This window comes from Chelonia mydas, chromosome 2 (genome assembly GCF_015237465.2).
Source record: "Chelonia mydas isolate rCheMyd1 chromosome 2, rCheMyd1.pri.v2, whole genome shotgun sequence".
Classification (NCBI taxonomy): Eukaryota; Metazoa; Chordata; order Testudines; family Cheloniidae; genus Chelonia; species Chelonia mydas.
Window position 1 is genome coordinate 140,865,579 of NC_057850.1, and position 72,089 is coordinate 140,937,667.

A 72,089-nucleotide genomic window follows, 5' to 3' on the forward strand; every position below is an offset into this window, starting at 1 on the left:
TGTGCAGGTGAACGAGCCGCTGATAGTGTGGCTGATGTGATTAGGCCCTATGATGATGTCCCCTGAATATATATGTGGGCACAGTTGGCAACGGGCTTTGTGACAGGTTTCAGAGTAGCAGCCGTGTTAGTCTGTATCTGCAAAAAGAACAGGACTACTTGTGGCACCTTAGAGCCTAAGAAATTTATTTTGTGGGCTACAAAAGCTTATGCTCAAATAAATCTGTTAGTCCTTAAGGTGCCACAAGTACTCCTAACAATATGTGCTGACATCTGTAAAGTGCTTGTACTTCAGCATTTAGGGAGCCAATTGCCCACTCCTGGAGAAGAACACTGCATGTGATCTCCAGGTGGTTCGTCAAGCAGTTTCCTTCCATTCTCTCTAGGAGGGGGGAAGACTTTTCAATCTCATACTGGGAGGAGAGGTACAGTCTGGAAAGCCATTGTGCCCTACCTTCTGCAGAGAAATTAGAATTAAATCCTACTTTTCTCAAACCCATTGTACTCTAAGGAGATTTGCACTTGGATTTGTAACTGTATTTCTGTAGCTAGTGCATTGGTGTAAATCCTAATGAAGACATGCTGCACCAACAGAGTGGGGCTTGCACCAGAGATTGTCACTTGATAATGTGCTGGGCATAGAGCAGAGGATACCATACACATCAGCAGCTTCCCAGTTCTACTCCTTTTCAATTCCAGCCCCACCATATACATAGGAGGGGCTTTTGCAGCCTGGGGGAAAAGGGTAAATAAACACTGATCAGCGCTTCCCACCTCCTGTATCCTCTCCCAATCCCCTCAGCTTTATCTCCCCTCCCTCAGCACAAAGGGAGGAAAACTTCCTTCCACTACTTTTTAATTTCTGTGTATGTAAAGTTTGCGGGTATAGTTCACTCCTAGACTCAGCTGTGTTTTTGATTAAGGGTGACATTATATTAATTATTTCCCAAGAATAATGTCTGTTGTATTATGGAAAAAGCAGCTTTCATCTATTTTAATAATTTCATTGTAATATACAAAAATAAGTTTTAAAATAATGAAGGAAGATTCTTTCAAAGGAGACAATTTGTGTAACTACCTGCATATGAGCCAGTTCATTACACCTGAACATATTACTACAAACAATTTTGATAATTAAAGTAGTTATCCCAAAATACTGTTATAGCAGAAGTAATTTCATAATAACAATAGAAATTACATCCAAGTTAAGGAATAATATGATTTTGTTATGTTACCACATATTATCAGAATTACATGATTCCAACATCTGTGCAAAAATTGTTACTTCTTTAGGTGTTGTTCACTTTCAATGTACTAATACATTATATTATGGGGTTTGTGCTGAATTCACAGTTGTAGCTATGTTGAGAACCTTTGAGAGTGAATCTGTGGTAAACAACTCTACAAATCTTTTTAATGCAAATGACAGCTCAAGGAGAAGTCTTTTAAATCACGCAGACACTTAATTAGATTTGGTTCAGTTACATTTCACTGATTTTTATGGAGAATACTCGTGACATGCCTCAAAGACTTCATTTAGTGAACCACAAATAATTTAAATCACAAAAGATCATAGAGTAAAAAAACACAGAATAGCTGATAACATAAGATAATGTATGTTAATAGACTGGCAACCACTGAGATTAGACCAGGAAGTTTTTTATAGGGTGCAGAGATAATTCTGAATTCTCACTTTGTGAAACACATCCACAATGTATACGCTCCTTCCTATATTAAAATTTACTTGCCACCTCAGCTGAAAGGAATAGGATTCCTGAGATGGTATTTTTGTAATAACATAGACTGAAGATATCATTAAAAATAAATCAAGATACCAGCTGCTGGCAATAATGCGACTAATGTCATCACTGTGCTGCTGTCATTATGGTGTTACATTTTGGAGGTCAGAAGATAAAGCAAACAGGAAAAAGAACAGGTCGGATATCCAAACTATATTGTTTCTAATTTTTCTTTGTGAACTGTGTTATCATTGATTGGCCTTAGGCTTGGTGGTATGAGAAAGCATTTATGCTTCTACAGAATATGACACATGACAGTATATTATTTGAGTGCTGTAGAAGAAAATTCAGGATTTTTAAAATGAATTTAAATGACACATTACAATGGTTCTTTAGAATATTAGTGTATAACTCATACAGTCAAATTCAGAGGTGACATATGGAGATATAAGTTACACATGGATATAAGTATACATTGGTATCATGTAAAGAATACAGAAGATGCTAATAGGAGAGTGTAAGATAATTAAATATGCTATATCTTCTTTATTTTATAACTTCTTGCAAAGTCCTTCTGGCTGCTGTTCCTGCTGCAACACCTCCCTTCTGCACCCTTGGACGTATAAATTACAGCAGTCTACAGCCCTTCTCCACTACAGCTGTGTTGATATTAGTGGGTGACTTACTTTCAACCTAGTTGTCCTTTGACCTAGTTTGAAAATCATTCCATTTTGTAGTGCATACAAATGCTTGTCCCCAAACCTTGTTAAAATCCACAATGCAGGGACACATTTATCATCCCATCTATGCTGCAAAATGGAACCCTGGTCAGGGATCATAGAATCATAGAAGATTAGGGTTGGAGGAGACTTGAGGAGGTCATCTAATCCAACTCCAACTAAATCATCCCAGCCAGGGCTTTGTCAAGCCGGGCCTTAAAAACCTCTAAGGATGGAGATTCCACCACATCCCTAGGTAATGCATTCCACTGCTTCACCACCCTCCTAGTGAAAGAGTTTTTCCTCATATCCAACCTAGACCTCCCCCACTGCAACTTGAGACCATTGCTTTTTGTTCTGTCATGCCACGACTGAGAACAGCCTAGCTCCAACCTCTTTGGAACCCCGCACTGTTCTAAACACAACAGTTGGCTTCAATGGGACTACCTAGGGAAGTAAGCATTATGTGTGATAGTATTTGTAGTAAAATTGGACTACAAGAAAGATAAACCAGGAGATCATCTCTGAGGAGCTGAAATTTTGGATCGGGGTGCTCCCTGAATAGACTCATTCATTCTAGAGTGGTGCCTGAGGCAAATTCTGAGAATCCTTTAATCCGTGAGGCTTCTTAGTATCTGAGATCTATTTCTAGATGCCCAGAGAACAAGAACAAGATGGCTTCTGGAGATGTGTCTCCACATGAAGTAACATACTATTACTTCTGTGGTTTCTCCAGTTGTGTACGATTTCATTGAGAGTCCTCTCCATTAACCTTACGGTCTCTTTACCCAATGTCCATATGCAGTTTTGTGGCCTTCTCAATCTTGGAGTCTGTCTGCTTAGAGCTAAACCCCATCTTCAAACTTCCATCTTCCTTAGGAGATATGGTTTCTGAAAGCCCATCTGGTTTTGGAAGGGTAGATGGAAAATGATATTCCTGAACAGACTGCTTCATCTTCCTCCTTACCAGATGGTGCTACAGGAAGCTCAATTATCTGGTGATTTACAAGGACGCTTGGCAGAATTCAATTTTTATTTTTTTTATTATTTTGATGAATAATATCAATGTTTATTTTTTGGCTTTTTTAGTTTTCTCTACTTACATTTTCATACTTGTGGAGAAATTATAGGAGGGTCAGACAATGGAGGGTCAGACAATAAATATTTAATGACAGTAGACACTGAAATTTTTAAAAAATTAAAGCTTTATAACCATTAAACCACAAACTGTCAACTTCATATGTCAAAGTATACAAATAGCCGAAAATCAAACTCTAAGAAGTTCTCAAGCAGCATTTCTTACTTTCCCTACCTGTACATTTCAATTATTGTCAATAGAAATATTTTTGTTGGTTTGTATCTGTAGGGTGAAGGAGACATTTACAGATAAAAATCTAATCCTTCCAAGCCTGTTTAGAGAGCTTCCTGGAGCTCTTATGTTGGAATATGGAGGAACCTGGTGTTGAACTCTCCATTGTGCAGGAGAAATCCCTTTAATAGCCTGAAACTTAGACAGAAAGGGGAAATGGCCAGTCCTCTTAGTGAGATCTCCCGGGCCACCTCAAGATCTGTGACAGATACATGCCACCAGGCACAAAAAAAAAAAGGGGGGGGGGCTGATAGGCTGCATTACATTCAATGGCATGGCTTCAACTTTTTGAACACCCATCTTATACCAAGATCTTTGGTTGTCACAGCTGTCACAAAAAGGACAAAGCAAAGGAGTGTCTCTTGTTTCATTTCCCAGGACACAAAGAAAACTGACATTTTATGACTATGAGTTTTTATTGGAGCCCTTCTGTGTAATATATTAGCATGTAGGTAACCCCCCCATGATAGTTTCCCGTGCCAGGGTCTGGCACAGACACTTTTTCTGAACCTCCTTTTTGTCTATTTTCTCACTCTTTTGTCATTTTCTCTCTTTTTTCCATCTTGTTCATTTTTCTTCCCTATAAACCATTTTTTCTGCATTTGCTGTCCATTTTTATTCTGGTTTCCACTTCATATTACCTCTCTCTCAGTTCTCCCATTCCTCCTCCATCTCTGTTTGCCTACCCCTTCTCCAAGTTTTCTCCTCTTTTATTCTCCTTTTGGCCCTGTCTAGAGTAGGAAAATTAGTACGTGTTCTTCAGCAACAGCATACATGCAGTATTGCTATAAATAGCATAAGTGTTATTGTAGGCAGAGCTCACATGTTTTTCTATCAAGATATACCTGTGACACTAAGAGCACCCTAGTGTGATATGGTAAAGGGCTCCCTGGTATGTAACAGTAAATCTCAGCCGGCCTGATCAGCTTGATATACCTCACACACCATTGTTATTTATTTAAAAGGTGTCTTGTAATGTATCATTTGAAAACTAATACACTGCTCATTAATATCACTGTGAAATTTATGTAAATACTGTATGTAAAAGTATTGATATTCTCTGATATAATGGTTTGGAAACAGACAAAGGAAGCAAAACAGGTTTTTTTCCAGACAAAGGGTAAGGCAAATACCTCTTTGGTTCAGTTGCAAACCAAGCCAGGTGTGATCATAGACACGGATAATGGGCTATTCACTTGCATCAGAGATTGCAGGAAGATCATTTGCATTGTAAAATCCAGGAGACTGCAAAATTAACATGGTGTTGTCTCTTGGTGGACACAGACAGCTGAGCAAAGCTGAAACCCCAGGAGGGCTTCTTGACTTTGAAATTAAAGCTAAATTTTGGGGATATAAGGAACTGCTGAAAGACAGCGGGGGCATCCATCCCTTGAGGGAACAAAGAAACCAGCATTATTCTGTGAGAGTTGGATCCTGGCTGGAACAGCCAGCCTGCTGGAGAATGCTGAAAACTTTGTGTGAGTCAGATACTAGGTTAGGCAAAACTGCATCTTGCTAGAATTAAGTTTTAGACAGTAGAAAATGTGTTATTTTTGTTTAGTTTATTTTTGTTTGTAACCCTTTCATATCTCTTACACTGGAGCTTGAAATCACTTACATCTATGTTCTTTGTTAATAAACTTATTCTTGTTTTATTACAAACCGTCTCAGTGCTGTGTATTAAGATGGAGTGTACCACCCCAGCTGAGCTAACAAGCTGCTGTGTGTACTGGCTCTTTGGAGGCAGTGAACTTGGTGTTACCTCTGTGAATGTCCACTTAGACTATGTCTACACTATGGCTTATGTCAGCATAACTTATGTCGCTCTGGAGTGTGAATAACACCCGCCCCTTGAGCGACATAAGTTACACTGACATAAGCGCTGGTGTGAACTGCACTATGTTGCCGGGACAGCTTCTCCCCCCAAAATAGCAACTGCTGCTCTTGGAGGTGATTTTATTATGCTGATGGGAGAGCTCCCATTCGCATACAGCATCTTCACCACTGTATGTGTAGACATGCCCTAAGAGGGACTGGACACTCAGTGGAGATGGTTTTGGGAGATTTGGGACAATGAGAATTGTTGGGGTCACCCAAAATGGAGTAACTGGGTGGGTGAAACAGCTTTTAACCTTTGTGCTGTCAGCAGGCTCCTGGTGTCAGGGCTCTGAGCCAAAGCTGCACAGACTAAAGAACACAAGGTTACAGGGCAGGCAGTGACAGAACCCTTTACAGATCTGGGTGAACCCTTAAGGCATCACAACACCATTCCTACTGTAGAAATCCCCTCTTTCTGTATATCTTATTTACCTTCCTAATTCCCTACTCCTCTCCCTTTCCCTTCAGTCTTAAGTACTGAACCTAAAGTTCCCCATTATTCCCCTTGCTGTGTCCTCTCTCTTTATACTGTTCCTCTATCAGGGATGTTCCTCTCTCTGCACTTTGGGAGTCAGTTCACCCTGGCCTGTTTGGAGACTGCACCTCTCCTTTTCCCCCATCCCACAGTCTCTGCTTCTGTCACCCATCGCTTCCCCACGGCTGCCACCATGCAGCACTCTTCTCTCCAATCCTTTCAAGGGCTTGGCATTGTATGAAGCATGATTTTTAGCAGCAATGCCCCTTGTTTTGCCAACTATTTAAAATAACATTTGAAAGTATATATATATATATATATATACATATTTTTAAAATACATAAATAGGTGTGAGGAACCTATCGTCTACGCTGCTTTATTTCACAGAACCCTTTAATTAAACATGAAATACATGATTCTCAGGAAGAATGGTCACCATTTATTCAGAAGGGGTCTCTGGGTCAAGTGGCCTTATCGGTAAAGAACCTGGACAAAGGAGACCAATAGACTAAGACTAACCTGGCCTCCTGTCTAGGACACTGGGGGTGAAGACTTGGCTATATGGCTACTTGACCTTTAGCTAAAGAAATTAGACCCCTCAAGGGACACTGTTCTCTACATAAATACCTTATTGAGCTTAATGAAAATACAAAGGCTCTTTGCAGCATTTCCAAAACAAAACATTTTGACATTTACTTTCTTCTTTGACCATAACTATTTGCCAAAATGTCCCAAATAGTTTGTCACATTAAATTGATATTATCATGCCTGTGGGTATCTCAAAACCATGGGTTCCACTTAAAGGCAATAACAGCAACAGTGTTAGGATTTTTTTTTCTTTTTGGGGGTGTAGGGATAGCTCAGTGGTTTGAGCATTGGCCTTCTAAACCCAGGGTTGTGAGTTCAATCTGTGAGGGGGCCATTTAGGGATCTGGGGCAAAAATAAGGGACAGTATTTGGTCTGGTCCTGCTTTGAGCAGGGGGTTGGACTAGATGACCTCCTGAGGTCCCTTACAACCCTGATATTCTATGTTTAAAATAATGAGTTGATAGGAAAAAAAGGACAGAGAATAAATCACAGAGATAGTAACATTCCCCAGTGGATTTACCTCAGCATTATAGATTGCTTTTAACAGAATTCTGATGTGATGTGTGTAGTAAGTGCTCTAAGAAATAACCCATTAGCAGGAAAATCTCTCTCACTCCTTTTAGTGCTCAATGTTTCTAGCACTTAGTAACCACGGTGGAGGTTGCAAGTTATTTGATGCCTAACAAAATATACTAGCTTCTTTTTCCGCAACAGAAACAAACAAAGCAAAAAAAAAAAAAAGATCAAGTTTATAAAAATAAATACATCAAACAAATAGATGACTATAAATTTTGTTGAGCTCTACATTCTGCACTTGAATGCTGTGTGTGACTCATCACTGAACGGAGATGATACATAGGTCCGAGGGAGAAATTCTCATTTATGTATTTGTATCATGGTAACACCCTAAATCACAAATCAGGATCAGATAAAATTTTGCCAGACTGTATACAAAATAGAGTAAAAGACAGTCCTGTCCGTAATTAGTGTTTAATTAAGGCAAGACATACCAAATGGCTGTAACAAACGAAGGAGGAAGGGTGAGGGAAACCATAATAAAAACATGTGTTTTCATAGGCCAGCTAAGTAAACAACTAAATGGTTTTGAGACTGTCATTTTGCCAAAATATATATAGATAAACAAACAAACAAAACAATCAGAAGTCCCTACATCCATCTACTTAGGCACTATCATCTGTCAGTTTCCCATAGGTTGTTGGAAGAAGTGGGTCTTGCAGAAGAGGGATTTGGAGAAGAGGGTAATGGCTTTATGGAATAATTTGGGGAGGATGTTTCACATAGAAGATGTGGTACAGAAGAAAGCACCAAGATGCTTATGAGAGACCTGGACAAGGGGGCAATGGAGACTAGCAGCACTGGTGCAGGGGTGGAGGGGGTGAAGGGAACACAATAAAATTCTTTTGTAAAATGAGTCAGATACTTTTAAGGTTGATTAATGCATTTTTGCTTCTCCAATTAAGAGATGACAGGCAAACATGCTCTTGTAGGAGTACTGTGCTATACTGGCCCTACAACACTCTGATTTATAGTTAATTCATTTGTGCTTTTCTATTCTGTGCAGCTTTAAATCAAGCCAAAACCCCGCAAAGCACCATAAATAGTTAGAATAAAAGACTTCTTCTGTGCTGTTAAAATGTAACCAGAGACTGTTCAGCCATTTTGATTAAAAGCAGTGGCCTACTCTTGTGTTAGGCATGTAATGGAGAGTTCTCTAAAAACGCATTATATTTTTTTTCTGGACTGCAATCAATAATGTCCTGCTTTCTATTGAAAATGCTGCCAGAGCAGGCATTATGTATCAATAAGATTTCTAGCGTTTCACAGTAATACATCTAATAATTTGAAAACAAAATTAGCCTAAAATGATTGAATTCTTGAGGCAATGAAACGGTATTGGTGATTTTATTCAGAATGTGTCCAATATGATTTTCCATTTGGATTCCACATTTTTAAGCTGTTTCAATATATTATTATAAACATTATCTCCAGATTTTATGGAGTCTTAGAAAGATTTTAAATTATTGAACAAAAGAGAAAAATTAAATCTTAATGATTAAATAACAGGACATTTATATACATCAGTGGGTTTTCTCAGATACGGGGCTCAAAGTACATACAATGTCTATTGAGTAAAAATAAAAAATTCAACCATGCAAATCATCTTTACAAACCAATTGTTCCACTTTCTTTGAAAAATCTGACTTTTACTTTGTTATTGGCACATCATTTTAAAATGACTCATAAATTTTAAAGGTTCATTTATGCTTTTTGGTTTTAGTATTGCCGTTGAAAAGCTGACAGGCAAACATGCTGTTGTAGGAGTACTGCATTGTACTGGGAAGATAAAAACTATTCTACCATCAACGACTTTGAGCCCTATAGTGGGTGCATCTGGTATCTGACATATCACCTGATCTAATCACACTAGTTTATCTCTGAACGACAGCATACCACAATACCAGCATAGATAGCAAAATTTGACCATTTGGGTGATTTCATTTAACAGTTTTTCAACACCAGAATCTTTCATTGTTATAATTCTGCTTTTATGAATTAAAGGTCATATATAGAGCACACATGAGGTCTAAATTTAGTCACAGAGGACCACAGCTCCACATAAAGACACATCTTCAAGTTATGTTGACCTGCTAGGAAACAAAGATAAACAGCACAGCAAACATGTACCTGCAATGCACTGCTTCCCTATTAAATATTAACTGCTTCATTTCTACATTTAAATGAACTGAGCAGTAATGGATGGAATTTCCAGTACTGATGTCTGGTGCTGCTGTCATGGAAAGAAGATGAAGACAATATGGCCTGCATGGGGCAAATGACACAATCATAACATCCGCTCTAAAGTGACTTAAAGATGACTATTCGCCAGTCTTAAAACATAATCCTAAACAGCATTTGTTTTCTCTCCCTCTGTAAACAGATCAAATTATTTAAATGTCTCCTTGACATTCATGGTATCTAACAGAAGCTGAAGTAGAAAAGGATGGGTGGTGTACAGCACTGAGGAGATAGCATAGTACTTGGTTTTGTTGTTTTGTTTAGCATTGATGTGCAGGGTGCAAATATCAGCCATCAGAAACGGGAGGAGTGACCCACCCATATTTTTCATGGGTCTTCACTAAACTCTTAAACGTTGCTTCAGCTTCCTTACGACTGAAGGACTTTTTTGATTTGCCAGCTTTTCTGCAGATACGGCCCTGCACCAAAGAAAGAGAAAACATTCATTAAAGAGGTGAACACACAGGTCCATTCCAATTTAAGCATTGAACAAGTAAAAACAATAAGAATTCACAAATGGTATGTCATAAAACACTCAGTTGGTATTAGTATTAGACCCTTATGTCCTCTGTCTGATCACAAATGCTTGAGTAGGTCTGACTGTCCACCCAGCAGAGAACAACGATACTCAACATTGTTAGAAGACAGGCAGACATACAAAAGCAGCCCCTTATTATATAATAGCTAACTGCTGAATAATGGGAACAGGGAGGAAGGTAGATGGCTTTCAGGGAATCTCCTACCGCTATATAGATGTAAAAGCACATTTGCGAATTGAGAGGGCTCAAGTTCTGCAGCTTTCCCCACCAACACTGTTACTAATCTTCTCCTTTGCCCTTCCCAATTCCCTCCCACCAACTTAGTCTGGTGCCTCCCTAAGGCATATCAGCCCCAGGGGTTTGAAAATGCTTTCTTAATGACCAAAGATTGTGTAAAAGCTCAAATAGTGCCATACATGATTATTGTCATTAATATTTACAGTTGATCAAATTACAATTTACGGACAAATCAATGAGTATTAATGAATTATATTCTTATTGAGGTTACTAATGCCCTTCTTTTCCTCTGCAAACAGGAAAATGTTATTTTTCATGGTTGATTAAATGCTGTTTCCAATGTAAAAAAGTAGCTTGCAATATGAATGTGCTTTTAAGTGTATCCTATATTATACCCAAATGCTACAAAGCACACAATTCCTAGTTATCTGTTAATTTTTATTTAATCAGACCGTCTCCATATAAATTCATTTTTAATATAAATGTGCAATTTACCAATAAACAGCCCAATCCTGCACTTCTCTGGAATACTGTGATTTACTACCATGTGTAGTAAGGAACTTAGGCAGGGTAGTAAGTGCCAGTCCTAATAAAAAACATGAATATCATGCAATCCATGCCTTCTGTGTATCATGAAAAAGGTCATGTGTTGTCCATTAATAATGCTCTGAATGATCCAGTCCTCCATGAATAATGTATGACTAAAATACTCAAAGATATTCTCCAGAGGAAACTGCCAACATGGTAAATTGTCCCAGTGATAGCATAGTAACATCACTAAACAACAGGACACTTTTCCTGCTGATTCAGCATAGTTTCCCTCTGATAATCTGAACTGAAAAAAATAAATGGACCAACACCCAGCCTTATTCTTTCTTAAATATAAGAACAGACTTAGTGTAATATTCCAAATTGGATTTAAAAGACCAACCTGCCCATTTCTATTTTTGTGACTTATGCATATCATTAATTTTATGATAAATGAAAATCTAGAAATTCAAACTCCTTGCATCTTCATTAGGTCAGAATTAAATATGGGTATCAAATGTCTGACAGGACACTATTTCAAATGCATGTTTGACATGACACCCAAGTAATAGGTTGTTAACAGCTTATCCCATATAATAATTGTAGAATAATTTTGCACCTTTGCTAAGAGTATGAATTAAATTATTTGTGAAATCAGCAGGCTACAGAGACACTAGAGAATAATATAACTGCAAATGTATTCCACTATACAATAATATTGATCTTAAAAATGCTAATTTGTATTGTATATATCAGGGGAGGGCAAACTACAGCCCGTGGGCCGGATCCAGCCCATCGGGTTTTCAATCCGGCCCGTGGGATTGCCAGCCCCGTGACACAGCAGGGCTAAGACAGGCTCCCTGCCGGCCCTGACCCCGCACCACTCCCGGAAGCAGCTGGCACCACGTCCCTGCAGCCCCTGGGGGGGGGCAGAGGGCTCCGTGCGCTGCCTCACCTGCAGGCACCACCCCCGCAGCCGCTACGGGCCGGGAACGGGGAACCATGGTCAATGGGAGCTTTGGGGGTGGTACCCACAGGCGAGGGCAGCACATGGCAGAGCGGCCTGCCCCACTCCACCCCCAGGAGTCACTGCCAGACATGTTGGCAACTTCCAGGAGCGGCACGGAGCCAGGGCAGGCAGGGAGCCTGCCTTAGCCCCGCTGCGTGACACTGCCACCCCAGAGCCACTCGTGGTAAGCGGCCCCAGACTGGAGCCTGCACCCCAAACCTCTCCTGCACCCTGCACCCCAACCCCTGCCCTGAGCCCCTTTTCTCCCTGCCTTGAGCCCCCTGCCCTGAGCCCCCTCCTTCACCTCAACCCCCTCCTGCACCCCAACCCCCTACCCCAGCCCTACATTCATGGCCCTGCATAGATGTGGTCCTCTCGACAAAAAGTTTGCCCACTCCGGCATATTTCCAATAAGTAAAGATTTATTTAGATAAACTATCACTTTATCATAATTGTTTGACAGTCTGATTTGAAAGCCTTTGTTAGATAGAACAAAAATGATCTGATAAGTGGTTGCTCTTGTGCAACAGTGTTACACTTAGCAGTAACCAAGGAATATATCCTATTCTTCTACACTTTGCTGAAAATCAGGATAGGTCACAATTTTTGATTCCCATATTTTGCTCCTGATTTGTTAACCCTCAGTTGATAGACAGAAAAATGGAAATTGGTTTCAGGGAATTAATGTTCTTTTATTGGTAAGTCTGCATTTCTTGTTGACTTTTAACAATAGCTAAGTAATTTGAACTGAAAATTGCCATCTCTAATTACATGCAACTGATTATACTGAATAAGCAATTGAGTTTGGAGTTAAAATCAGGAGTATAAAAATCAAAATGGAACAAACAACCCCTTCCCTCCCAAGACCTACACCCCAGGAACTGTTAAAGGTTTGAGCATTCGCCTGCTAAACCCAGGGTTATGAGTTCAATCCTTGAGGGGGCCATTTAGGGATCTGGGGGCAAAAACTGGGGGCAAAAACTTGGTCCTGCTTTGAACAGGGGGTTGGACTAGATGACCTCCTGAGGTCCCTTCCACCCCTGATATTCTATGATAAAGGTGTTTTAACAGTCACAGACCAGATATTCTCGAATTGTGATTGGTTGACAACTGGTGGTCCACAGAGCACTTGCTAGTGAATTCCAAAAAACTGACTGATCACATTCTCCTTTTCCTTATTTCTAGCTGCTAACTGCACTAAAAGGCAACTAAAAATACATTAAACACTGTTCCTACTATTCATTTTCTATTTAAACAATTTTTGTAGTTTCCACAGGGATAGCATGATGTTTCACTTAATTCAATTTTATCACAATGTCCAAAATATTAAAATTAACTGACCAGGGAAGAAAACAAACAAACTAGTCAGGACTGTAAACTGAAAGGAATGAGGATAAAATAGAGAGTTATTTGAAAAGGGTCAGGTCACGTTTTCTTTTTCTAGAAAGATATCACAATACAGTACAGAAATGTTTCCTATTGCTAATTACTATTAGACGTTAGTAAACTAGTTAATATTAAAATGACATTAAATTCATGTAATAAAACCTCTACCAATGTGGAATTTTTCCCAGTACAGTATATTTTCCAGTGTTCACTTTAAAATGTCTCAAATGATAGGGCTTTTGTTACAATTGCTATGGTATAACTGAGAATTTTAAAGTTTACCTTTTAAAATTGCACTAACACATACATTTGTGTAAATACATTTTCCCAGAAAATATTCATTTTCAGTTTGAGAAAAGTAATATATAAATGCATTTAATGATATTCAGCATCTTTTCAAATGCTAATGGGTGCAAAATCGACTGTCCCCTTCTTTCCAGAAACACTAATCAGATTGATTTAATGGAAACACAACGCATTGTGAATGGTTAATTCAGCTGAGGTAACATTCTGGGTTTGTTTGTTTTTATATTAAATATTTTCTCCTTTTTATCCTAAACCAAACAAGCATAGGGAATGTATTTGTACTTAGAGACACATGAGAAAAAGGAAAAATATGAAGTCTATGAGGAAATGAGTCCAACAGCTTCCACTTAAACTCCCACAGGAACTGATCTAGTTAGACATCAGCATGTTTTAAATGTCTCATCAACTGAAAGTTTTTGGAACCTGACACATTTTGTCCACTCTTTAATTTCCACAGATGCAGCTATTACCATTCTAGAGGTGCCCAGAAATAGAATTTTCTCTACAGAAAACAAGCTACACAATATGCAATACAACTAAAATATCAAAGATATAAATTCTGAAATCCCCTCTGATACTAAATGGGGGCTCTGCGACTGTGGGGCCTGTTTTCGTTCCTTTATCCGCTCATGCATCCAGGCAGAGTTCCTCTGGGTGGCATCCGCTGGGTCCTTGGATATCCTTTGAGGAGCAGCGGGCGCTGTCTGGGGTTCTCTGCTCAGTGTCACCTTCAGGTTTCGTAGTTTTGGCCTTTTGACCCTCACACCTGTTCCTGTTATTTTCCTCTGTTGTCCCCTGAATTTAGTTGAGTTCTGGGCTCAGGAGCTCCTCCCCAGACTGGAGGGAAAGGGACTTTTAGCTGTGGGCTGACTTATGATCCCAGCACCCAATAAGATCATTCTCGTGCTGCCCTCTGGTCCTGCTGTCTCACTATATATATAACTATTATCATGGTTGCCCCAAATTTCCCACTTGCTTATAACTTGGTAAAACTTTAAGCATTCTGATTGAAATTTTCCATTTTCTATGTCAGCTATCTGCCTCTGGCTCCACCCCCCACCCCCTCCCCAGCTAACTGGTACAGCTGTTTCCAAGAACGAGGCTAGGGAAAAATGTTTTCTTCCCCCATGTTAAAAAATTCTTGAGATCTTTTCTTGGAAATGCTCTAGCATTTCCATGCACTGGAGCAGGAACATGACATTTGTTTGGTGGGGGGCATGGCCTTAGCATCAGGGAGTTCCTTTTGCTATATCTGTGAAAATCCACCCACATTTGCCAAGTTATAAGCCTTTGAAAATGGCAATTCATACAAAGGGTGCTGGAACATTTTTATAGTGGGGGTGCTGAAAGCCATTGAACAAAATTGTAAACCCTGTATATGATGGAAACCACTTCAAGCCAGGGGGTGCTGGCAGTGCCTATGATTCACACGTTTATAATGGGAAGTATCAGGCAACTTCTTAATGTGTGATGCTACCAGCCCCACCTATAATATATTTTAAAGCTGCTATTTGAAAATGTAGCAATCCTAACCTTTGCAGGCGCCTTTTGGCAATTGAACATCGTAAATGGCCAGCACTGGCTGTATCTTGATTGCACATCCTATGTTTTATCTAAACTAGGGTCATCTTTTTTCTTGCCACTTCCCAGTTCAGGATTGGTAAAACTAAACTAAACAAGGGTGCCATCCCGTAAACTCTAAAGCACATGAATAGTTATTGCTCCCAGGAGCAAGGACTAAGTGCATGACTAAAGATTTGAAGTATCAGGCCCTAATTCATAAAAGACCAATTCTGAGTTGAATTTGATCAAAATGTTTTATAAAACTTAAAAGCAACAGAAAACAAGGAAACTTTTCATAAAGGAAGTTAAAACAAATGTACCTCCCAAAAGTGCCATCAGCTGTTTCCATATACTAATAAAATATGAATGAATCATTTTTAAGGATTGGTGAGACCCTTTTCATAATGAGCTAATTGAGGTTAAAATAAAGAAATATAGAGGACAACAACACTTCCATTTTTTATCATCATTTATTTATGTAAGCAGAACTTTGAATTGCTTCTTTTTTTAAAAAAGACTTAATTTAGTATATTTAAACACAAGTCAAATTATATTTGCCTTACTCAGATGAACAGCCCAATTGACTTCTCTGTGTCTACACATGAAAAAGGCAAGCAGAAATTGGCCATCCACCACTCAGAAATCAGATGTAGGTCCTGCTCCCACTGAAGCCAAAAGCAAAACACCCACTGACTTCAGGGAGCAGGACCAAGCCTTTAAAAAAGATATTCAAAAGTTACACAAAAATATTAAAATATTAGCAGAATTTCACACAAACCATTACTAAGTTAGCCCACATTACCAGCTTTACGGAATAATTTTTCACTTATATATCATGCTATTGGTACTTTGAGAAAATTAGTACTGACTTGTAGTTTGGCTATGAAAGCCTGTCGTGTCAAACAGAAAACTTCAGCAAATGATTTGTGTTTTATATTGAAGCCTCTCATTTTTATCTCATGTTTTAAAAATATCTAATTTGTTCATAGGATCTGTGCTTAAGTAAGGGGTGTAGGGGCAAAGGCTTTGGTTTTGTGGAACATTGAGGCTCCTACTATGGAGAGAGGTGGCTGTATGGTTCTTACATCCTCTAGATCAGTAGTAGGGTTACCAATCTCGAGTGATACAGGGGATCCCTGGTATACATCGGGGTTGCGTTCTTGAAAAGGGCAACGGATACCAAAATGATGGATATCGGGGAATTTTTCCCCATAGGAAATAATGGCCCAGTTCTCGCACACTCTTCTGAGCATGCCCTGTCCCCGCTCCTCCCTCTCCCTCCCAATGCCTCCTGCATGCTGCTGAACAACTGTTTTGCAGAATGCAGGAGACGCTGGGAGGGAGGGGGAGGAGTTGATCGCCGGCCTGTGGGGCCGCTTGTGGATGGGAGGCACTGGGGGGTTTGGTGGGGCTGTTGGTGCTGGCTGCCGGTGGGTGCTAAGCACCCATGGAAAAGCAACGCAAAAGATGAAGCAGCAAGTTGCAAGCGACAGATATACGGATCAGGACCAATGTGAATTGGAACACGTTCTCCTATTGATGAGCAATGGATATTGATGCAAAGGGGGAAACATATACCGGGGATCTCCTGTAGATTATCTGGAATAGCAGGAGTGCATAATCATGAAGGGTGAGGGTAATAGTGGGGCAATCATGGTACAAACACCCAAATATGTAGACCAACCTCAAGGTGTCATGCACATGACAAATCCAAGCACTAGGAGGCATGTAAGGAATAAACATTTTTAATTGTCTATATACTAATGATAGCAGCCTAGATAATAAAGAATAGTTGTAAAAGCGGCAAAGAGTCCTGTGCACCTTATAGACTAACAGATGTATTGGAGCATAAGCTTTCATGGGTGAATACCCACTTCGTCAGGGACTCTTTGCCGCTTTTACAGATTCAGACTAACACGGCTACCCCTCTGATAAAGAATAGCTGGAGATGCTTGTGAATGAGAAAAAATATGATACAGCTGATATTACTGAAACTTGGTTGGATAGGTCATATGACTGGAACATTAAAATGGATGGTTGCAACTTGTTTCATAAGGATAGGAAAAAAGGGGGAGGGATGGTACTTCAAAGACACTATCACGGGTCACAGACTCATAGACAATTCAGAATTATAGGACCCCGAATGCTTTATGGATTAAAGTTGTAACTAGTAAAACTAAATTTGGGGTACTGGTGGGCATATGTTACAGAGTTCCAAATCTCACTAGAGAACAGGAAAACTGCTCCTTAAGCATCAGTTCGTAATATGTAGAAAGAAAAACTGGGTTGTCATGAGTTGACTTCAATTGGGGGGATATTTGCTGGACATCTCATGCAGCCAGTTCCAAAACTTTGTCAGAATTTCTAAAAATCATACATAATTGAACACAAAATACCTTGCACACAACATGGGGTGACTCAGTATTAGTCTCATTCTCATGGACAAAGAAGAGTTGATTGCTAACCTAAAAATTAGCGGTTGTCTGCATACCAGTGATCATGATCTGACTACCTTTACATTGTGCAAACAGAATATGGCACCACCTAATAATATATATATATATTTGGAACTATATAAGGACCAAGTTTCCAAATGTAAAGCAATTGTCTGCATAACTGACTGAGAATATTTGTTTAAAGAGGGAAGTGTTAATGACAACTGGGAATTGTTCAAGAATGAGTTACAAGTTAAAAATATAGGTGACTGATAATGGAAGCTAAAGGAACCAATGAAATATCAATGGCCAATAGGATTAAAGACGATAAGAAAACATTTTAAAAACATATCAAGAACAAAAACAAACAAACAATAAAATCATACGTCAGGTATAGGTCCACTGCTAGATGTAAATGGTAAAACTGTAAATAGGGATATAGAAAATTCAGGAATCCTTAATAGACATTAATGTTCTATATTTGGAATGAAGCGGGAGTCTGTATCTGTCATAAATATAAAGGGAAGGGTAAACCCCTTTAAAATCCCTCCTGGCCAGAGGAAAAATCCTCTTACCTGTAAAGGGTTAAGAAGCTAAAGGTAACCTCGCTGGCACCTGACCAAAATGACCAATGAGGAGACAAGATACTTTCAAAAGCTGGGAGGAGGGAGAAAAACAAAGGGTCTGTGTCTGTGTGTATGATGCTTTTGCCGGGGACAGAACAGGAATGGAGTCTTAGAACTTTTAGTAAGTAATCTAGCTAGGTATGTGTTAGATTATGATTTCTTTAAATGGCTGAGAAAAGAGCTGTGCTGAATAGAATGACTATTCCTGTCTGTGTGTCTTTTCTGTAACTTAAGGTTTTGCCTAGAGGGATTCTCTATGTTTTGAATCTAATTACCCTGTAAGGTATCTACCATCCTGATTTTACAGAGGTGATTCCTTTACTTCTATTAAAAGTCTTCTTGTAAGGAAATCGAATGCTTTTTCATTGTTCTAAGATCCAAGGGTCTGGGTCTGTGATCACCTATGCAAATTGGTGAGGATTTTTACCAAACCTTCCCCAGGAAGTGGGGTGCAAGGGTTGGGAGGATTTTGGGGGGAAAGACGTGTCCAAACCACGTTTCCCAGTAAACCCAGATAAAGTTCAGTGGTGGCAGTGGAAATCCAAGGGTAAAATAATTTTGTACCTTGGGGAAGTTTAACCTAAGCTGGTAAAAGTAAGCTTAGAAGGTTTTCATGCAGGTCCCCACATCTGTACCCTAGAGTTCAGAGTGGGAAGGAACCTTGACAGTATCCATCCCATATAATGTTGTGGATGCAAGAGAAACTTTATCATCTATAACAAAAGAAAATGAGAGGAAGCATCTGATACAATTAAAAATTTTAAAATCAAGAGGCTTGGATAGCTTATTCCCAAGATTCTTAAAGGAGCTAGCTGAGGAGCTCTATGAACCATTAATGTTAATTTTTAACAAATATTGGAAAAAAGGGGAAATTCCAAAGGATTGTAGGGCTGCCAATGTAATTCCAATATTTATAAAGGTTAAAGGGGACAACCCAGGAAACTATAGACCAGTAAGCCTCATATTGATCCCAGGTAAAATAATGGAACAATTAATTTGAAGTTATCCACAAAGATTTAGAGGCTAAAAATATAATTAATGCCAGTCAGCATGGTTTCATGAAAGGTACGTCTTGTCAAACAAACCTGTTGTTTTTTTGACAGGGTTATAGGTCTGGTTGATAAAGGCAAGTGTGTTGATATAGTATACCTAGATTTCTCCAAGGTATTTGACTTGCTATCACATAGTATTTTGATTAAAAAAGTTGCATTAAATGGAACTAACAGGGCACAGATTAGATGGATTAAAAACTGGCTCACTGACAGATCTCAAAACGTATATGTCAAAGGGGGGGATATCAATGAGCGGGGCCGTTTCTAGCAGGATCCATCAGTGATCAGTTCTTGGTTCAAAACTATTCAATATTTTTATTCACAATCTAGATGATGTTACAAAATTATTGCTGGTGAAGGTTTCAGATATCACAAAGATTGGTAGGGTAGTAAATAATGAGGAGGACAAGTTGGGCAAGATTCACAAAGGGACTTAGGTGTTGCAATGCTCAGTGTCACAATGCCTAATTTTAAGTGCCTAGAAAATCATTCGGATTCACGAGGCCTGAGTCAAGTGCTCAAGCTCCCTATACAATGAATGGAGGGAGAGGAGAGCCTGAGAATGGGATTCATGAAAGCCAGCATGCTAGGTGGTTCCCTGTCTAAACTGGCCAATGGGAGAGATGTGTCCTCAATCCCAGTCCTCTCAGGAAGTTTAGCACCTAAATTTAGGTTGGAGGGAGGGGCCTATGTCTGCTTGGAATTCACAGTTCTGAATACTGTCTTAAGAGTTAGGCACTAGAGGAGGATCTCTTTGTAACTTTTAGCCCAGTGATTAGGGTATTCACCTGGGATGTGGGAGACTACCTGGTTCAAGCCCCCCCACTGCCTCAAAAAGAGAAGGCATTTGAACAGGGCTCTGCCACATTACAGGTGGGTGCTGTAACCAGTGGACTATGGGATATTCTGTTGTGGCACTGCCTCAATATTTCCAATTTAGATAAATATTTAAAGAGTCATTGAGTGAGAAAAAGAGAGCGAGCACATATAAGAATGAATCTAGTACCTGGTAGTTATAGCACTCATGCAATATGGGGGAGACCTAGGATCCAGTCCCCCTGCTCCAATGTACACTAAGTTTAAAAGTTATGAGGGAGGTCCCCCGTCCCTACTGCTGTCTAGTGTGGAATTAAGAATGCTCTGAGCATGCCTACTGGATTGGGCCTCACAGGCGAGTTAGGATGGGGAATGGCTATTTTCCTCCATTTTATGAATCACACTGGTGCTCTAGGCATCTGGACACCTAGAATGAGGGAGCAGTGTGCATGCCTATAGGCGAAATGTAAGTGCCTAGAAATCTTTTACTTCAAAATCTTAAATTCTGAGTGAGTTTAGGAGTCTACAAGGTTTGACAGCAGCTGAGCAGAGGGATTTTGTAAATTCCAATGACAGTTAGGTAACCAAGTCACTTTGTGAATTCAGCCCATTATTGTTTCAGAGTGATCTGAATCACCTGGTCACAATCCAATAAAGTGAATTTTAATACAGGCAAATGCAAGGAAATACATCTGAGAATAAAGAATGTAAGTTAAATCTAAAGGATGGGGGACTGCCTTGGAAAGCATTGACTCAGAGAAGAATTGTAGATAAACATCTCATCATGAGCTCTCAGAGCAATGCTGTGGCAAAAAGGTTTAATGCACTCTTTCGGTGTATAAAAAGGGGAATATCAAGTAGAAGTAGGGAAGAGACCTTGCCTCTGTATACAGCAGCAGTAAGACCGTGACTAAAACCCTGTGTCCAGTTTTGGGGTCCACACTACAAGAAGGATGCGGAAACATTGGAGAGAATTCTAAGGAGGGCCACAAAAAATGATCAAGGGGCCAGGAAAGAGGCCTTACTTTGTGAGGCTTAAGGAGCTCAACTTATTCAGTTTAGCAAAAAGGTGGTTGAAGGGTAACTTGATCTCTGTGTCTAGGTTCCTACACATGGAAAAGATATCTGATACCGGGGAGGAGGGCCGAGGGTGGTGCTTTTCAACTTTGCAGAAAAAAGCATAACAAGACCAATGGCTGGAAATTGAAGTTAGATCAATTTAACCTGGAAATAAGATGTAATTCCTAGAAGTGAGGGTGATTAAATATTGGAACTGCTTACCTGGGGACTCGCCATCACTTGGAGTCTTTAAAATGATATTAGATCTATTTCTAAAAGATATGCTGATATCCACCTATGGGATTATGTGTGCAGGGGCAGGGAGTGGACAGGGAATGGGGTGGACTGGATGGTCGTACTCACTGGGGTAGTCCTAAACTGCAGAGTCTCCCTTGTCAGCCTGGCCCTCTAGCCCTGCTCCCACACTGCTTTCTAACCTTACCCCCACACTGCATGGGGAGAGGCATATAGCAGTGTGGGACTGGGCACAGTGGGGTAGTGGAGACAGAACACTGTTCCAGTAGGGGTCCTTTCTGATCTTGGATCTGTGAATCTATGAATCCCCCTGTTCATCCCCTTCCTTCTCGGGACAAGGGGAGAACAAGAATCTCTGCATTTTGTCCTCAGTTTACTCAGAACACTTCCAGCTCTGCATTATGACTGAAACAGAATCTCATGCTTCCGGAAGGCATTTTTCCCCTCAGTGCACAACTGGACAGCTGTAGTCTGGGTTTTGCTTTATACCACCCTCTGAAGCATCAGAAATTAACCACAGCTAAAAGCAGGACAGGACGGCCTAACTGTATGGATCCACAGGTCTAGAACCCAGCACGCTAGGCTATTAAGGGAACTGACACTGCTCTACTGTCACTGGAAAGCCATACAGAATAGCATCCAACAATTACTGGAGAATTAGGCACTGCAGAAAGTAATGCCTGAAGAGGCCAGAGCAACAGAATCCTGCAGCTGGCTGACTGGTCCACACCAGGAAGTTGGCCTAAGGAGCAATCTGAGCAAAAATGCAGATTGTTACTGACTTTGTCTTTTACACAGGCTTACTCCTGACTTTGACTCTGGCCTGACTTGACCTTGGTACCCTCTCTTTATTTGGCTTACTAACTAGTCCTGACTCCTGCCTTTGACCCTTGCCCTGTAGAAGCTACTAGGCTGGCTACCTATGCCCTGGCCATTACACTAGTGCTCTACGGTGGTACACAGAATCTTCTTTCTTACATGCTTGGCTGGTGTGTCTTGTTCATGTGTTCAGAGTCATAATCAGCATTTAGAATTTGGAAGGCATTTACTCCCAGGTCAGAATTGCAGGGATCATAGGTGTTCTTCTGGAGCCTGAGGCACTGATTAAGATCATCTCAACATATCTTGGGCATTGGTGGCTCCTTGATCTCTCCTGTTCTCTGCCTGTGGCACCCAACAATTTAATCTCCTGAGGACTGAAATGCTTAGTCTAACTCAAGATATTGAGCTCACTATAGGAGTATGGGTGAAATGTAGTGGCATGTGATATGCTGGAGGTCAGACTATACGATCTAATGGCCCCTTCAGGTTTTAAACTCTGTGAAATTATGCATATGGAAAACACATTTTCAGCATCTAGGCCACTATGCAATATTATGTTGATTTCCCTGCAACAGACTTATTGTGTAGCCCAATAGTCATGCTGTTGCAAAATTCAGCTAGAGTAATAAAGTGGTTCCCATTTACTTTAGTGGGGCTGCTCTTTATATAAATAGCTGTGAAGACCTGCTTAACTTCAGACCAATAATAGCTGAGTGTGGTTCAGGCTCTCCTAATTTCCCCTAATCCCTTTCTGATAGTCATAGAATGCTGAACCTCATTCTATGCAACCCCCTCCACTAGTGCAAGACTAACGGCATTGCCTAGCTGGATTTCAGTGTAGTTGAAGGTAATCAGGGTGACTATCCTACTGACTTCTACAATAGTTCCTAAGTGACTAAGATATTGCAGGACTAAGCTTTGTGTTAGCAGGGTGCAGAACGTATGGGCTTGATCCTGCATTCCTTACTGATTTCAATGGCAGATTTCAGGAAAGCAATAATTGCAGGATTGTTGAAATGCTAAATGCCACAGATGATTTATGAAAAATAGGGTCTCTACATTCTCATGTATAACTGCCAGCGGAAAAATTACTCTAAAATTATTCCCAGGATATTATAGTAATCACTGGTCACATAACCTATAGTATATGTCACATTTGTTCAGTTTTCTAAAAATACAATATTTCTAATATCAGTATTTGACATAAATTATTTTTCTTTCCTGTGACACTGTATAATTGAAGATGACCATTTGTGTCATTGTTGCTACCACTGTTATACAAATCTTATACAAAGTGTATCATAGGTGTCAATGGAAAAGATACTGTCTGTCAAGTATGATTATCCTTGTTAAATCCATTTATCATTGTTTGGGGCAGTAAATTTCCATGCACATGGCAGAGGATATAAAAGATACTTGAGACATCTCCATTATGCTTCATTCCTGCTCCAATTCTCTGGACTGTGGATTTACAACTAAAAGGAGTATTTTGAACAATGGACTGAGGACCTTCCAATCTTTTGGAAGCTACCAAAGAGACTTTTGCAGGCCAGCAGTCTATTCCATCACTGCTATGATCCTGATCTATGAACACTGAAAATCACTTGTATGTATCTGATTCCTTAACCATTCAGTAACTCTCTCCTTTTCTTAATAAAATCTTTAGTTTACTAAGGATTGGCTGACAGCCTGATAGTTGGGTAAGATCTAAGATACATTTCGACCTGGGGGGTGTCAAATTGGTAGAACCTCATATATGGGGACCTGTTTGTCTGGATGGGAGCCAAGGGCTGGAATGCCTAAATGGGAATGTGTTTGGCTTCTGGTTAACCAGTGTGGTGCTGCTCCTTTGTTACTGGTTTAGTGAATCTAATTATAGAATAAATCGCCAGTTTTTGGGGATTCTCTGCCTTGTTTCTTGTAGTCTGCTCAGAGTGTGGCATTCTCAATGTGGCCCATCCCAGGCACCCACTCACACTTCCTATTATGGAAAATCTTTGTTCCATACATAATCACTTGAAAACGTTAATAAACAATCTTTGTAAACAAGGAAAGAGAGTCCCCTAACAGAAACAGCAGTACTGTTCTGTAATTGAGCCGGACTCACCCGGCAGTGCCTCCTGCTGGTTCTCCTTGGGAATTAGCTCGTCAGCCTCTGGAGCGCCCTCTGCCATCTGGTGATCCACCTTACCACCGGCCCCAGTCCCTCCCAGGACCCGGTGCCTCCTCCCCCTGGGGTGCTGCCCCCTGGCAATAAACCCCAACAATCCCTGAGGGTCTCCCCTCCCCAGGGAACCCCCACCCACTACCCCCACCTCGCCTCAGTCTTGGCTACTGCCAGTCATCGCTTAGCCCCGCTCCCCAGGGAAGACTGCAGTGTATCTGCCACTCATCACAGGCGAGTGCAATTATCTTACTCACACACTTAAGTACCACTTAAACCTGTGTCAGGCCAGACCCAAGAGGACACAGGCTGTGCAGTATCATAATGCTCACCAAAAACCTCGCATTCAATTAAGCAATCATGACAGTTCAATCCTTTGTACATTACATATTATACATTTTGGACCAAACTATACGTCTTCATTCAATCTTTACTAGGTTCTTACTCACGCAAAATATTGACCAAAATTAATGGATGCTTTGCCTAAGTAAAAACAGAGTCAGAATTGTACCTTTGTGATCCCTCTGCTTGGATCTCCCCTTTCCACATGTAAAGGGGACTCGGCTGCCTAATGGCTGTGTTCCCCCTTTGACAGATCCTGCTGATTGGGATCTGTATGGGAAAGTGGGCAGGTTGGAGGGGGTAGGGGTGTGGTGGAGCTCACATTGGAAAACTAATACAATTGAGGGGTGTCCCTGGGACAGCCATGGCCAAAGAAGATCATGGCAATAAGATTCCAATAGTGCAAAGGCCAAAATTACTGCAGAAACAGAGCTTCCACATGGAAGTCCCTGGCCTTGCGTGGATCCCCTGGGATTTGTTCCAATCCTGGGGATTTTCAGGGCTTGAGGGTAGCCCCATAGACTGGTCCTGTGGACCCAACTACCCCTGCCCCACAGAGTAGCACCTTGTGGCTCCTCCCACATATTTTCTGGTAAGAGAGGACAATTAGGCCCTGAGTAAGGCCTTCAAGATTTGACTCTTATTTCAGAAATGTGGTTCTTTACAATATTTGACAAAAAAGGCAAATCCTACACAACTCACTCAAGTGAGCAGCCCCACTAAAGTAAATGGGAACCACCTGGGTGATTCAGGCTCTTCATACAAAATTGCATCTAATCAGTTGTGATCAAAGCAGGTGTTTCTTAAGAACTCATCTATTCAGGGTATCAGCCAAGTACTGCAAGGGAGAATTAGTTCTATGTGCCAGGAAAGTATGTTTTAAAAACAGTAATTTTTCTCAATTTTAATGATTTCACTAATTCGATCATTATTTTTAACAATATGGTACTACTATAGAATATTTTAAAAATCTTTAGAATAGTTTCCCTGTGCATACTTTGAAGGGATAAAGTGAACATTATTTTCTCCCTGCTGTTTAAAAGAACTAAGACATCTTCCTATCTCAGTGAGTTGGAATCCCTGTGTCTTCACTCCCACTCCACAGAATAAATTTGCATAACAATACCCTCTATACTTAGGACAGCAGCACAATGCACATGAACAATGTTGTTTTTTCTGCTCATACGTCACTTTCCAGCATCTCAATGGTGCAAATAAAAGATGAAGTTTAAAATCCAAGCTTCATAAATTATAGTCTAAAATAGCTCTCAGATTGCTAACATACCTGATTTTCTTCATGTATCGAAGGGCTTGCCTTCACTACAGGGAGATCAACGCTGCTGCAATCAATGCAGCAGGGGACTAACGAAGACTTGCAAAATCGATGGCAGAGTGCTCTCCGCTTGACCCCAGTACTCTAGCTCTCTGAGGGTATGTCTATACTATGAAATTAGGTTGAATTTATAGAAGTCGATTTTTTAGAAAGCAATTTTACACAGTCAATTGTGTGTGTCCCCACACTAATGCACCAAGCGCATTAAGTCGGTGGAGTGCGTCCACAGTACCAAGGCTAGCATTGCCTTTCGGAGCATTGCATTGTGGGTAGCTATAGAATCATAGACTATCAGGGTTGGAAGGGACCTCAGGAGGTAATCTAGTCCAACCCCCTGCTCAAATGGCAGGACCAATCCCCAATTTCTGCCCCAGATCCCTAAATGGTCCCCTCAAGGATTGAACTCACAACCCTGGGTTTAGCAGGCCAATGCTCAAACCACTGAGCTATCCCTCCCCCAACTATCACACAGTTCCCGCAGTGTCTGCCGCCCATTGGAATTCTGGGTTAAGCTCCCAATGCCTGGATGGGACAAAAACATTGTCATGGGTGGTTTTGGGTACATGTTGTCAGTTACCCCTCCCTCCCTGAAAGCAATGGCAGACAATTGTTTCGCGCCTTTTTTCCGTGTGGACGCCACACTGCTTTCAGCAGACGGTGCAGTAGGACTGCTAACCTTCGTCGTCATCCATTGCTTCTGCTGCCACTCTGATCTCCTGCTCTCCTGATGCTATGAATCCACCTCGCAGGTCCTCTATATGACCGTCGTCATCCACCGCTTCCGCTGGCACTCTGTTCTCCTGCTCTTCTGGTGGTCTCGTGGGGCCAATTCCACTGCAACTCTGCTCGGCTGCTCTTGTCTCACCATACCACGGCAAGCGTGCAGCCCACTCAGCTGTTGTGTCCTGGCAGCAGACGGTGCAGTACGTCTGCAAAACTGGTCATCCAACCACTGCTTCCCCTGCACCTCTGCTCTCCTGCAGACGCCATACACAGGCAAGCATGGAGCCCGCTCAGATCACTGCGACAGTTGCAAGCATTGTAAACACCTTGCACATTATCATGCGGTATATGCAGAACCAGAACCTGCAAAAGCAGGCGAGGAGGCGATGGCAGCGCAGTCATGAGAGTGATGAGGACATGATCACAGACTTCTCTCAAAGCACGGACCCCGGCAATTTGGCCCTGGTGCAATGGGGCAGGCTCATGCAATGGAACACTGATTCTGGGCCTGGGAAACAAGCACAGACTGGTGGGACCACATAGTGTTGCAGGTCTAGGATGATTCCCAGTGGCTGCGAAACTTTCACATGAGTAAGGGCACTTTCATGGAACTTTGTGACTTGCTTTCCCCTGCCCTGAAGCGCAAGAATACCAAGATGAGAGCAGCCCTCACAGCCCTTCCAGAGCCCTCACACTCACAAGTGAGTGGCGATAGTCCTCTGGAAGCTTGCAACGCCCAACAGCTACCGGTCAGTCGGGAATCAATTTGGAGTGGGCAAATCTACTGTGGGGGCTGCTGTATTCCAAGTAGCCAACACAATCACTGAGCTGCTGCTATCAAGGGTAGTGACTCTGGGAAATGTGAGGTCATAGTGGATGGCTTTGCTGCAATGGGATTCCCTAACTGTGGTGGGGCTATAGACGGAACGCATATCCCTATCTTGGGACCGGACCACCAAGGCAGCCAGTATGTAAACCGCCAGAGGTACTTTTCAATGGTGCTGCAAGCACTGGTGGAGCACAAGGGACATTTCACCAACATCAACGTGGGATGGCCGGGAAAGATACATAATGCTCACATCTTCAGGAACTCTGGTCTGTATGAACAGCTGCAGCAAGGGACTTACTTCCCAGACCAGAAAATAACTGTTGGGGATGTTGAAATGCCTATAGTTATCCTTGGGGACCCAGCCTACCCCCTAATGCCATGGCTCATGAAGCCATACACAGGCACCCTGGACAGTAGTAAGGAGCTGTTCAACTATAGGCTGAGCAAGTGCAGAATGGTGGTAGAATGTGCATTTGGATGTTTAAAAGCTTACAAGCACAGTTTACTGACTCAGTTAGACCTCAGCGAAAGCAATATTCTCATCGTTATTACTGCTTGCTGTGTGCTCCACAATATCTGTGAGAGTAAGGGGGAGACATTTACGGCGGGGTGGGAAGTTGAGGCAAATTGCCTGGCTGCTGATTACATGCAGCCAGACACCAGGGCGGTTAGAAGAGCACAGCAGGGCGCACTGCGCATCAGAGAAGCTTTGAAAACCAGTTTCATGGCTGACCAGGCTACGGTGTGACAGTTCTATTTGTTTCTCCTTGATGAAAACCCACCCTCTTGGTTCACTCTACTTCCCTGTAAGCCAACCTCCCTCCTCTCCCCCCTTCAATCACTGCTTGCAGAGGCAATAAAGTCATTGTTGTTTCAAATTCGTGCATTCTTTATTAATTCGTCACACAAATAGGGGGATAACTGCCAAGGCAGCCTGGGAGGGGTGGGGGAGGAGGGAAGGACAAGGCCACACTGCACGTCAAAACTTATTGAATGCCAGCCTTCTTTTGCTTGGGCAGTCCTCTCGGTGGGGTGGTTGGGTGCCTGGAGGCCCCCACACCGCGTTCTTGGGTGCCTGGTTGAGGAGGCTATGGAACTTGGGGAGGAGGGCAGTTGGTTACACAGCGGTGGCAGTGGCAGTCTGTGCCTTTCCTGCACCTCAACCATACGCCGGAAGATATGTGTTTGATCCTCCAGTAGCCTCAGCATTGCATCCTGCCTCCTCTCATCATGCTGCCGCCACCTGTCCTCTCGTGCGTCCCTACTGTCCTCGTGTTCATTTTGTGCTTTCCTGGACTCTGCCATTGTCTGCCTCCATGCATTCTGCTGGGCTCTTTCAGTTTGGGTGGACTACATGAGCTCAGAGAACATTTAATCGCGAGTGCTTTTTTTTTCACCTTCTTATCTGCGCTAGCCTCTGGGATGGAGATGCTAGTGGCAGCATTGAAACATTTGCAGCTGCGGGAGGAAAAAATGGGAAAGTAAAATTGAAAAAGACACATTGGCCATTTAAAAGGTGGCGCTGATGTTTTCGGGTTAATGTGCAGCACAAACCCAACTAACACCCCCCCACACCCAATTCTCTGGAATGTTCGCTTCACCCCTCCCCCCACCGCGTGGCTAACAGCAGGGATGATTTCTTTTCAGCCACAGGCAAACAGCCCAGCAGGAACGGCCACCTCTGATGTCCCCTTAATAAAATTCCCCTATTTCAACCAGGTGACCATGAATGATATTACTCTCCTGAGGATAACACAGAGAGATAAAGAACAGATGTTGCTTGAATGCCAGCAAACACCAAGACCACACTCTGCCATGCTTTCTTATGCAATGATTCCAGATTACGTGTTACTGGCCTGCCGTGGTAAAGTGTCCTACCATGGAGGACGCAATAAGGCTGCCCTCCCCAGAAACCTTTTGCAAAGGCTTTGGGAGTACCTCCAGGACAGCTTCATGGAGATGTCTCTGGAGAATTTCCGCTCCATCCCCAGACACGTTAACAGACTTTTCCAGTAGTTGTACTGGCCGCGAATGCATCCTAAGTCTTCAGGGCAAATTAATCACTAAACACGCTTGCGATTAAGCCATGTATTATACTTACAAAGGTACACTCACCAGAGGTGCCTTCAAGGTCCGGGAGCCCGGGTTGGGAGGGTACTGTCTCCAGGGTGATAAACAGTTCCTGGCTGTCGGGGAGAACGGTTTCTCTGCTTGCCTGGTGTGCGCTATCTTCAACCTCCCCCTCCTCATCATCTTCCTTGTCCCCAAAATCCTCATCCCTGTTGCATGAGACTCCCTTGAAGGAGTCCATGTACAGGTGTGGGGTAGTTGTAGGGGCACCCCCTCGAATTGCATGCAGCTCATCATAGAAGCGGCATGTCTGGGGCTCTGACCCCGAGCGGGCGTTTGCCTCTGTGTTTTTTTGGTAGGCTTGCCTGGGCTCCTTAAGTTTCACACGGCACTGCTGCAGGTCCCTGTGATAGCCTCTGTCCTTCATGCTCTTGGAGATTTTTTCAAATATTTTGGCATTTCGTCTTTTGGAACAGAGTTCTGATAGCACGGATTCGTCTCCCCATACAGTGATCAGATCCAGTACCTCCCGCTCGGTCCATGCTGGAGCTCTTTTGTGGTTCTGAGACTCCATGGTCACCTCTGCTGATGAGATCTGCACAGTCACCTGTGCTGATCAGCTTGCCATGCTGGCCAAACAGGAAATGAAATTCAAAAGTTTGCAGGACTTTTCCTGTCTACCTGGCCAGTGTATCCGAGTTGAGAGCACTGTCCAAAGCGGTCACAATGGAGCACTGTGGGATAGCTCCCGGAGACCAGTACCGTCGAATTGCATCCACACTAACTCAAATTCGACCCGGCGATGTTGATTTCAGCGCTAATCCCCTCGTCGGGGAGGAGTATAGAAATCGATTTTAAGAGCCCATTAAGTTGACAAAAATGGCTTTGTTGTGTGGACATGTGCAGGGTTAAATAGATCTAACGCTGCTAAATTCGACCTAAACTCGTAGTGTAGACCAGGGCTGAGAAGAGTAAGACTGGAGAGTGTCTGCCATCGACGCAGCGCAGTAAAGACACTGCAGTAAGTTGACCTAAGCGACATCAATTCCAGCTATGTTATTCACATAGCTGGAGTAGCGTAACTTAGGTCGACTTACTCTAGTAGTGAAGACAAGTCCTCAGTAATATTCCTTATTTTTTCTGCTTAAAGTTCACATACTTTCAAGTGATATGCCTGCTACTCAATGATTATTACCTTTGTCATTTCTTATCGTCTTGCATACTACTAAATGTGGCTCTCAGTCATGATTCTAAAGCAACACTTGTCCTCACCACCCATGCCTGAAGTCATTCATCTGTGGTAAGCCCAGGAGGCATAACCAATTAATAGAAAGCAATCACATACTAAATATAACATATAAAGCTCTGTGTGGTTTGGGTTCTGGCTATCGTAGGCCTTGTCTACACTACAAAATTAAGTCCACCTAAATTAGGTCGACATACATCCTCCATAGTAATTACTGTGGCAGTTCATGTCTACACTATGCCTCCTGTGAAGTGGTGCGCATCCTCACCATCATGGGATACCAACAGCCCAAGCTGTGAGCCCCACGCAGGGCTGATAGCCAGCAAGCAATGTAAGTAACGCAGTGTCTACAGAGATACTGCGTCATCCTAACTACATCGACCTGTGTAGTGGGCGACTTACACTGGTGGGAGCAACATTGTACTGTAGACACTTACAGAGTTAGCTCAATGTAAACTGCCTTACGTTGACGTAATTCTGTAGTGTAGACCAAGCCTCTGACTACCGAGCTTCCTAGGGATAACTGCAGCAGTGGAAATTAGCTGATGGGTCCATGCTAACAACCCTTAGATTGAATGTCTGGAGGTTAGTGAAGGCTCATGGATTTAGAATTCATTTCCACTGTTCATATCTGAAAGAGGTGCAGTCTATCAAAAAGTCCATCTGTTTACTCAGGCTTTTGCTTCAGAGGGTAAAGTTGGGAGATATTTAGATTATGTTTAACAGCTGGATTTTGTGACTGAATCTCATTTTAATAAAATGATATTAACTAATGTTGTTGTGTTTTTAAGTTTCATATATGCAGAGTCAACTGTGATGGGTGCACTTTTAAAAATGGAAAAATAGATTAGTAACAAATTAATTTATGTAGTATACAGTATATTTATATAGTATACACTCAAGTATACAATCCATAGACAGTTGAAACAAATTATTTTTGAAGATGCCTGCATGTACACTTTACATTATAACCTGAATTACAAAATGTTATATATTAAAAAAAACAACAACCTGGATTGATCAGCTTAAATCAAGCACTAGATACTTAAACATGTGAGAACACTCCCAGCTAGTTTTTTCCTATTTTTAGGAAAAATAGGAAAATTAGGTCCGGTCTGCATTCTCATACTTGTCCTACTTGATACAAAAACAAACATATATACATTACAATAGGGAAGCTTTACAAATGCCAAAAGCTGCAGAGTTATCATTTAGCTGGTAATTATCTTAAACTATTTTGTCCCCTCACCTAGATAGAGAACACATGAAACAAGTGACTAAAGGCAGGACAACCCACCAGTATTACTAATCCAATCCAGGGTCCTGAAACAATTAAGTAATGCTTTCCTGCTACTTCAGCAATTTTTAAATAAAATGGTGGTTTGTGATTTCGTATTTTCACATTGACATCCCTACTTCTTTCATCATTTTACTAAAACAGATTCAAGCATTATATTGTGAAGCAGCATGGCTTCATTTGACTTTTGAAACAGAACTTTTTTTTAACATGTAGCAAATAGGAGAAAATTCTCTTGAAACTGTATTAGTTCACTAAAGAAAACAAGTTATGCTTTTTTTCTGGAGGTGTTCTGGTTTAGTTGAACGTGCTAAGGACCAAGGTGCTAAGAACTTAAAAATTTCTTGCTGAGCCTTAGGGATGTTCATTATTTTATCTGATTATCATTTACAGAAGGCCAATGGCATTTTGGGATGTATATGTAGGGGCATTGCCAGCAGATCGAGGGACGTGATCGTTCCCCTCTATTCGACATTGGTGAGGCCTCATCTGGAGTATTGTGTCCAGTTTGGGCCCCACACTACAAGAAGGATGTGGAAAAATTGGAAAGAGTCCAGCGGAGGGCAACAAAAATGATTAGGAGACTGGAACACATGACTTATGAGGAGAGGCTGAGGGAACTGGGATTGTTTAGTCTGTGGAAGACAAGAGTGAGGGGGGATTTGATAGCTGCTTTCAACTACCTGAAAGGGGGTTCCAAAGAGGATGGATCTCGACTGTTCTGAGGTAGCTGATGACAGAACAAGGAGTAATGGTCTCAAGTTGCAGTGGGGGAGGCTTAGGTTGAATATTAGGAAAAACTTTTTCACCAGGAGGGTGGTGAAACACTGGAATGCGTTACCTAGGGAGGTGGTGGAATCTCCTTCCTTAGATATTTTTAAGGTCAGGCTTGACAAAGCCCTGGCTGGGTTGATTTAGTTGGGGATTGGTCCTGCTTTGAGCAGGGGGTTGGACTAGATGACCTCCTGAGGTCCCTTCCAACCCTGATATTCTATGTTTCTATGATTCTATGATACAGTGTTTACACAGTTTGCAAAACTGCAAATAAAATGGTTCAATTACTTTTACAGCAATAGTAACTGCTTTGGGATAAATTTTGAAGAATGCTTGTTTGCAAGTAACAAGATAGCATCAGTGTTTGAAGGGATATGCACTGATCTCAATCATGCATCATATTATTAAATAAATGTGAGCTACAGCAGACACTCTGCTTTTTTATTACAGTTATATGACTGGCACTACTCCCATTTCCTTTATTCAGTGAATAATAGCATTTAATATTGTCAGGACAGGTTTCAGAGTAACAGCCGTGTTAGTCTGTATTCGCAAAAAGAAAAGGAGTACTTGTGGCACCTTAGAGACTAACCAATTTATTTGAGCATGAGCTTTCATGAGCTACAGCTCACTTGAAGTACTCCACAAGTACTCCTTTTCTTATTGTCAGGACAGTACTTACTATTCTAGAATGATTTACAAATTTCTAAAGACTTAAGAAAAATAAAAGGACTTCACTTCATCTGCTACAAGTTACATGTGCAGTTCCCTAAGGCTAGCCATATAGATGTAAAAGGTTCTGCTAGGTCAAGAGTGCTCCAAGACAACAAACGATATTCACTCCAGGACCTGATGCAGTGTCAGATGATGATATTCAAATGTATTCTTCTAAAGTTATCTTAACTCTTTGAGTGAAATCCCAACCCCACTAAAGTCAATGGGATTTTTGTCATTTATTTCAGTGGGCCAGGATTCAAAATCTGGTGCAGGCAGTTATGCCTGGTCTACACTAGGAAATCAGGTTGATCCACAGCCCGCGCGATGCAGTTAAACTGACCTAACCTCCCAGTGTAGACAACACTAGGTTGATGGGAGAATTCTCCTGTCGATGTAGATACTGCCTATCAGACAGGTGGCTTACCTATACGAACGGGAAAACCCCTTCTGTCAACAGCACTGCAGTGGTTCCACTGCAACGTTTTAACTGTAGGCAAGTCCTTAGGCTTTGCTCACCAAACTGTCAGCAATGAGTACAGCAGGAATCAATTACACAACAGTAATAATAAATAAATAATAATAATAACCCTTCTTAAAGTACAGTTCTTGGCCCAATAATCTTTTTAAAAGAGAGATCCAGAGTTAAGGCAGAAAATATGGGCACAGTTCTTTGAGGTATTGAGAACCTCCTGCAAGGTGCTAAGCACCCTCAACTCCCAATGGAACTGGTCTCATGCCAGTAACTCACACCACTGTGCTTAAAGAAGGGCTCAATTCCGCTCCTTCTGAGGTTAATGGAAGTTTTGCCATTGACATCAATGGGAAAAAGACTGGGTCCTATTACTTTTACATATCAAATATGCTATTATAACTCAATGTAAAAAGCTGGAAGTCCATAAATCTGATTTTCTTTCATTGTGGAATTTACAGTTTTAATCAGGCTATTAATATTAATTTGCAACAAATGTTTTGTATAAACATCCCTGTCTTTTTATGCTTTTTTAATATATAAAGGAAAGACCAACTTGCAAATGTATGAAATATTCTGATCAATTTTAGCTCAATGACATGATTCATTTTAATAACTCTTCTCTTGTGTCAATATTAGTTTGCATACTAAAAAGTCAACATTATATAATCTAAATACTCTATAGTACATGTGCAGTAATCTAATGGAACTTAGAGCATGTGTTAAATATGCAAACTAAAAAGGCTTTCAAAGATAGCTTTTTTAATATCAGTATCATGACCTTTTTTATTTGGTAAAGGTAGTAATCTTGTTGACTAAGTAAGTTGTTTTTACGTGTGTGTTCTTTGAGATATGGATGATACTTCCTATAGAAAGCTTGTCTATTTCTTTTTCCTAACTAGTCAAGTAAAATAATTACTTGTCTTGTTTTATTTCATTTAGTTAGTTAGTTTTGTGGCCAGCAAAATCTTTTATTTTTTTCCAAAATAAAAACAAAAAACAAAACAAAATCCCAAAGCAGTGTTAGAGCTGAAGGCACCAGTCCTTCAAAGGGACTACTCAGGTGCTTACATTTAGGCAGGACTAGAGTCTTCGAAAGCAAGGGCTTGATCCTGTGCCCAATAAAGTTAACAGTAAAATTCTCACTGGCTTCCATGGTGCAGGATCAGGGCCTATACACACACAACCTTTTTGTTTTTGACACTTCTAAAATATATAAATAGCTTGAACAACTTACACAAAGATAATAAAAATAAACAAATGTATGTTTCCCAGTGAGATGTTGTACGGCAAACTCTAAACCATGGCAAATTTTTAGAGCAAGTTATAAACAAGCATGATAGGTCTGGCTTAATGGTTAGAGTTCACTTGCTTAGTTTTTGTTTTTGACAAAACCCTAACACGAGAAATATACTGAAAAGCATTTTTATTCTCAGCACAAAACGTAAGCATTCCCTCTACAGTGTTGGAAACTAACACAGAACAGCATTATTGTGCATAAATATCAAAAAGTGGGCTTGACTAGAAACAAAAAATGAAACTAACCAGCCTAGTTATATTGTTCAAACTGGTAAAAGTGAAAAAAGTAGGCAAACATCTCAAATGGTGAAAAGCATATTAAAAACTCAATCCTGCATTCAGACACTTGAGTAATTTTGCTCACATAAGGTGTCTTATTAAAGATACATACTTGCCTAATTGCTTACAGGACTGGGGCATATATATTTAGAATCCTTTCATGTGAAATACTCTACATTCTTAATAGTTAGAATATTTAACATATATTATTATCTTAAGTCTTCTTTTAACAATGGAAGTGCTACTTTTGATCCTGATCCCGTAACTGTTCTCTGAGCCAGATCCACCTTCCATTAAAGTCAAAGACTCCCACTCAATTCCATGGGAGCAGAATTGAGCTCATATTGGGCCAGACCCTACAAGAGCTCCATGCATCACATTCCCTTGAAGATAACACCCAATATAAGGGTTAATGCACAGGCTAATGGTGACTACCAAGCTGGAATTCAAATGAGGAATTCTGATGCTGCATTATTCTGGCATATTTTATGATAGCTTCATAATCCTTCAATGGAACTGTAAGCTAGTAATTATCATTTACTCTTGCACTGTCATTTCTAGTCTACAGAAGGGGCTTACTCTTTCAAACCCTTATTTAAATAATAATGATATTTAGCATTTTCATAATGTTTTATATGCTACACCATTGTACAGGCATTAGTTAATTAATCTGACATGAATCATCCTTATTTGTGCAGGTAGTTTCACTGAAGTCAATGTGACTACTTGCAGCATGATAAGAATTAACCATGTATATTTTTGCAGGATCAGTGGTTATATATTTTCAACATTTTATATTCTTATGACTTTATGATATTAAACTAATAGTCAAGAGAAGATCATGTTTAAAATATAAAAATGGAATTTGGATTCTAAAGTGTCTGTACTTTCAGCTGTTGCACTTATGCAATGGAATCAAGATTATATAACATGAGTCTGATTACAAAAAATATGGCTCTCATTACACAGTGCATGGTTGCTATTACAGGATAGTAATCTATCACAGATTATCAGGCTATAATTGACAAGTATATATTATATTACTGTTAATATATATTTTAACTTGCATTGCACAGTACATGGCTTTCAAATTTCCCTTTTATGGCTACTTGCCTATTAAATTATTGGCAATAATTTTAATAGACCATTTTTACTTTATCTCACAAATACACACCAATTTACATACATGACTTTTTCGTATTAAATACCTAAGATCAAACTGCTGGCAAACCTATAATAAATTTTGGCTTGAACAGGTTTATTTCAACAAAAAAGAAAAACTTTGCTTTGAAGAAACCATCCTTCCTTTGCAATCAGAAAACAGAATTTTATTTCAGAAATCCTTTTGGTGATTAAAAGAAGATTGTGAAATTTTACAATGTGTTCAAGACTAATGTTTAATTGATTAGTAATCTAAGTATTTTATTTAAAATGTTTCATATTGAGCCATGTTATGAATAAACAGAATATTTAAAACAAAATTATACCATCAAACCTTCCTTTGACCCTTTTCAGTTTAGGGGTAGAAACAAACCACGGAAAAATATTACAATAGTTTGAGAACTGGTTTGATAGATTTTTACATAATACTTCTCAATCCTTATTCAAATACAATGAGAAACACGATCACTGTAAAAAGAGTGAAAAACAAATAATGGGACATAACAAAACAGATCCTACTGAGATTTAATATACCATGGATCTATTATAAATTAAGTAAGCCTCTTTTTTATGGGTAGATGTTTCTTTGAATTCCAAGGTGACCTATGGAAATTGACATCTTCAAGTGAAACAAGGCATACAGTATGAACTAATTGAATAAATGAGTAGCAGACCTAGAGCCAAACTGAAGGAGGAGGTGAGGACTGTGGAAATGTCTTTCCCAAAAGGGTCAGGCAAGGTTCAAGTAAAGTAATCTAAATAAACACCTCCTTTATGGGCCAGTCTGTGAAGCTACTGATGAGCAGTTACTCACACAAGCAGTCCCATTAATGAATGTGAGTAAATCTGTAACAAGAAAGTAATTATTTATTAAACAAAAGACCCACCCAAAAGATATCCAGTGAATTTATTTCCCTTTGTCCGAAGGAAAAAACACCATTTTCCATTGTCTACTATTGCTAGAGGACATGGACCTGTGTGTGTGGGCTAAGAGGAAAGACAACATTTCAAGGACACACCAAATGGTCAGAAAACCACCTTACATAGACACAGGCAACTTGCCCATTGTAATGAACATAAAGAAGGACTGGCTACAGATCTCACAAAAAATATTTATTCATCAAAATCTCACTTCCAATGGTGTTCTAAGGGAGAGAGAGAAAAAGGAACACAACAGTAATATTTCTTCTTGGCTAAGAGCAAATGGAGTATCTGTTGAGAACCTACATATTCTGTTCTGGCTGGAGGATCCAAAAGATCTTTTCCAGGGCTAGCCATTATGAACCCAATGTATAGTGAACAATTATTTGATTCGTTTTTTAGACAACAAATTTAAAGCTGCACAGCAGTGTTGATAGCTCAGCACTGGGCAAGAATTGTAGCTTGAGTGTAACTAATGTCAAAGAGGCAAACCTATGTTTAGAGCTATCAAAAACCAGGTGCTGAGGGAGACCCAATAATTGCCCACTATCCCATCCAGTAATTTATCTGTGCAGTGCTTGGGAGGCCAGGAAGAAGCCAGACAAAAAGTCTGGAAGCAGCAGTTCAAGGCAGTGTATCTTAATACAGTGATACCTGTGTAAAATAGGAGGCCAGCAAGTCTAGGCTGACTAGTGGAGGGAGGCTTTAGTTCAAGATAGAACAAATGACACCTGAAATCTGGAGGATAATTTGCTCAACACAAAGGGATTGTCTGCTGGGGATGGCTCTTCCAGCATCTTTCACTACCCAGCTAGCAAATTATAATGTCAGCTACAGGACAAAGTATATAAAAGGGGAGATAAAACCATTCCTTTCAGACCTCTCCACACCCTTTCCCCCGTTGTTACCGTTGCATATAACTGAAACCAGAGGCTCTCCAAGCACCTGACCCACATGACTGACCCTATCGCCCCTGTGCAGCAGGGAAGTGTTATTATCCCCATTTCACTTAGGAACAGGGAGAACAGGTGACCCATCACCTTGGTATCTTGACCTGGCCAAGGTCATACAGGGAGCCATTGGCCCAGGAGGTCAGGGCCAGAGAGTAGGCTGTGCGGGAATTGCGGCTTAAACCCCTGCAAGTAAGGAAACAGCTGACACCGCACTGAACCCCGGGTCCCCAGCCCCTTACCTGACCCTTCACCAGGCTGGCTGCGAACTGCCTCATGACAGCCTCCACGGTGTAGGCGCTGGACCAGCCGCGAGGGGTGAGCAGCTCCATGCAGATGGCCCCGCCGTCCAGCACGTAGCCGTTCTCCAGGCGGGGGCTGAGCACCCTCATGAAGGGCGGCGAGAAGGGGAAGTTGTCGGGGAAGGTGAGGTTGAGCAGGATGAACTCGGTGTTGGTCTCCTTCATGTCCTGCCACAGCACCGAGTCCTTGTCCACCTGGTGCAGCTTCACGTTCCAGTCGAACAGGCTCTCGTCCACCAGCTCCACAGAGATGAAGCGGTCGCTCAGCCGGGCGATGTCCTGCAGCTCCTTCATCAGCCGCCGGCTCCGCACCTGCGTGCAGTGCTGCTGCCTGCCCGAGGGCGCCACTGGGGCAGAGCCCGACGGGGGCGGCACCAGCGGGGCAGAGCCGGCCCGGCCGCTGCTGCTCCCCCCCGGCAGCAGCTGGGGCCTGGGCTCCTTACCCGAGCCGGGCTCCTTGGCGCTGTGGTGCGGGGGCTTCTCCTTGTGGCCCCCCGAGCCGGGCTGCTGCGGCGGCTGCTTGGAGGGCTCCAGCACTTTCTTGGCCTTGTTGCCCGCTGGGCTGCCCTCCTTGCGGGGGCTGCTGCTGCTGCTGCAGCCGGCGCTGCCCTGCTGCTTGTTGCTGCTGTTCTTCTGGCTGCCCTTGGCTCGGAGCGAGGAGCCCTGCTGGCTGCTGCGGTGGTGGTGGTGATGGTGCTTGGGATCCTCCGTGTCCCTGTTGTGCAGTCGGATGAGCCCGATTTTCCGGAGCAGAGTGGCCATGTTGTGTTTGGCGGTTTCTGTTGGAGCCGCTGCTTGGCGAGCCCCGGCGTGCCCCCTCTGCAGAGAGCAGGACGCTCCTCGGCGTGAGTGAAGGCGACGGAGACGTCTGAGCCCGGAGCAGGGAGGGCGGGAGAGACAGAAAGACGATGGGGAGAGGCGATGCTGCTTCTGCTCAGACGCCTCCTTTCACCGGGGCTGCTGCTGGCAGCATTGCAGCACTGTAGCCGCTGCCGGAGTCACCAGAGCTCCACTGCTATGGCCATAACCCCCCTCGAAAGGGGGGAACCCTCTCCACGCACCGCCCGCCCCCCCCCGCCCCGAGAGGTGCTTCTCCTGCAGATGGCCGGCTGCTTCCCGACTAACCTGCAGTTAATATCGAGCCAAGCCACGCCACGAGCTCTGCCCGCGGGATTTACCCTTCGCTGCCCCTCCCCCCCCCCCCCTTCCCTTTCCTTCCCTCGCTAGCCTTGGACCTGCTCAGGTACCAGATTTCCCTCCTCCTCCAGCTGGTGAGTTAATGTCGCTCTCGATTCTGTCGGCTGCAGGTTTTTCCCTGCGAACGGTGGGATCTGTTCGGCTCCTGAGTATCCCCCTCTGCCTCCCCGTTTCCCTCTCAGCAGCGGCAGCCGGACAGCTCCTGGCCCCGGCTCTTTGTTGTGGAATCCGCTACAGCCAGGCACGGGGCGCTGCGTGTGCCGCAGCCGACGGGGCTAGTTTGGGCTGACGGAGTAATACAGCGAGAAGGCGGGTGAGGGGGGCAGGGGAATCTCCGATCGCAGCCCAAGGCGCCCTTCGCCCTTCCCTCCGTTTACCTTCTCCTGGCACAGGGGGAGAGAGCGCTTTGGGGGGAGCTGCCCCCGCACCACGGCCGCCCTGCCTTGTTTCTGCAGGTTCTCAGCTTCTGCGGAGCTGACATTGCAGAGGCCGCTCAGTCTGTTGCTGTGCGAGCGGAGGAGGAGGCGGGACCCTGGGGAGGGGCCAGGCTGTTACTCGCACGGGGGCAGGAGCCACTGGCTGGAGGAGAATTAAAATGTTTCTTTAATAATGGTGGGGAGTTGGGGATGAGCGCCCCTTCATCCCCTCAACATGAACAGATTTCTCAGCCCACCTGCTCCCCCCAAACGCCAAGGCTAATGTGGCCCCATGGGCTTGTGACTGTGTACAGAGAGAAAACAACCGACCGTATCAGAAACGTGATCGCTGGGTGCTGGATCCATACAGCTGCTTTCCCCTTCAAAGACTGAAAAGGGAAGAGAGAAACACTTTCAGATGGGGAGGAAGAAAGGCAAAGGCTGAAGAATAATTATAGCTATTCACCAGTGAACACACAGTAATAGCCAGTGTGTGTGTCCCTGTTGGTATTATATTCTATAAAATCTATGTCAAGTCATTACCTGATGAAGGAATAAATCTGTTACAGTATTAGATGTCCTCTGCCCTTTGGTGTGCTCTGGGGAGGCCTCCACCAGTGCCAGGTTTACAATGGTGCCATGGAGCCGGGCCCATGCTCAGAAGGGGACCTGGACTGCTCCGCTTGTACTGCGCCCCAAGACAACATAGGCCTGCCCCCCGAGGGGAAAGGGCATGCTGGCAGCACAGGGCTAGTTGGCCACTGTGCGTCTGGCAACTGCTGGTTTGTGACTAGTGCCCTCGCACTGGGCTGGGCGGAGGGGGCTGCCCCTGCCATGCTCCATTGCCCCTGGCTGGCCCTTCACTCCCCCCACCACGCTCCATTGCCTCCATGAATGGGCCCACAAAAGGTTAATCTGGCCCTGGCCTCCACTCTGGTTTGGAAGAGCGGCCTGTATTGGGAAGGGATTTGTGAACTCCTTTAAGCCGTTTTGGAAACAATGTGAAGGAAACTTAGCAGGCTTCTTAAATGATATGTGCAAATTATAGTATGTTGTCAGCAGCAACCATATTTTTTGATCTGCGTAACTGCTTCTTGACACAACTGTAAGGAATTTTGGAGACACCCTTTACTTTTCATCCTTATTTTTTTCCCCTGGCTATTAATTTAACCGGTAACTCGTTTTGTCAGGTGATACTGCATGTGACAATATAGCATGTTACGACCAGTTGCAATAACTATTTTTTTCACATTATATAGTGTAAAATGCAGATTAATTTAATACAAACAGAAGAAACAAATTAATGACAATTTTATTGGCATAATTTTAAAGAGCTCTTAGATATCAAGATCCTAAAAATAATTAATCAGTAGCATTATACAGGTTGAACCTCTCTAGTCCAGCATCCTGGGACCTGACCAGTGCTGAATCAGTGAATTTTCTGAACCACGGGAGATCAATGCAGAGTGCCAGCGGGTCTCCATAGATGCGGGAAATAGGGGTGGTGCAGGGGGTGATGCATCACCCCCAGCTTTGCACCCAGTGTGGCCCCCCCCACCCGGGGACTCTGATGCCGGCCCCAGGTCTCAGCTGCTAGCTCCTCGCCCAGGGTCCCAGCTGCTGTCCCCAGGTCCTCCCCCTCCCTCCCGGAGTTTGGATGCCACAAATCAGCTGTTCGCAGCATTCTGGAAGCATTGGGAGGGAGGAGGAGGAGTTGGTAAGCGCGAGGCCACCGGTATGCAAGCGGCGCTGGGGGAGGGGACTGAGGGGGGAGCTTGGCGCCAGCCCTGGAGCACCCACGGAGTTGTCGCCTATGCCGGACCATGGATGTTAGCGGACCAGGGAGTGCAGGATTAGAGGGATTCAACCTGTATTGATTTCTCAGCTATGGTATCATTAAAGGCCTTATCCTGCAGGTGAAGTCAGTGATCCAGTGAAGTCAGGTTTCAGAGTAACAGCCGTGTTAGTCTGTATTCACAAAAAGAAAAGGAGTACTTGTGGCACCTTAGAGACTAACCAATTTATTTGAGCATAAGCTTTTGTGAGCTACAGCTACTTCATCGGATGTCAGTGAGAGTTTTGCCTTCAGTGGAAATAGGATGGGGTCCAAAAGGAACATTGATGGCTTTAAAAATCATTTAAAACAAAACAAAGTTCCTTACCTCTGTTATAAATGACACTTTGATTATTAAAACTCTAATCATTTTAAACATCTATGCTGTTTGTTTACTGGTTGCCTTTCTTGAAGCTTAGACAAAGATAGTCAGTTTCAGACCTTTTAGACATCTTTTTATATCATGCCACTGATGTAAATAGCCTAGTTGACCTTATAGTAGTGGAGGATCATGCAAAGTGGAGCTCAGCTCTGTCTCTTTGCTCCCTAACACATTCCCTCCTTTCAGCTATGCTAGGGGAAGGGAGGTTTTTTGTGTGGGGATGGGACAGAAGGACAAAGCTGACACAGGAGGCAGAGATCTCACTTGCACAAGAGGAGTTCTCTGATGGCCGTTTATGGCCAATATCAGTCCATTTTGTACACTTGAGCAACTCAAAGTAGACACAGTGGGTAGGAGAATCCGGCTGCTAGTATAGATAGTTTTTTTTGGCATTTGCCAGCATTTTAAGCACTGTGTCCACTAACACTGCTCAAAACAAAGATGTAATTTACTTTTGATACTTAAAACATTGGCTGCAGCCTATGTCCTGTCTACATTAAGGCTCTCAAAGTTGCTGGTGTAGCTGACGCTAGTGTTAGTGACTGAGGAATTTTTGTCAAATTTCCCTAGTGTAAGCAAGCCTGAAAATAGCTGGGACCCAGCTCAATGAGGGGTTCAAATTTCATAACAAATACATTGAAATGAGTCCACAACTGGATAAAGAGTTTGTGGAGTACACAGAGCACTCTACTATCCTGTGAGTAATGGCAGATGCCAAATGGCAACATACTATACACTGATTCTTGCCAATTGCCAACCACATCCCTGTTGGCCACCTTTACTGCTGCCAATCTCCACACCCTTGTTCACACTGAATGCAAACTCCATCCTCTTGAATTCCTGTACTTCCTCTACACAGCCACAATAAAGGTCAATCACAATCCCTGTTATGGGCAAAGAGGTCTTTTCCAACTCCTCTAAGATCTTCTCATCACCCTCCTAAGAGATACTCTATCTTACCACCAATTATTGGGCTTGATGCAAGGTAAAATTCTATGGCCTGTGTTATAAAGGAGGTCAGACTAAGTGATCACAGTGATCCCTTCTGGCCTTGGAATCCATGAGTCTATGAATACAGTGAGCTTTGGCTAAGCACCTGAGAATTTAGCCCAGGGAACTTCTTGCATAAGAACAGCCGTACTTGTCTGAGTAAAGGATGGGATCCTGGCTATGCTGCTATTGAAGTCAATAGCAACATTTCCTTTGATTTCAATGGGAAGTGAGATCACACCCTGACACATGAATATACCACCCTGCCAAATTGCAGTCAGGGATTGCTTAGTTCTAATTATTGCATGAACAAATTGGTAAACAACCAAGCAGTATGAAAAATATACTTGCACTATATAACCTTCTGAATCTGGGCACTTGGTAATTTCTGGTCTCTTGAATAAATAACGTCTATTTATTGTGTGGTACTACAGTTCCCATGGTTCAGATAAAATGAAGGAGAATGATTAAAATGATTCAGGTGTATGCTCCTATGCAGCGAGCGAAAGACAAAGAAATGGAACACTTCTACAAAAAGCTAGAGGAGGCAATGCAGAAAGGGTCCACCTATACAATCATTCAAGGGGACTGCAGTGCAATAATAGGTGGAAAGGAGAGTGAGAATGAAAAGTACATGGGAAAATTCAATAAAGGTGTAAGAAATGATCGTGGCATACGTCTGGTTGCATTCACAGAGGCAAACCATCTCCACATAATGAACTGAATATTTCAAAAAAAACAACTGCATTGGACATGGAAAAGCCCAGATGGAGTCACACTGAATCAGACTGATTATATATTGATGGATACAAGAAAAATCTTCAACGATGTAGCGACAATACAAGAATGAGTTATGTGCAAGGCTCAGACCATCCTATGTTGGGCTCAAAACTATGTGTTGACAATGCCTACAAAGATGAGTCAAGAGAAGCCAGAAACTGAAGCACAAATGGCACTTCAACAAAGAAGCATTTGCATAGGAAGTGAGTGAAATGGACCTTGAGTATAATGTCAACAAGGACATTGATGAGGACTATGGAGAGTTTCTCTCTCAGATAATCTCACCAGCTAAGAAGGCAAAGACATTGAAAACACTGGGACGCAAGCGGAGGATCACTGAGGAAACTGAATCTGACGGCGAGGAGGATGTGCATGAAATTAGAAGGAAAAATGGGTGAAGAATACAGAACACTGTGCAAAGAAATTTGCGTGAAGATCAAAGAAGACCCTGAAGACTTTAGAAAGAAGAAATTGAAAGAGGCGGTTGGAAAGAACAAGCATCTGAAGAAAGTAGAAAAAGATGTTAGGCTGAAACATGTTATCCCACAGAGCTGAAAGATTAAAATGGTCAAAGGACATTGGAAAGGAGCAAGATGAAGGAAATATGTACAAAATTCTACAATGATCTCTACTCCTCGCATGTCAATGTCCAGCATACACTGCTGCAGCAGGCTACAGAAGAAGTTCCCAACATTATGTGGGAAGAAACTGAATACGCAGTTCATAACATAAAGATAGGGAAGAGCCCGGGAGTGGATGATATTTGGCCAGAATACCTCAAAGCAGGGGAAGAGACTCTCTTCAAAGTGTTGGCGCAATGGTTCACCATCTCCATCAATAACAAGCATATTCCAGATGCATGGAAGAAATCGAAAACAATACTATTGATGAAGAAAGGCGATTCAGAAGAATTGAGCAACTACCATCTGATCACACTCCTCTCACAAGTGTATAAGGACTTCACCCACGTCATACTCAATCAGGTTAAGAAGGATCTTGAATTCACAATAGCAGAGAACAAGCTGGTTTCTGCTCAGCATATTCAACAATTGATCACATTTACTCAGCTCGGCAGCTCATCGAAAAATGCAAGGAATCATAGAATATCAGGGTTGGAAGGGACCTCAGGAGGTCATCTAGTCTAACCCCCTGCTCAAAGCAGGACCAATCCCCATTTTTTGCCCCAGATCCCTAAATGGCCTCCTCAAGGACTGAACTCACAACCCTGGGTTTAGCAGGCCAATGCTCAAATCACTGAGCTATCCCTCCCCACATTGTGTATTGCATTTGTCGACTGCAAAAAAGCATTTGACTCAGTGGAGACTAACGCTGTTCTCAACACACTCAATGAAATCTGAATCGACCCAAGGTAAATTGAGCTGCTGAAAGAAATTAACTGCAATTGTTTGACAGAGATAACATTATTCAATGTCCCCTGCATTATTGTTATACGTAGAGGATTCAGACAAGGTGACACAGGGCATGGCTACACTGGAAACTTGAAAGCGCTGTTGCGGGAGCGCTCCTGCGGCAGCGCTTTGAAGTGCGAGTGTGGTTGCATGCGGGCCCTGGAAGAGAGCTCTCCCAGCGCTCCTGGTAATCCACCTCCACAAGGGGATTAAGCTCTGAGCACTGGGAGCACAGCTCCCAGCACTCGGAGCCTGTTTACACTAGCGCTTTAAAGCACTCTGACTTGCTGCGCTCAGGGGGGTGATTTTTCAACCCCCTGAGCCAGCAAGTTAGAGCGCTATAAAATATAAGTGTAGCCAAGCCCTCAATCTCACCAAAGCTATTTGCAGCAATACTGGAATCACTGTTTAAGAAATTGAACTGGGAAAAAGAAATCAGAACTGATGGTAACGCATCTTCTCTTTGCTGATGACTGGGTAATATTGGCAAAGGGCACAGCAGAACTGGAGAACAAATTGCAGCAACTGCAAACGCTTTTGCATGATATCGGGTTGGAAGTAAACATGTTGATGTGGATGCAGAATGAGCATTGTGCAGCAGAAATCATCACTATAAATGGGAAAGTAATCGAGGAGGTCGACAAATATATTTATCTGGGACAGCAACTGAACAGACTCAACTCATTCAAAGGGTAATGCAGTAGGAGGAGAAAGGTGCTGTATACAAGTTTCAACAAAATAAAGACGTCTCAAATGGATGATGAACTGCCTGTAAAGAAAAGGAGAGAACTGTTTAATTCCACTGTTCTGCCAGCAATGATATACAGAGTGGAAAGCTGGTCAACAACAAAAGTGGAGGAAGAAAAGTTCACTGTCACCCAGAGAGCAATGGAAAGGCAAATGTGTAAGATATCACTCCATGATCACATACCTAATGAGATCAGAAGGCATACAGAAGTGACCAATGTAATGCAGGCGATGTACAACGCAAAGCGGAGATGGGTGGGTCATGTAGACCAAAGGAAGACAATAAGTGGACAACCTGCATCAGTGACTGGAGCCCCACAGACCACAAGCAACCGTTGGGCAGACCAAAAATGTGCTGGGACGATCCCATGACAAAATTCTTTGGCCAGAAATGGAAAGAATGTGCTCGCAACAAAATGGAATGATGTGGTGTCAACTTGCATTCGTGGAGAGACGGACGAGGACAAGCTAGACAAAGGTGACTGCTTTATCTTTTATGCAATATGCATTAAATTTTTTATGATAAGTTTACTGACAGAACAAAATGTTCCTTGTAACTTGGTTGTCTGGGTGGCACCCCCTTGTGGCCTGCGAGGCCCTGACTACTCCACTGTGTGTCCCTGATGGTTGGGTGTTGCCCCTCACAGATCCAGTATTGTGGCACCTTAGTCCTCAAACCAAGGCACACTAGTAGGTCTATCCCTTCTGGGGTGTTAGAGTCCAAACAAAGGAAAACAATAAATCAGGGGCATCCGAGGATGTGTTGGATGGACTGAGCTATTCCACTTCAAGCTTTTCTCTGTGTGCTAGTCCTTTAGAATCATAGAATATCAGGGTTGGAAGGGACCTCAAGAGGTCATCTAGTCCAACCCTCTGCTCAAAGCAGGACCAATCCACAACTAAATCATCCCAGCCAGAGCTTTGTCAAGCCTGGCCTTAAAAAACCGCTAAGGAAGGAGATTCCACCACCTCCCTTGGTAACCCATTCCAGTGCTTCACCACCCTCCTAGTGAAAAAGTTTTTCCTAATATCCAACCTAAACCTCCCCCACTGCTGTTATACCAATAAAATAAAAACCAGCAGGATCTTATTAAAGGGGAAAAGGCAAAATACCACATTTATTGTGAATACAGAAAGAATCCTAGTAAGCAGTTAGTTATAGCTATAACATTCCATTCAATCTCATATTTATTCACACATTCATTCATACACACACACACACACACACACACAGGTTCTGCAAGGTCGTTATCATAGTTACCAGCCTTAGAGTTGCTCATGCCAAGCCACTGGCCAGGTGGCCTGGACATGAGGAGGGAGCAGGGCCTTGTCAGATGCTCATCTGATGCTCCTGGAAGTTGGTTTGCAGAATCAGACCCCAAAGTTCTCACTTTCTAGAGTCCATTTTTATAGGAATTTCTTCCTATGCCAGTCTATGGGAATTGCTTCATCATGCTGTTGCTGAATCAATCAGCAGATAGCACATTCCTGACGGCTCCATGCTGCTAGATGTTATCTTGTTCTTTGGTTCTCCCATTCTTGAGGCTGTTGGGTGGATTCCAGTCTGCCCTCCGGGGGTCGTCTAGTTATTTCCACTTGACACCTTCTTCAGACGATGGACACTGGATTCTTAGGCTGGCACCTCCCTGATCATTCAGTTATTATCCACACCAAGCATCCATCCACATACATCCTCTATCTCTATTTTAATCATAATTGTTAATACAACAAAAGGGCAGGGAGTCTCTGGGTGCTGTTTCTGTTGTTACAGAGTATTGCTTTGAGTCTCTCTGTGTGAATTGCTTTGAGAACAGACTCTGTCTTAGAATGTACTAAAGCAATTAGCAGCTTGCAAGTTTCACACATAGAGGGAGAGAAACAGTACCAAAAACCAAGAGACCTCTTAATTAGTAATACCCTGGAATTTAAACTATGGGGAATCAAACTCATTTGTGATTTTAATACAGAACTTCTTTAATATGATCCAACACTGCAACTTGAGACCATTACTCCTTGTTCTGTCATCTGCTATCACTGAGAACAGTCTAGATCCATCCTCTTTGGAACCCCCTTTCAGGTAGTTAAAAGCAGCTATCAAATCCCCCCTCATTCTTCTCTTCCGCAGACTAAACAATCCCAGTTCCCTCAGCCTCTCCTCATAAATCATGTGTTCCAGTCCCCTAATCATATTTGTTGCCCTCCGCTGGACTCTCCAATTTTTCCACATCCTTCTTGTAGTGTAGGGCCCAAAACTAGACACAGTACTCCAGATGAGGCCTCACCAATGTCAAATGGAGGGGAACGATCACATCCCTTGATCTGCTGGCAATGCCCCTATTTATACAGCCCCAAATGCCATTAGCCTTCCTAGCAACAAGGGCACACTGTTGACTCATATCCAGCTTCTCTTCCACTGTAACCCCTAGGTCCTTTTCTGAAGGACTGCTGCCTAGCCATTCGGTCCCTAGTCTGTAGCTGTGCATGAGATTCTTCCGTCCTAAGTGCAGGACTCTGCACTTGTCCTTGTTGAACCTCATCAGATTTCTTTTGGCCCAATCCTCTAATTTGTCTATGTCCCTCTGTATCCTACCCCTACCTTCGAGCGTATCTACCACTCCTCCCAGTTTAGTGTCATCTGCAAACTTGCTGAGGGTGCAATCTACCCCATCCTCCAGATCATTTATGAAGATATTGAACAAAACCGGCCCCAGGACCAACCCTTGGGACACTCCACTTGATACTGGCTGCCAACTAGACATGGAGCCATTGATCACTACCAATTAAGCCCGACGATCTAGCCAGCTTTCTGTCCACCTTATAGTCCATTCATCCAGCCCATACTTCTTTAACTTGCTGGCAAGAATACTGTGGAAGACTGTATCAAAAGCTTTGCTAAAGTCAAGGACTTTCCCTCATCCACAGAGCCAGTTATCTCATCATAGAAGGCAATTAGGTTAGTCAGGCATGACTCACCATTGGTAAATCCATGCTGACTGTTCCTGATCACTTTCCTCTCCTTAAAGTGCTTCAAAATTAATTCCTTGAGGACCTGCTCCATGATTTTTCCAGGGACTGAGGTGAGCTGACTGGCCTTTAGTTCCCTGGATTCTCCTTCTTCCCTTTTTTAAAGATGGGCACTACATTAGCCTTTTTCCAGTCATCTGGGACCTCCCGCGATCGCTGTAAGTTTTCACAGATAATGGCGAATGGCTCTGCAATCACATCTGCCAACTCCTTTAGCACCCTCGGATGCAGTGCATCCGGCCCCATGGACTTGTGCTTGTCCAGCTTTTCTAAATAGTCCTGAACCACTTCTTTCTCCACAGAGGGCTGGTCACCTCCTCCCCTAAGGTGCTGCCCATTGCAGTAGTCTGGGAGCTGACCTTCTTTGTGAAGACAGAGGCAAAAAAAGCATTGAGTACATTAGCTTTTTCCACATCCTCTGTCACTAGGTTGCCTCCCTCATTTAGTGATGGGCCCACACTTTCCTTGACCTTCTTCCTGTTGTTAACATATCTGAAGAAACCCTTCTTGTTACTCTTAACATCCCTTGCTAGCTGCAACTCCAAGTGGGATTTGGCCTTCCTGATTTCGCTCCTGCATGCCTGAGCAATATTTTTATGCTCCTCCCTGCTCATTTGTCCAATCTTCCACTTCTTGTAAGCTTCTTTTTTGTGTTTAAGATCAGCAAGGATTTCACTGTTAAGCCAAGCTGGTCGCCTGCCATATTTACTATTCTTTCTGTACATCGGGATGGTTTGTTCCTGCAATCTCAATAAGGATTCTTTAAAATACAGCCAGCTCTCCTGGACTTCCTTCCCCTTCAAGTTATTTTCCCAGGGGATCCTGCCCATCAGTTCCCTGAAGGAGTCAAAGTCTGTTTTTCTGAAGTCCAGGGTCCATATTCTGCTGCTCTCCTTTCTTCCTTTTGTCAGGATCCTGAACTCGACCATCTCATGGTCACTGCCTCCCAGGTTCCCATCCACTTTTGCTTCCCCTACTAATTCTTCCCTCTTTGTGAGCAGCAGGTCTGCTCTGTACTTATATTAAAGGCAATTGGTTGGTATATTATTCTCAAGTCTCCCCAGGAAAGGGGGTGAAGAGGCTTGGGGGGATATTGGGGGAAATAGGGACTCCAAGTGGTCCTTTTCGTGAATTTTTGTCTAAATCACTTGGTGGTGGCAGCAATACTGTCCAAGGACAAGGAAAGGATTTGTTCCTTGGGGAAGTTTTTAACCTAAGCTGGTAGAAATATGTTTAGGGGATCTTTCATGAGGGTCCCCACATCTGTACCCCAGAGTTCAGAGTGGGGAGGGAACCCTGAAAATAGACTTCGTCATTCTCTGGGGTGCAGTTAGTTGACATTCTGGGCAAGAGGTGGAGAAGTCTGGAACCTTCTTATATATCCTGGGCCAGAAAAACAGGGGCATCTGGGACACCAGGAATTAGGTTTGAACTTCCTCTGGTGATCTTTCTCTAGGTGGTACAACCACTCACCCTGAATTTCAAAATGGGGGAATACTTCAGGTAGCAGGGGGTCCACTATCTTCCCATTAAAAATGACCACTAGTACATAGGACCAACTTAAAGTCTCATCTCCTTTTTGTTCTTCAATAACGTTGTAGAACCTAATCAGGATCTCAGATTTGGATAAGGGGGTAATCCTAAGCTGCAGGAAGGACAGGGATCCTAAGGAAGCAACCAGCTGCTTGGAACTCTTGCCCTCTGGCCTGGCTATGTGCTATATGAGTGAGGCCTATTGGGCCCCAAGTCAACTGAGGGGATGCCAGCTGTGAGGACCCTGTGCTCTGCGGAGATCCCAAGAACGCCATCAGGAGGTCCCCAAAATAGTCCCAGTCTCAGTCAATAATGACTGGGTAACTGAGTGATGTCATGAGGCTGGCAATTAGGGGTTTTGTAAGTTCCTCCATGGGAAGCAGAAATTGAGTGTGGGAATATGGCTTTACATCCCCATGCAAACACTATAAGTAGATGGTGCTGCAGGGCAATCTTGGAGTTGGTACTGATGATTCCTTCATGAGGGTCAGACCCCTCTGTGTCCCTGAGATCACAAGGCCCATTACTTCTATCCAGTTTAACCAGGGTGGTCAGTTTAGCTGGCCCTGGCCAACCTGTTTGGGCCTCTGCAGTCCAGACTTGCCATAACTACATTCCATAAACAGGCAGTCCTGGTACCAGTGCGATGGGAGGCCACAATTAAAACACACATCCTCGACCTGGTTGCTGGTATGGAGGCCTCCCCATCATTTCTCAGTAATCTCTTCTGCATGGGCCTTCCCTGTGCCTGACCCCAGGATTTCCCTTTTTTGAGACTGGTGAGAGTTGGAGGATTCTTGAGCTGACCCTCAGCCAGACTATTCCAGTTCCTTCGTTTGAGTTGTTCATGACTTCCATGACTTCCTGGGCTTCTTAAATCCTGGCTAGGGAGGCCCTGGGAAGGGTCCTTCAGGACACAGATCCTCTTGGCCAGGTTTTTCATTCACCAGAGCTTATCCCTTGGCCCAGGAGTGTCCCTTTCTGGATATTACTGTCCTAGCCACCATAGAGATCTCCATTAGCTGGATTGCTTCAGTTATTGTCTCAAGCCAGTGATGTAACACCCAGTCTCCTTCCCTGGCAGGGAGTACCTGTGTAAACTATTTGAGCAGAATCATTTCCACTACTTGAACCCCTACCATTGTTTTGGGTCTGATCCACTGCCAACACCAGTCTTCCAGTTTCGTGCCATCACGTGGGCCCAGGCATTCAAAGGATATTGCTCCTCCCAAAATCACTGGCTGAATGATAGCCAAAGAATCCAAAATGGCCAGTTTGACTCATGCAGAATCTTGTGATATTACTGAGTCTAACCCACAATAGGCCTCTTGTGCAATTCCAGTCAAGTATGGGGATAGTAAGATTGCCCATTGCTCATGTGCCCACCATGTTGCCACTGCCACTCATTCAAACCTTCTGAGAAAGAACCTTCTGGATCATCTTCAGGTCCCATTTTTGTTAGTCTGACTGGTACTGGGGCCTCTGTCAGATCTGTGCCGGAAGACCGACTATTGTGGGAGGCTGCAGTATGGTCACCACCTGATGCACCAGCTGTTGTTGTTGCTGTTGCTGCTGAAAAACTAAATCTTGGATCAGCTGCTGGTGCTGGGTGACCATCTGCTGGAGGAGTTGCTGTAACTGCTGCTGCTGAGTTGGCCGTTCTGTTGCATCATCCATTTCAATGGTTGCTCCATATCCATACTGCTGGGGAGGCTTTGTTTTTTTAAAGTCCTGACCTGCTCCCTTCCACAGGGGTTAGCCTGATGCCTGATTCATCAGCAAATTTGTAAATGAACTGTTTAGATAATGCTTCCTTGTGGCCAATCGGGCATGACTTCCCCTCTGCAAGTCCCTGAAAGAGGAAAAGAAATAAAGAAATGGAAAAAGATGGGGTGGGGGAAGCAAAAGTAATACATATATTTCAAAAGCAAAAATAATAAATAATTGTTTTAAAGTTTTATTTAACTCATTTAGGTTCCTCCATTGTATTGGGTATCTCAGGCAGAAAAGGAGAGCTGAAAGGGAGGAAATAACCAATCCTGACTTCAGAGCTGACCAAGCGGCTAAAGGATCTTCAGGCAGTTTGGAGCCCTGAGGAGAAAGGGGAACATGCCAGCATGTTAATTATTACATTTTAAACACTGACTTGTGCCATATATATGTGGAAAGGTAAATTCCCTGGTGCATACCATAAAAGTACAGGAAAAGGTACAGTAAATTGTATTTTATTTTGAAAATCACTTTAAAACTACACATGCATAGTCACAAACCTCCCTTTCACCAACTCCCTTTGTCACAAACCACCATGCAACCTGCCCATCTCCGGCACTTAATTAGCCCTTCTTTGACACTCAGCTTCCACAGCCTGCACTCACATGACCCCTCCAGTCAACAAGAGTAGCATATAAGAGGCTTAAAGACCTTATCTCCCTCTCACACACACACAACCATACACAAACTGTCTAGAGACATATAAAGTTGACTTTAAGGGCTCGATCTTAAAAGCTGTGATAAAGGGGGGAGGGATAGCTCAGTGGTTTGAGCATTGGCCTGCTAAACCCAGAGTTGTGAGTTCAATCCTTGAGGGGCTGAATTAGGGATCTGGGGCAAAAATTGGGATTGGTCCTGCTTTGAGCAGGAGATTGGACTAGATGACCTCCTGAGGTCCCTTCCAACCCTGATATTCTATGAAATCCTGGAGGTGCAGAGTGCCCATTGTGAAGTTAATAGTAATGGAAGGTATTAATTACTTCTGAGGAGCTGATTAGCACCTTACAGGATCAGGTCCTAAATCCACTCTTCTCTGGAAGGAAATAGATCTGGACTCTTGGTTTCACAGATCCAAGCTGGTTTTGATTTGATTCTTATCTGCTTCTTCAAGCCCTTCCAGGGCTGTTCCTCCAATAGTTCTTCTTCTGCACAGTATACACTAAGGGTATGTGTACATTGAAATATGAGGTGTGATTAAAGGACAGGTAGATATATCCACACTAGCTTGATCTGTGCTAGCATGACTAAAAATAGCAGTATTGACATGGCATCACAAGTTTCCACACAAGCTATTTATGTGAGTATGTACTACAGTAGCTCCTCATTTAATGTTGTAGTTATGTTCCTGAAAAATGTGACTTTAAGTGAAACGATGTTAAGCGAATCCAATTTCCCCACAAGAATTAATATAAATGGGGGGGTTAGGTTCCAGGGAAATTTTTTTTTGCCAGACAAAAGACATTATATACATTTTAAATAATTTTAAACAAGCAATTTAATATAGGTATAAGTTTTAAATAAACAATTTAATACTATAATCATCACTGCTGAGAATGAAGCTTGGTTGAGGTGGTGGAGTCAGAAAGTGGAAGAGGATGGATTGTCCGGCTGCTCCTCTTGCTGTTCTTGCAAGCACAGGCGCTGACTTTGCCAGGGGCAGGGGGCTCAACCCTTGGCCCATCCAGTCCACCCCTTCCCTCAAGCCCCCACCCTTGACCCGCCTCTTCTCCCCCTTTACTTCACACTCTGCATCCTTGCTCCTCCCCACTCCCTTCTGAATGCTGCAAGCCAGCTGATTGCTGTGGGCAAGAGGCAGGGGAGGGAGGGAGGGGGGAGGCATGCCGAGTACTTGCTCCCCCCCCCCCCCCGCCCGGGGCAATCAGCTGGTTTGCGGGACAGGGGGGAGGGAGGAGGAGTGAGGACTTGGCATGCAGGCTCCCCCTCCCTTCCCTGCCTCCTGCCCGGGGCAATCAGCTGGTTTGCATTGTTCAGGAGGCAGGGGAGGGAGGCAGGGCCTGTGCGCCGAGTCCTCACTTCTCCCTCCTCCCCCGCAAGCCAGCTGATTGCTGTGGGCAGGAGGCGGGAGGGAGGAGGGGAAAGGCGCTGATCCACGGGGTCTGCCGGGGGGCAGGAGGCACTGTGGGGATGGCGGTGGGGTGAAGGGAGGCTGTCAGCTGTGGAGAAAGCAGGCAGCCAAACAACGTAAGAGTGGAGCATTGCATGACTTTAAATGAGCATGTTCCCTAACTGATCAGCAACAAAACAACGTTAACCGGGGCGACGTTAAGTGAGGAGTTACTGTACTCAGAGTCCCCAGTGAGCTTCTACAGCCTGCACTGAAGTCCATGCTGCCGTATCTACACTGCTCTTTTAGCTGTGCTAGAGCAGGTAAAGCTAGGACATGCTGCAATCAGAGGTTGGATTATAGTGCAGACATACCCCAGGGCTATGTCTACACTATGAGCTAGGGGTGTGATTCCCCTGCTGTTCGTGTATACATACTCCTACTAGCTCTCATCAAATTAGCATGAATACAATTAGCAGTGCAGCCCTGGTAGCACTGGTAGCAGCAGGGGAGGCACCGCTGAGCCACGCCAAGTACAAACCTACCTGAAACCAGTACGTATGCAGCATGGCTCACCTGGGCCTCCACTGCCCCTACCAGCGCTACTATGGCTACACAGCTCTTTATACTTCTCTTAGCTCTATGAGAGCTAGCGCAAGTATGGGTACATGAACAGGAGGAGAATCACAACCCTACCTTGTAGAGTAGACCTACCCTCGAGGCTAAGATCCTGTGCTATGCTTCTAGGAGGCACAGAAGGTACAGCCCAAGGGTTGGGAAGCACTAACTTTGTGCCCTCCCAGTGATGGGCAGTTGCAGGGACCCAATTATGCCCTTGGAATAATTTAGGCAGCCTTGGGGTACTTAAGTCATAAGAACAAAATTTGAACAATCTGTATATGTCAGTCGAACCCTAAAAAACACCCAAACTCCAAATGAACAAACAAAAAGCATATAATATTCACAAAAATTGTAAAGGAGCACAGGAAGTCAAGAGGAAGAGACAAAAACAGTGGCGAGAAGAACTTTATCTGGGGATACACTTTGGAATAATACATTTCAAAGATTTACTGGACTATAAAATAAAGGGGGGACAACTCCTTAGTTATCCATCACTTAGGTGACAAAGTGAATGTTGTGTGAATGTTGGATCCTCCTGTCACAAAGGCTGGAAATGCTGGTAGCTTAATGTCTCAAAAAAGCTGAAAAAGCTATTTAGGCAAAGATTGTGGCTTGCTAAAGTTAAGGCTTGAACTCTGAAAAGCATGATTTATATTGTTTTTTATGTAACCAGACCCATCTCTTTTCTCTTGCTTAGTATCACTTAAATCTATGTTCTTTATCAATAAGCTTATTCTCAGTTTTATTATAAACCATCTCAGCGCCGTTATACCGAAGTAAAGTAGGAGTTCTGAGCTAAAATTTAATAGCTTCTGTGAGAGTCCAGTGAGAGAGACTGGACATTGCAGAGCGATGTCTCTGGGGTACATGGGAATGGGAGTTCACGGACTGTTACCTGCAAGGCAAAGTTAAGACTCGCAGCGTCCTGTGGAGTTTGCTGGTGAGGAAGACAGACTGGTGTGGCAAGAGCTGACACACAGTTGAAGCCCCTAGCAAAACTGATTCTTGCTGAGGCACAGAAGTAACGCAGTGATGTAATGCTCTGGGTGCCCTGAGGAGAGTGTCACACTGACATAATCCAATGACCCTTTCAATGTATTTTTATTTGTTTGATCTTCAAAAAGAACTCCCTTGTAAAACTGACAACTCTAAATGTAATTATGACATGTCCTGGAACAATACATTGTATAATTATAGAACCTGGCATCATGCAGTAAAGTACAAGTAAGTCTGTATCAAATACCAGTATAACATTAGCATTTTCTCTATCAGTCTGTACTTTGCATATACGATAAGTAAATGTAATCTATGTTGCTATAGTTGCTCAGTTGAAATAATGGCCTAATTTACCAAGTAGCTGATGTGAAAAGAGAAAGAAGATGAATGTTATTGCTAGTGCATTCTTCAGATAGAGACTGGCATCATAGGAATCAGTGCCCATTCTGCATTAATTCTACAACATATTTTGACGGTTCACATTTTGCCTCTGGTTATTTGCTTTTTTTCTACTGACATTTATTTTGTATTTGATTTATTGTTTTGTTCCCCTCCCTCACAATGGTCTTAATTTAAAGATATAAGGTAACATTTCCAAAGCTCCTACCCAATGTAGGAGCCTAAGTCCCATTTTAAAAAGTTTCTTAGGGCCATATTTTTAAAGTAATGTAGGTGCCTAAAATGCAGATAGGCTCCTAGTGGGATTTTCAAAAGTGTCCATGTGCTCAGCACATTTTGAAATCAATGGGAGTTAGGAACCTAGCCAACCTATCTACATCTTTAGATGCCTAAATAGCATGGAATGTCTGGCCTTAAGTACCTAAATTACTTTTGGAAATAAGACATAGGAAGGGGAAATGGGCAAAGTTTTTTGCATTTAAGCATGTCTGAGGTCCTGCACATTAAAGCCTCTAATTTAAATGGGGGGTAAGGATGATGGAGGGCTGCCTTTTGGTAATTCTGCCGCTCAACTGTGATTTATAAGGCCATGATCCTGCAGTCAGATCTGCTAGGATAGATACCTGTTCCTGTTTGGATCCACTGTAGCTTTCAAGAAGTGTAAAGCTCTATACTAGTGAATATGATTGTGGAGCAGGGGGTCTAAGGTTGTAATTCCATCCTGGGATTTTGGCAGGGGTGCTGGAACAATTTGTATAGTGGGGGTGCTGAGAGCCATTGAACCAAGCTATAAACCCTGTCTGTAATGGCAACCACTTCAATCCAAGGGGGAGTGCAGCACCCCCAGGACCCCTGGTTCTAGCACTTATGGGTTCCAGTGATGTTATAATCCATAAAAGTGAAGCTAGAGTGAATTCTTAGTGTTAATAGTAAACCCCAAGGCCAAATGGTAGCCTCTATTCATAAATCTTTATTGCAAGAGTACATTATTTCATTAGAGATGGACCAATTGCCATGGTTTCCTTGCCTACTTTCAGCTCATCTGTTAATTTTAATCCTTGACTCATTAATTTTTGGTGCTCTTTTGAGGCTTGCTCATTTTCTCTTTTTAAAAATTGTATTTATTAGTTTGGTTGCCTATTTTTCTTTTTTGTTTTAAAGTCATTATTTGATTCTTGTTTACTTTCCCTTTTTTGTTTTGTATCCTTTCTCTCTCTCTTTTTGTGTGTGAACAGCCCATGCTAATTTTTAATTAATGCTTTTCCATGCAGTAATAGCTCACCACACAGCTTCTATGTCTCTCATATAGCACCCCAATCTGTAACTGCAGTATGGGAGTCTAAGGATCCATGCTTTTAAGAGAGGGGAAGACTGGAGTAGCATGGAAGTGTTAGCTCTCCTTGCAGATGCTCTGAGATCTATGGGGATGGTAATGGCTTTCACAATGGTCTTCAAGTCTTTCCCCTTCATGCAGTTACAAATCATACCCTGCTGAGGGGTAAAGGCAACAGCTGCTCTGTGAGGTCCTTTCTACACTAGAAATTAGGACCCATAATCCTTCAGTTTGCAGCTCCACTGATAGTAGTAATGTTGGAGGCTGTAGTGTAGACAGGACTGAGGCATTTTTACCATCATGTTGTCTAATCCAGAGTCCTGTTTACAATACAGCCTATGTCATTGTTCCTGCCACTGAAGCTGTAGTGGTGATCAGTTATGGATCCTAAATTTATCAGTGTAGACGTGGCCTTTGTTCATGATTACTGAGTTTTGGAGGACTTTTGCCTTTCAGATGGGTTTTGCAGGGGTCAGCTGCAGTGACTACTGAGGATCCCAAATGTCACCTCTGCTGAGTGCGATAAGGAGTTTTGCTTCCCAGTCCCTGTACTGGAGAAGCAGGGTGAGATTTTCTCACAAGCCTATTGCCTCCTGCTTACTCAGTCTTTTAAGATTTAGTTTTATAATGATAGTTTGTAACACTGGTCTAGCTTGTTCCTGTACTGTCATCTTCCCAGACATCGGGCCAGGAGGACAGTACAGATACTAACCTCTTGAACCATTCAGTTATCTATTTAGATCTTTCATTGACAAGCAGTTTTTTTCTGAAAGAGGAACAGGACAAGTTTAGACCCTCCAACGTATTATTAATGCTTTTTAGTAACAATATCTACCAATGCATTCATGCCACTTTTAATTTTCAAAGCATTGTACAAACAATAACCTAATTAAATTAAATTCATTAATTTAGTAGTTAAGACCTTGTATAAACCACATTTGACATTCAGCTTCCATTAAATCTCTTGCTGACAGATGCTTTAATTGATCTAGATTTGGCAAAGGCTCTGGGCCAAATTCACTCATTGCCTAGAAACTAGAAGAAATCAGTCCCCAGCAGCAGAAAGTCCACAGGAGTAGATGTGTAACTGCAAGCTGTCTCCATTGCCACTTTAGGACATGGAGCAGGCCAGCACCATCCACACAGTGAGGATGTAAGGCCAGGCCAGATTGCAGATGTACTGAAATGGTTTATAGAAATTTTAGAGTTGACTTCCCTGTAGCAGAAATTTCGGGGATGGGTCAGCAGAAGTACCTCAGCCTGCTCTCTCCTTGGTGAATTTCACCTTTTTGTACCGGCTGAATCATAGAATATCAGGGTTGGAAGGGACCTCAGGAGGTCATCTAGTCTAACCTGCTGCTCAAAGCAGGACCAATCCCCAATTTTTGGCCCAGATCCCTAAATGGCCCCCTCAAGGATTGAACTCACAACCCTGGGTTTAGCAGGCCAATGCTCAAACCACTCAGCTATCCCTCACCCCCAATTGGGATAGCTGAGTGGTTTGAGCATTGGCCTGCTAAACCCAGAATTGTCGAGTTCATCCTTAAGGGTGCATTTAGGGATCTGGGCCAAAAATTGGGGATTGGACTAGATGACCTTCCTGAGGTCCCTTCCAACCCTGATATTCTATTAAATGAACCTGATCCAGTATATAATATATTATAGCTGTGCTTTTGAAAAGGCAAACTTGAAAATGTTCCCATCTTTTCACTATATTTGCATTTATCTATGATTAGTTTTATTGTGAGATACAACCCAACTGTACCTCTTAACCCAACATACAGTTTAAATTAATAATCTCTTAAAAAACAGATAATGTTATTTTATCTTCCCTCTCAGTAAGTAACATGACATTCACTGTGCCTTGAACAACATCCTCATCTATTCAGTATGAGAATGTAGTTTAGAATTATATAATTATGTAACATTGTAAACAGTCTTGTTCAAATGTCATTCTGCCTACTTTTACCAGGAGGAGCAGTCCAGCAACTGGACTGACACTAAGGACTGATTTCATGACAACTTGGCAACTCTTGACAATGGCTAGAACACATTAACTGCTTTTTGCTGGAAAATGCCAGTTAAGGGGTTTGGGATTTTTGTTTTGTTTTTCTGTTGAAAGTTTATGCAGTGCAGAACCTTTATTAGCATAGTACTTGTTTACATTTATTTTGCATTTACCTCTGTGCCAAGGAGTTCTATTTTATTATACTTAATTCCGGACACCCTTCTCTGATGGTTTTCAATTGCAAGGAGTGTTGCCTTGTAGTCAGGGGCTTAGGCCCTTTGACATACTGAGGGCAGTTTTGGTAATGGAGTCCAGGCTTCCCCATTCCCTCAGAATCCAGCCCAGCCCAGGGCCCTGTGAGGGTGACAAAAGTGTCTGACACCCAGGAACACCTAAGGCTGCCCTCCCTGAGACACTTTCTACCACCCCACTATTGTCAAAAATTCACAGTTTGCAACAGAAAAACATGAAGGTGATCAGTTCAGCGCTTGGCACCTCTTTGCAGCTGGGCATGGCAGCTCTCTCCCTCTTGGGGCAGCAGCTGCCTCTTCTTGTGTCTTGACCCTCCAGCTAGGTCAGTTCAAAGTCTTTCCCCTTAAGGGGTAGTCCATAAACAAAACACAAGGAATCAACTCAAATAAACTGGGCTAGTAGGTGAGAGGAGGGAATGTCTCTCTCGCCAGGTATAACAGAAGCAGGCCCTCCCTTTCCTCAGGAAGGGACCTTCAGGTAATCATTGAGGGAAAGATCCTGCCTGTTTTCAGGAGCTGCAAGGTAGAGGTCCCTTCTCTTCCCTGGGCTGCCCAAAAATGAACTGTTCTGCTCCCTTTTAACTCCTTCCCTAGTGTGTGCATTTCTTGCAGGTGTGGCAGGGTAGGGGAAGGACAAAGCAGCACCTTAACTCTTTGTTGCCCAGTGTGGGGTTTGTATAACGCATCACACCCCCTCTACCTCAAGATAAAACCTGGGGACCCAGGGCCATTGGGATGTTCCCCCACTCCTGGGAGAAAACATCAGCATTTTGGTGAACTTTTCTGACTCTATACTGAATTTGGAAAATCATCATCTGGAACCTGTTTGACCAGTTGACTGATATGCATGCTAATTCTTGAATTCAATCTGCTAGTTGGATTGTCTGTTTCTCTAGACGGCAGACAAGCTGCATCTGCGTACTTATGGGGGATGTGTCATGAATGCTGGTCCATTGTCCCCCACACTGATTCATTGTCCCCTATTTCACCATCTGTGGAAGGCATGCTGGCACCAGAGGAAGCTGGTTTTTGCTGTGCTCGTAGTACATGTGATCAAGTACTGGCACTTACAACTTTAATCGAAAATAGATTCTAACATAAACTGAAGACTGGTTCAGTTTTCCTTGACCTGACTGCAGCATACAATATGGTTTGGCATATGGGTCTTTTGATTAAATTGTCTACAACTATGCCAAGTTGGTTAGTATGTGCAATGGCTCTCTTTCTGAGAAATCACCATCTCTGTGCACATATTGGTGATAGAACAAATGCTTGGAGACACCAGAAGAATGACCTCCTGCAAGGATCATATTGTCTCCAACATTATTCAACTTACATTCAAATGGCCTACCATATACTGGGTCTCACAAGTTTGTTTATGCAGATGACATATGCCTCGGCATTCAGCCACACTCCTTTGAAGTACTGGACAGAGTTCTGAATGCAGTATGGTGACTATGGCTGAATATTGTTGTCTGTGGCACCTGATACCAAGTGGAAGTAAGACTGTGTTGAGTGTCCTCCATTTCCATCATGCACAAGTGGGCAGAGAGCTGGAAGTCTTCTTCCCTTGAATATCGTTGATAAGAACACTGTGGCTTGGCTTGACCAGATTATATATGACAAGTAGTACTGAATTCGGAAAGAATAGGGCTGGAGAGACAGGTACTAACACATAAGCTGAGCATTTGTGTCCTTCATGGCATTTAACAACCTCAAGGGGGCATGGTCGATGACAAGCTTGAATGGGTAACATCGCTGAGAGTCCACAACCAATTTAACAGTGAGACCTTCCTTTTCTATTACAGAATCTGCCTGTTCCGAGGGAAACAGCTTGAGCTCAAGCAGAGTACTGGGAATTCCTCTCCATTTATTTCCTGGGACAAGACGGCACCGAGTCCCACTTCTGAAGCGTCAGTTTATAAAATGAATTATTTTGTGAAGTTCGGAGTGAACAAGACAGGCTCTTTACACAGGAATTCTTTTACTTTCTGAAAGACCTTTTTGCAGGCCTTGGACCAATATACTTTCTTGAGGCTACTATGCTTAACTAGGTCTGTGAGAAGTGCTGTGATCATTGAAACCCCTGGCACAAATCACTGGTAGTAGCCTGTGAGCCCCCCAAACCTTTTGACTTTCTTCTTCTTGATGGGGCATGGAAATGCTTTGAGGGTCTGGAATTTATACATGAGGGGTTGGACTTGGCCTTTCCCTAAGTATATCCCAGGTAGGTGATTTCTTCCCTCCTAATCTTGTACTTTGTGGGGTTTGTCATGAGCCTAGCCTGCCAGAGGGACCATAAGATGGCAGCAACATGTGAGAGACATTCCTCCAACTCTCGACAGTAGATGACCACATCATCTAATTAGGCAGCTGCATATGAGCCATGTGTTTGCAGAACTCGTTCTTTGAGCTGTTGAAATGTTGCTGGGGCACCATGGAGGCCAAAAGGCATAGTCTGAAACTGATAGAGGGCAAATTGTGTGGATAAAGCAGTCTTCTCATGTGATTCTGGTGTGAGCATGATCTGCCAGTACCCCTTTGTTAGGTCTAACATGGTGATATACCAGGCCTCGCCCAGCCAATCTAATAGTTTGTCTATTCAGGGCATGTAGGCATCAAATTTGGAGATCTCATTGATATTTGTGAAACCTATGCAAAACTGGATGGTGCCATCCAGCTTTGGGACTAATACAACCAGGCTTTGTCAATGTGAGATTCTTCAGGGATGCCCAGCTCCAACATCGCCTGGATGTCTTGCTTCATGGCCCCTCACATTTTTTTGGAGAGTGGCTGGGGGGTTCTCCTGGACAAGCTGCCTGGGTTCCATTTGAATGTGATGGCGCATTAGATGTGTCTGCCCCAGCCGGGAGGAGAACACTGTTGAGAATTTTTTTATGAGGTTTCTCATCTGGGCCCTCTGTTCTGGGCAGAAGTGTTCCCCCATCTGTACAGGGTCTGGGGCTAGTGTGGGGGGCACTTGAGGCCCCAGTTCTGGCTTAGTGGGTCAAGGGGCAAGAAATAAGCCTTCTTGCTCCTTCAATTATTTTTAGAAGGTGAACCTAATATATCTGTGGGGGTTTCCTCTTGTTGGGCTGCCTAATCTCACAGTTAACTGGCACGACTTGGTGAACCACTTCACTGGGTTCTTGCCATTTCTCAGGTAACTTGGACTCCAGATTTGGGAGGAGAAGGAGTACCAAATCACTTAATTTAAATACATGCACACATCCCCCTTTGTTGTGGGTTCGCTCCTGGGTCTGTTGAGCATCGAGGAGTTTTTCTTTGACAGAGGCTCCGAGGGTTTCAAGCCTTTCCCAGAGCTTCAGCACCCAGACCTCAGACCAGGTCGTGAATTCCCCAGGGTTGTCTCCCATACAAGAGTTCAAATGGGGAGAACCTAATAGATAACTGGGGGACTTCCCAAATAGAGGGGAGGGGATCAGCTGATTCCAATGACAGAGGTCCTCAGGCATAAACCGTTTTTAACATCTCCTTCAGGGTCTAGTTGAATGATTCAACCAGACCATTAGTCTGTGGGTGATAGACCAATGTGCAGAAATTCTTTATTTTTAGAAGATCACAGACCTGTTTCAGCAGCCTTGATCCATGAGGATCTCCTTTGGTACCTCTACTCAAGCAAAGACTTTCTGCAGTTCTGCAGCAATCGTCTTTACAGTGGTGTTGCACAGTGGGATTGTTTCAGGATAGAAGGTAGCATAATCGACTATTATGAATATGTGTTTGTACCCCTCTGCACGTCTTTTCAAGGGGCCAATGAGGTCTATTCCAATCCTTTTAAAGGGGATGTTGACGATGGGGTGGGGGATGAGAGGGGTTCTTCCCTCCTCCCTCCATTGGTCCTACTAGTTGGCATTCAGGGCAGGAACTGCACAACTTTTTAACTTTCTGGTGCACTCAGGCCAAAAGAAGTTATCTAGGCTGCCTTATTCCAACAGGGGGAGGCCTAATCCAGAGCTTCTCCAGTAAGCAAACTGATCACTAGTCCTACCCTGCGATACATTCAATGGCAGTGCTGGAAAAGGAGACAGCATTGGTTAAGGAACTTCCTGAAGTCAAGGAGGTCCCCATCAAAATGTTCAGAACTGCAGAGCTCCGTTCGAAGGGCAGTGGCTTAGCCCAGGCCTGAAATACAGAAATTTCCTCCTGGGACCATGCTAGCTGCTCATGGAGTGTCTGATTTTCCACTAGGAGCTGCACCTCTTTAGACTGCAGCAGATGGTTCTCAGTTTGATGTTGCATGACCCGCTCCTGGAGATCCAGTACCCTATGGGGTCTGGTGGGTGATGGTAGACCTGCCCCTTCCATATTCCTGTTAAAGGGTTCCCACAGAGGGGGTCGGAAGCGGGTCTGGAAAAACAGATAGAACCCTGGCCAGGATTCTGAAATACTTCTTTTGGCCCAGGATTCACCAAAAATTAAAGATTTCTGCAAATCCTGCCCCAAATGCCAACTAATAGGACCTAAAGGAGTCAAAAAAGTCCCTCTTGTCCCACTCTCTTTGTCAGCATCCCATTTGAAAGGGTCAGGATGGACATCATTGGGCCCTTAGAAAAAAGTACAGCTAGGTAAAAGCACGTATTTGTTATAGTTTGATTTTACACTAACTGCTATCCTGGGGCAATCCCACGGTGCAAACCCAATTAAAAGACTATTTCAGTTGAACTGCTAAAAGGCTTTCTCAGAGTAGGAGTACCTAAGAAAATCCTCACTGGTCAAGGAACTGTTGACCTGAATTTATGGGCAGGTTTATTATGACTCACCACTGATCTGATCAGAAGACATTTAAGGTTCTTGTCCCAATTCAGGCTACAGGGATAGAGAACACATAGAGTTCACACATCGTGAGAGGACTCTTGGAGTGTATGGCAAGGACACTTATACTGAGGATAATACCAACTTGTTAAGGTCTTTATTAAAATGAATGAAAGAAGAATTAACGTTACAAAACACAGAGTCACCAAGAAATAATACAATTCTATGATCCTTGGTGGTAAATATCTATTCTAAAAGACTACTTAAGCTAGCATACTCACACCCTTCCCTGAAGACCTGGTGGTAGGAGACAGAGGACCAGCCTCATCTCTGGCATGCCCGAGGAACTGATGGTCCAGGCTTCCCAAATTGGTAGGGACTAGGTTCGAGTGTTGAGTAGCTACCCTGTATTGCGAAGCTGAGTTGATAGCTTGACAGAAGATAGGAAAAAGCGACTGCCCTGCATGGTTGTTTGCTCTCTTATAGGGTCCCGGTACTGCCCACTCCCAGAATCTAGGCCCAACCTACCATGCCCAAATCTTATTTCCTCACCCACATAAATCTTTGGGTACACTTACTCTATAGGTTAACATATTATGACATTGTAACAGGGTGCTGGCCAGGAGGTCCTGAGCCAGCCCTCTGTTAGCCCAGCTCCAATTAAGAAGCATTAATTGGGGCTGGCTGAGTATGCCTTGCCTAATTGATAGAAGGGAAGCACCTGCGGGCATCATTAGCCAGGGGCTATATAGGGCTGGCAGGAAGGAAGCAAAGGTGGGGGAGAAAGGAAAGAGAGGAGTCAAGGGCTGTGTCTCTCTACTTGCTGGAGAAGCTAGCTGTCCCCAAGGTTGCTAGTTTGGAGTGGTCTGTAAATAGAAGGTGGTGGGAACTGACACTGTAAATAAAAGGCACTGGTGACTGCACCCAGAAGAGGTCTCTGGCTGATTTGTGGGTGCAGGGGTCCCATAGTGTGAGGGCAAACAGGAAGATCCCCTTACATGTGGGGGCTTGTCTGGGATTTGAGAGTCAGTGAATGTGGTTGGCAGCCCAGATATGGAGAAGACCCTGCAATGGCTGTTCAAACACCAGGAGCAGATGCAGCAGGCCCTGCAAAGTTTTCAGTCCCACCAGGCCGAGAGACAGGCCTTACTGACCTGGCAAGCAAAGCAACAGCAGAGTCTGTGAGAGTTCATACAGGAGCAGACCAGCACGCAACAGCAGCTCCTGCAAAGAGTGGTGAGTTCTGCAGGAGGGGATGCCACCCAGCTGCTGGGCTGGGGACTCTGTAAAATGAGCCCAGTGGATGATCCGGATGCCTTTCTCAGGACCTTTGAGCGGATAGCCATGTGCACCAGGTGGGAGAGGGCAACCTGGGCCCTCTGACTGGCTCCATACCTAACGGGAGAGGCACAAGCAGCCTATATGGCCTTGAGCAACGAACAAGCCCAGAACTATGAGGCAGTGAGGGCGGCCATTCTAGACTGGGTGGGCCTGTCAACAGAATGGTACCGCCAAAAGTTCTGGGTGACCCGATGGATGGTGGCTGTGGGCATATGCCCAGAGACTAATGGACTGGGCCACTCGCTGGCTGAGGCCGGATACGTGCATGGTGGGCGAAACAATGGACACGTTGGTCCTACAACAATTGCTGCAGAGCCTCGCCAAGAACATCCGTGTCTGGGTGAGGCGTCACCAGCCTGTCACTGTCGAGGCAGTGGTCAGGTTAATGGAGGAATATATTGAGGCAGAGGGCCCCTGGAGGGAGCACTGACCCTGTAAAGACAAGGAGTCAGGGAACAAAGAGGCGGAACCTTTTTCTGGGCAAGGCCCAGAAAGAAAGGGGGAGCTCTGAGGAGCATCCGAAAGGCCGGCCAAGCTTGTTTGCTGGCAGTGTGGGAGACCTGGACATGCAAAATGTAACTGCCCTGATATGGAGTGTGGGTGGGCTGAGTTTTGTGGCTGGACTCAAGCTGGGGGGCAGAAAGGGGGGCAGAAACTGTCCACCATCCCAGTGAGGATTGGGAGGAACACCCAAACAGGCCTGATAGATACCGTGTCAGCCTGTTTGCTTGTACAGAGGGGGCTGGTGAAGCCGCACTGGCTGATCGCGGGGGCAAGGCTGGCCCTCGAGTGTATTCATGGGGACAAGAGGTCCTGCGCGGTGGCCCAGGTGCCCCTAGAAGTGAGGGGCCACTTCAAATGGAAGCGGGTTGGGGTGCTGAAGGGGCTACCATACCCGGTGGTGTTAGGTAGGGACTGGGGCCCACTACCTCGGAAGAAGCGGCGAGGTGCCCTGAAGGAGGAGGCAGATATCCCAAGACCAAGGATCCCAAGTGGGAAAGATGAGCAAAGTCCCAGAAATAGCAAAGAAGAGAACCCTAGACAACAGAGCCCAGATCAATCAGACCTGCAGGAAGGGTGTATAGGGGAGCCGGCCAGCCTCAGCCCTTTGTAAGATGAGAGGGGGCAATTGGAACACTCCACAACACCACTCCCCGGGGAGGGGACCCAGAAGCAGCAGGGTGGTGTAGGGGAAACGGAGGCACAGAGGGTCCCTCAGGACGGTGGGATGGATTCTGACCCCCTTCCAAAAATAAAGGCGGTACAGGGGATGGGACACCTGCAGGGGTGCGACTGCTGTGACGACCTGCAGGCAGAGGTGGAACTATGGGGCAGCCACCCCCCGAGCAATGTACGTTTTGCGGGTGGGAGATGGAAAAAACCCCAGGGGAGGATGCCGGGCATCGCCTGGCCAAGAGTGGGGAACTTCCCCGGAGGACCCCCCCGGGCAGAGGGGCTGAGGTCGACCGGACCTGGCGGTTCATAAGGGGGGAGGCCACGCCTAATTGATAGAAGGGAAGCACCTGCGAGCCTCATTAGCCAGGGGCTATATAGGGCTGGCAGGAAGGAAGTGAAGGGGGGAGAGAAAGGAAAGGGAGGAGCCAAGGGCTGTGTGTCCCTGCTTGCTGGAGAAGCTAGCTGTCCCCCAGGTTGCTAGTTTGGAGCAGTCTGTAAATAGACGGTGGGAGCTGACACTGTAAATAAAAGGCACTGGTGACTGCACCCAGAAGAGGTCTCTGGCTGATTTGTGGGCGCAGGGGTCCCATTGTGCAAGGGCAAACAGGAAGACCTCCCTACAGACATAGACTCATATGTATTAGTATTGATTATCTCATTCCTGAAACCGTTAACCGTGACCTAACTCAGGACTACCATGTCCTTTGGTGTGTGCCCTGTCGTTACCGGTCTGCTTCAGACCAAAGGTAAACAGATTCAGTTCTTTGTTTAGTTCCCCAAAGTAGAGGGGGGGAACCAGTAGACCATTTATCTATGCCAAAGGTTGCAAACACTCAGACTAACTTGCACTAGCTAATCATACAGGATACAGGCCTCTAGATTACATGCATTACAGCCAACTATTATGGCTAAATCTCATGAACAACAAACTGGCATTCAACATAAACAAAACCCAAGAAAATACTATGATTCACTAATAATAAGATACGATAACAAAATAATATGAATCAAACCAAAAGAAAACATATTGTGCAATAAAACAAGCTAGTAAGTTGGCCTTATGGGCTACAGCACCAACCTTACATCTTAGGGGCTGAAAGAAGTTTGCAATCTACTAAAAATCAAGTCTTTATGTCCATCTGTCTATCACCCACCAATGGATGGTCTGGTTGGACAATTCAACCAGACCCTGAAAAGAATGTTAAAAAAAAATATTCCTCAGGATCCCTGACATTGGGATCAGCTGATCCCTCCCCTGTTATTTGAGAAGTTCCCCAGTCATCTACTGGATTCTCCCCATTTGAACTCTTACGTGAGAGACAATGCCAGGAAATACTTGACCTGATCCAAGAGATGTGGGAAGAACAGTCTCCTAGGATGAAGAATGTGATAAAGTATATTCTGAAACTTCAGGAGAGGCTCGAAACCCTAGGGTCCTTTGCCACAGAAAACCTCCTTAGTGGATACTTCTTTCATTGCATACTTCTTTCAGCCCCTAAAATGTAAGGTTGGTGCTGTAGCCCATAAGGCCAATTTACTAGCTTGTTTTATTGCACAATATGTTTTCTTTTGGTTTGATTCATATTATTTTGTTATCGTATCTTATTATTAGTGAATCATAGTGTTTTCTTGGGTTTTGTTTATGTTGAATGCCAGTTTGTTGTTCATGAGATTTAGCCATAATAGTTGGCTGTAATGCATGTAACCTACAGGCCCAGGAGAGAACCTATAACAAAAGGATGTATAGGTGCATGTTTAAGCTGGGAGATCGGGTTCTTCTACTTCCAAGTGTATAGTCTAAGTTACTTGCCCTAAATGGCAAGCCCATACAAAGTCGTACCCCAAGTTGGGCCAGTAAACTACAAAATCAGGCAGCCCAATAAGAGGAAACTAACCTAGATCTACCACGTTAAACTTCTGAAGCCATGGAAGGAGCAAGAGAGGTTATTTATTGCTCCTTATCCCCCTGAGCCAGACCCAGTCCTCAAGTGTCCACTTCATTGGACCCAGACCCTATACAGATGCGGGAACATCTCTACCCAGAACAGAAAGCCTAAGTGAGAAGCCTTGTAAAAGTTTTCTCAACAGTGTTTGTCTCCCAGCCAGGGTGGAATCATCTCATGCAACACCATATCCAAACAGAACCGGTACCTTGTCCAGGAGAACCTATGGTCACTCCCTTCAAGAATGTGGGAGGCCATGAGGCAAGAGGTCCATGTGATGTTGGAAACAGGGGGCATTGAAGAATCCTGCAACAAATGGTGAGGTCTGGTTGTATTGGTCCCAAAGCCAGGTGGTACTATCCAGTTTTGCATAGGCTTCAGAAAAGTCAAGCCATCTCCAAATTCGATTTTTACCCATGCCCCGAATGGAAGAATTACTAGACCAGCTAGGTGAGGCCTGATATATCACGTTAGACCTAACCAAGCGATATGGCAGATCCCATTCACGTCAGAATCACAAGAGAAACCTGCCTTTGCCATGTCGTTTGGTCGCTATCATTTTAATACTATGCCCTTTGGCTCCATGGTGCCCCAGAGATATTACAATGGCTCACAGATGCTGCTTGACTGAAATATACTGTGTGGTCTGTTTGTTTGGGGGACCATGTGCTGACCGTGTATGTGCTGAGCCTAGTGACCTGCTAGGCAAGGCTGAGAGCTTCTTAAGGAGGCTTTGATCCTAAAACCCTTTAGTACCCATCAACTCTTAACCAGGGGGCAGGGCTACTCAGGAAGACCAGGGGTTTAAAAAGCCTGCTCCTAAGCGACCAGAGGAGCTAGGGAACAGGAGCGGCTAACCAGGGAAATTTTGCGAGGGACTTTACAGGGGGACTGTGAGTGGGGGCTAGATACACTTACCATTCTTTAAACTTAAAGCCCAAAACACCCCCTGATAAAAACAAAACAACAACAAAAGAACAAGCTTCCGGAGTAAAAAGATAATGCAGGCGGAAGTCCAACAACAGAGTAGGGGCTATCCAGTTTATTGCACCAAATGCAGCATATATGATTACCTGTGGGCAGGTGGCTTATGCGTGCATTCGGTGCAAGGAGCTCCTAGCCCTCAGAGACCATGTACAGGCTTTGGATACTAAAGTGCCTGAACTGGAGGAGCTAAGGGAGACAGAGGAGTACGTAGATGAGACTTTCCAGGACACAGTAGAATGGTCCCACACCTGGTCTGACAGCCTCTGTGCTGTTGAGGAGGATGTCAGTTCAGGGAAGGAGGATGTCATAAACATACAGCTAAGGGTAGCCTAGAATTTCTCCTTACCTGTAAGAGGCTAAGAAGCTCAAACAGCCTGGTTGGCACCTGACCAACAGGACCAATGGGGAAAGAAGATACTTGCAAATCTTGGGGGGGGGAGGGGGGAAGAGGCGGGAAGGTTTTGTTGTGCTCTTTGTTTTGTGTGGGGGTTCTCTCTTGGGACTGAGAGGGGCCAGATAGAAATCCATCTTCTCCAACCCATCCCACTCCAAGTCTCCAATATTGCAACCAGTATAGGTAAGCCAGGCAAGGCGGATTAGTTTATCTTTTGTTAACTTGTGAATTTTTCCTGTGCTAAGAGGGAGGTTTATTCCTGTTTTCTGTAACTTTAAGGTTTTGCCCAGAGGGGAATCCTCTGTGTTTTGAATCTGAATACCCTGTAAAGTATTTTCCATCCTGATTTTACGGGGATGATTTTTACCTTTCTTTTTTTTTTTTTAAATAAAATCCTTCTCTTAAGAACCTGACTGATTTTTCCATTGTTCCAAGACCAAAGGGTTTGGGTCTTTGATCATTTTGTAATCAATTGCTTAGGATATGATTCTCAAGCCTCTGCAGGAAAGGGGGTGTAAGGGCTTGCGGGGATTGCTGGGGGAAAAGGAACTCCAAGTGGTCCTTTTCCCTGGTTCTTTGTTAAATCACTTGGTGGTGGTAGTGTTACTTAAATCCAAGGTACA

At 43.6% G+C, this 72,089-nt stretch overlaps 1 protein-coding gene across 1 annotated transcript; it reads right to left on the bottom strand.

The window, feature by feature from the left end:
* Positions 1-6,553: 6,553 nt before the first annotated feature.
* UBE2QL1 (ubiquitin conjugating enzyme E2 Q family like 1) lies at positions 6,554-42,908 on the bottom strand. Its single transcript, XM_007067339.4, has 2 exons — positions 39,035-42,908; positions 6,554-10,004 (listed from the first exon to the last, which is right to left on the bottom strand). Exons 1-2 carry the CDS (start codon positions 39,854-39,856, stop codon positions 9,873-9,875), a joined length of 954 nt encoding a protein of 317 aa, XP_007067401.2. The 5' UTR covers positions 39,857-42,908; the 3' UTR covers positions 6,554-9,872.
* Positions 42,909-72,089: the final 29,181 nt, after the last annotated feature.

What these genes read in the sequence shown, in the direction of transcription:
- UBE2QL1 (XM_007067339.4), bottom strand. Translation starts at nt 39,856, where the DNA reads ATGGCCACTCTGCTCCGGAAAATCGGGCTCATCCGACTGCACAACAGG. An exon ending in CCAGCCTGGTGAAGGGTCAG is followed by an intron (nt 10,005 to 39,034) that starts GTAAGGGGCTGG and finishes TCTTTGGTGCAG; the next exon opens with GGCCGTATCTGCAGAAAAGC.